Source organism: Macrotis lagotis, chromosome 2 (genome assembly GCF_037893015.1).
Source record: "Macrotis lagotis isolate mMagLag1 chromosome 2, bilby.v1.9.chrom.fasta, whole genome shotgun sequence".
Taxonomy (NCBI): Eukaryota; Metazoa; Chordata; class Mammalia; order Peramelemorphia; family Peramelidae; genus Macrotis; species Macrotis lagotis.
Window position 1 is genome coordinate 166,611,611 of NC_133659.1, and position 72,089 is coordinate 166,683,699.

The 72,089-nt window shown below is 37.6% G+C and overlaps 2 protein-coding genes and 1 pseudogene across 2 annotated transcripts; all 3 read left to right on the forward strand.

The window, feature by feature from the left end:
• The first annotated feature begins 7,138 nt into the window (after positions 1-7,138).
• On the forward strand, positions 7,139-12,922 carry LOC141511273 (protein S100-A15A-like). The gene is made up of 3 exons (XM_074220511.1): positions 7,139-7,348; positions 8,409-8,601; positions 12,455-12,922. Exons 2-3 carry the CDS (start codon positions 8,452-8,454, stop codon positions 12,629-12,631), a joined length of 327 nt encoding a protein of 108 aa, XP_074076612.1. The 5' UTR covers positions 7,139-7,348; positions 8,409-8,451; the 3' UTR covers positions 12,632-12,922.
• A 6,602-nt stretch (positions 12,923-19,524) lies between these two features.
• On the forward strand, positions 19,525-31,491 carry LOC141512020 (zinc finger protein ZPR1 pseudogene; annotated as a pseudogene).
• A 23,028-nt stretch (positions 31,492-54,519) lies between these two features.
• Positions 54,520-56,704, forward strand: LOC141511274 (protein S100-A8-like). The gene is made up of 3 exons (XM_074220512.1): positions 54,520-54,619; positions 55,624-55,780; positions 56,492-56,704. Exons 2-3 carry the CDS (start codon positions 55,640-55,642, stop codon positions 56,630-56,632), a joined length of 282 nt encoding a protein of 93 aa, XP_074076613.1. The 5' UTR covers positions 54,520-54,619; positions 55,624-55,639; the 3' UTR covers positions 56,633-56,704.
• The last annotated feature ends 15,385 nt before the right edge of the window (positions 56,705-72,089 follow it).

Consider the following 72,089-nt stretch of genomic DNA (forward strand, 5'->3'; position numbering starts at 1 on the left):
AATTACTCCAAATCATCTCTAAGCAAAATTTGGACACAAATTCAACAAGAATTCATAGAAGAGTCAAAACAAGTGCTTTTACAAAAAAGGAGACAAAAATCACTTAAAAAACTAATTAAGCGTGGTAGAAGAAAACATGGGAGAGGAAGCAAAGGTTAAGGAATAAAAATACTTCATTTTATTCCCTCCCCACCAGTTACATACAAAAAACCCAAGTTTCAACATTCACTTCAAAATCTTGAGTTCCAAATACTCCCCCTTCCTACTTCCTCCCAACTCATTCCTCCTCATTAGAAAGCAAGTTACATGTTAGAGGTTAAAAATATGTAGTCATGAAAAACATTACCACAAGATAATATTATAAAAATAAACATAATCTCCTCCCCCCACCTCTCCCCCAAAGAGAAAAACTCAAGGAAAATAAAGTGAAAAAAGATAATATGCCTCAATCTGTATTCAGACACTGTTAGCTCTGTCTTTGGAATGGATAGCATTCTTTATAAATCCTTCAGAGTTCTCTTGAGTCATAACCTTGCTGAGAAAAGGTAGTTGAAGGGAATAAAAATATTAAAAGAGAATTAATAACTTGGAAAAAGAGGTATCACACCTTACCAAAAAAAATAACTTTTTGAAAACCAGAATCAGTCAGATGAAAGATAAATAAATGAAACAAACTGTAACATGTCTTTTTGAGTCTTATGAAATTCAGATGAAGAACCTTAATGGGGAAATTAGATAGCAGTTATCTTTGATGATTTCTTAATAATAACAATATTTGCTAGTATTTATATATCATTTTAAGTTTGCAAAGCACTTATAATTTAACTCATTTTTTAATTTTTGTACATCAATGAGGTTAAGTGCCTTGCCTAAAGTCACACAGCTGTGTAATTATTAAATGTCTGAAGTTGGGTTTGAACTCAGGTTCTCCTGACTCCAGGGCTGGTGGTCTATCTACTGTACCACCCAGCTGCCCCTTATATGTGTTAATTCATTTGATTCTTACAACAGCCCTGCTGAGAAAATGCAATTATTATCTCCATTCTTACAGATTAGGAAACTGAGGAATATAAGTGACTTAAGGTTAAATGACTTGCTCAGGGACATACACAGCTAATTATTATTTGAAGGATTTAAACTCAGGTTTTTCCTGATCCTAAATTCTAAATTCTAATCTGTTGCACCAACTAGGTAGTTTAAAGTCAGGGTGAAGAGCAGCATATGAGTTAAATGTATAATAGATTTATGAAATTATTTACAAATTAGTCTTTACATTTGAAAATCTAATGTAGTTTATCCTTCATTCTTGAAGAGGGTCATATCATCAGGAAGGTGATGCCATGACTTGCAAGTCAATTGGATTTAAGTGAGGGAAGGCTGTGCAAAATCTAGTCCTATTTTTTCCTCTGGAGCCATCTGAGTCTAGTGGCCAGATATGGATCATAACCACTGGATATGGTCCCAGATACAGTGGGAGACCTTGTCCTTTTTAAGCCAAGGTCTTTCTTTTATCTCAGTGTGAATGAGACAGCACCCATGCAGTGATTAAGATAAAGTAATAAATGAGCCAAAGAATGACCTTTTTTATCTAGTCAAAAAAAATATTGATCCTAGAGGAACATGGGGAGTTGTTTGTTGCAGTTGGGACAATTCCCTAAGGATCCTATTAGACAGCAAGGAGAGAGCTCTCAGCTTTCCCTTCCTACCTCTTAGGGATATAATTAAATCCTTCCTCTTATGAAGATCCATCCTCATGGTTATAGATAGGATGAGAACTTTGATCCCTACTACCTCCACATCACCACCCATTATATCCACAAGTGGAATTCCTCCTTTGACCAACTGAACAGGTATCTGTTTTCTGTTGCATTTTGGTGAGTCAATTTTACCTGTTTCCTCCCTTCTGCTTTTTAGGACCCAGATAGAATGCCTCCCATTTGAGTCAGCATCTCTTAATGAGTCTTAGGGTTGAGAGAGACACTCCCATTCTCTCCCTATTTGTCTTTCTGCCCCCATCTTCTTTCAGGAAGCTGGGTCAGATTATTTCACTTCTCTTATGGGTGCCTCTGAAATATCTCCAAATGTGAGGGAGTGGGAAAGGATTGGGTTTTTGTAGTCTTTTGTAGCCAGGGGACCTGAAGGTAAACTACCTTTTCCTGATTTAAGTCCATCCAGCAAAAGGAGATACAAAGCTAGAAAGGAATAAAATGATTAAGCTAAGTTGTTGGTTCATTTAGCTAGGTCTCATCCTTTATTCTGGGTCCAGTGACAACTGCCTCCCTCTACACTCCCCACTCTCCTGTAAACATCTGTAAATACATTTTCACCTAAAATCATAGTATCTCAGAGTTGTAAGGAACTTCAGAGTAATATAATGGGATAGAATGTAAACTGTTTGGGACTGTTTTATTTTTGACTTAGTATCCATAGTGCTTAGCATAATTGGAGCATAGCAGGAACTTTATAAATAGTAGTTGGTTGATTGATCTATTCCAGCTTCTAACCAAAGCATGAATCTGATTTTGCTCATCTAACCTTTGCTTTGAATTTGCCTCTATTGATTTTAAATGTCTTTTTATTGAAGTCATTCCTTCATTGAAGTCTTTATTCAATGACTCATCCTGTCATGGATTCTCATAGGCAGATCAACAGGGGAAGAGATGGAAAAGCTAACTCCAAGCATGAGTTTGGTAACTGGACTGTCCATTGTCATAGCATCAACACACCTAAGTTCAGAAATGGAAAGTGTCCACTAGGTGATTTTTTCTTTTGGTCTTGACAATTGATAAGACATTTTATTGTATTGGTGAAGAGAAAAATACTGAAGAGAAAAAAGAATTTTCTTTCCTTTGGGGAGGAAAGGGATAAACCTGGAAAGAATTTCTGATGGAAGTAGTGTGTATCATACTTAGGACAGAGGGAAAGGACGGGGCTAGTGAGGGGGTTCAGAAATAGAAGAGTGGTGAAAGAGATAGAAAGACAGAGATAGGAAAAAACAGAGATAGACACACACAGGGCGAGACAGATAAAAGACACAAAGATAGAAAATTGCGTGGATTAACATCATCATATAGTAGAGTATAGTAGTAGATTTGGGGAAATGAAGGAATCAAAAGTTTCAGTTTGCCCAAAAGGCCATGGGAAAGTTGTGGTGGTGGTGCAAATATGCTTTGGTAGATTGCCAATGTGGAGTCAAGGATATGGAGTGGTAGAGGAGATGAGCTGGCCAAGTAGAGAATAATAAAAAATGGAGAATTTGCATGATCTACTGTTTATCTATGAAATACCAGGAGATTTAAGGAGATCTTTTCACCTTTTTATATGGGGTGGGTCTTGAGGATATGGATTAAGAGGCTCATAAAAGGAAAATATTTGGATAGACTGTGTACTTGAATAATGGAGAAAGAATTCACAGGTCCACTGGAATTTTGAATACTAAAAAAAACTCCCTATTTTTTCCTTGGAAAACAGAAATATGTACAAGATAGAACTTATTTTCTTTTATGAATCTAAAATAAATTTAATTGAGAAATATAAAAATTAACCCTAAAATGATTATCCTAAAATGATTATGTTTAGTAAATGTAAAGATGTAGTCTTATCTCTTTTAAAAAAAACCCTAAAACTAAACCAAAGAAAACCCAATTCAATCTTGAAGTTCTTTAGCTGTGTGGTCTTTTTAATTTTTTTATTTTGGGGCATGAAAATATTTTTAAAAGCACTTTAGAAAGGAGACAACTAGATAGTACAGTGGTTAGAGCACAGGCTCTGGAATCAAGAGGACCTGAGTTCAAATTCTGCCTCAGTCACTAGCTGTATGATCCCAGGCAAGTCACTTAACCAACTGTTTCAAAAAAAAAAAAGTCCTTGGGAAAAAAAAAACAACCTGTTTTTTTCTTTAAAAATTTTTTTCTTTTATTTTTCCAATTACATGTTATGAAAGTTTTTCAACATTCATCCATTTGTGTTTTTATGTTACATTTTTGTAACCACCCTCCCTTCCCACTCCCCTTCCCACAGTGGTGAACAGTTTAATAAAAGTTGTAAATATACATTTGTGTTTAATGTGGAAATAAGACTAAAGGAAAAGAAAGAAAACCATTGGATAGGAAGGAAAAAAACCTTTTTTTAAAAAAAATGATTTTTGTTGTTTTTTCCAGTTGTTCTGACCTTCACATAAACAAGTTTGAGGTGTTTGGAAAGACTAGCCTGAGGGAGGATAGTGTAAAAGAAAGAATCCTGAACTTGGTATCCACAAGGCTTGAGTTGGGACCCATAAGCTGTATGATCTTGGGTAAGGTACTTTATTTCACAGTTTTCATCTCTTCATCTACAATTAGTTTGTTTTCCTTATGAGGCAGAGTACCTTTTTCATTCTTGTTTTTTCCACTGTGGATTACCAGTTCAATTGTTTTTCATTGACCATGGATTTCACTTGAAAACATCCTGGAGGGAATCAGGGACTGGATGTAGTTAGTACAAGGTCATCTGCAAGCAGATGCCACCAGAGACTCAAGCAATAGCCAAGTCAGTGGCCATGTCCTTGGTGAACTTGTTTCCCTGTTTTGTGCCAACCTGGTGTGGATAATTAGAGGATCATTAAACATAGTTATCACTGTGCTTGCTGCTATCAAGGAATCTTATATAGTCTTTGTGTGGGCAACACCTAGTTGGAGAACTGCATTTCAATTTTGATTGTATATTCCTAACAGTAAAAAAATTTTAATCATGTACCTGATCTGTATATATTAACTTCTTTATAAGTTATATACATGTAAGGGGCGGCTGGGTGGTGCAGTGGATAAAGCACCAGCCCTGGAGTCAGGAGTACCTGGGTTCAAATCCAGTCTCAGACACTTAATAATTACCTAGCTGTGTGGCCTTGAGCAAGCCATTTAACCCCATTGCCTTGCAAAAACCTAAAAAAAAGTTATATGCATGTGCTCCTGACCATATTAATATTTATATCTATCACAAAACTTTCACAAGAGTAGAATTTAAAAAGGATGAGATCAAGATGAAATAATATTTTATTCTAAAGTCAATAGGGAGCCACAGGAGTTTAGTTAGCTTGAGACTTCCCCAGATCTCTTTAATCTTAGTGCCTTCCTTTCAAGATGACAGCTGATTTATCCTATGTCTTGTTTGTATATAAATGATTGTGTGTTGTCACCCCAATAGAATGTAAGTTCTTTGAGGTAAGGGACTTTGTTTTTTGCCTTTCTTTGTATCCTCAGGGCTTAGCATATTGTGTGCCCCATAGAAAGAACCTAAAAAATGTTTATTGATGGATTCACTAAGGGGAGTGATATGGTCAGAACTCTGCTTTAGGAAAATCAATTTGGTGATTGTGGAGGATGGGAAAAGATTTGAGGCAGTGAGATTAATTAAGTTTTTGCAATAGTCCAACTGAAGAAGCTGGCTTCAGGAGTATCTGAATAACAATGGGGGCCACATCAGAGTGGAGTAGACATTCAGGTAATGTGGAGAGAGAAGCAAGTTTTGACAATTGATTAGATATGTGGACTGAATGGGAGTGAGACATTAAGTTTGTTACTAACTATGTGAACCTGAGTGGTTAGAAGGATGGTTGTGCCCTTCTCACTAACAGGGAGGCATGGGGTAGGCAGCAAGGTGGCACAATGAATATAGTGTAGTAAGGAAGACTCATCTTCCTGAATTCAAATCTGGTCTCAGACATACTAGCTGTGTTACCCTGGAAAAGTCACTTAGCCCTGTTTGCCTCAGTTTCCTCATCTGAAAAATGAGCTGGAGAAGGAAATGATAAGCCATTCCATTCTGCCAAGAAAACCCCAAATGGACTCATAAAGAGTCAAACACAACTGAAACAACTGAACAACAAAGGAACAGCATCTATCATGTAGACTAGTCTATCTTTCCTTTTCAAAAGTATTGAAATTATCCTTGAGACTTAATTGTCATGAAAACTAAGACTTTGGACATTGATTCATCTTCTCAGTGGCTTAAGTCCAAAAAACTAGTAAGGATATGAAAGCTTCTTCCTCAGTCTTACTAATAGACAAGGATGACCAACAAAGAGGCAGACAAATTAAATTCTAAACTGAATCAATGCCATATCCTGGCTAAATATTCTTTCTCTGCTATGGATGATTAAAACCCTTTTTTTTTCCTTAACTGTTAGATGGTGGATGAGTATCTCCTTTTCTTCTAATCTTGAACCCAAACTATCAGTCTAGTCTGAGTCAGCCTGGCCTATTACAGGGGAAAGATAATTTTAATGAACACTCTGATGCAAATAGCAGGCTATCCATGCTTGTTCTTCTGATATAATTTATTCTGTCTCACTGAAAATGAAAGAGTAGGGTCTTATTCATTGACTACTGTTTCCTACAAAGTTGGAAAAAGTTCATAAAAAGTTCCTTTTCCCCCTTCCCCAGGTCTTCCCCCATATATCTCCCTATAATAGCTGAAGGATCCAAAGCCAAGGAAAGCCAGTGGTGATAGGAGATATTGTGGAGAATTTATCAATAATGGTTCTAGGGGTCTGTTTAGTTATACTAAAGATAAGTCCTTGACTGTCTATCATAGGGTGGTAGTCCCAACTTCAATTTGAGAAGCCACTGCCTTATACCTCTAGAAGTATATGATTTTTGAGATTGGATGAATTATTTTGATCTCTCTCTTCTCTCCTTCCTACCTTTCCTCCAAGCTTTAGATATGTTTTACCAGATCCTAAAACTATTCATCAGCCCAATCAGTTGTCTTTTATCTGTCTTCCTATCCTTCCTACCAAGGTAGATTCTGGATAGATGTAGGTGGGGTGGGGGGAGAGTGGGAGGGTCAACCAGGGAGGGTGTATTAATTTTTAGTTATGGATAAATTTCTCTTTACCCAGGAGAAAGATTCTTGGACTGACAGTATTTGAAGGTATTTGATCCTTGGGTTTGGGTGAGTAAGAATGAGATGTCCTTTTAAGAATCAACCAGGATGTTGGTGAGTTTAGGATAAGGTGGGTCCCTGAAACTGGATGAGCTCAGTCCAGAAATCTGGTGTTTTTGTGATGTCATCTGAGGCAAGCAATTAGAGCTACAATTCAAAGAAAGATAATTACAAGTGTCATAGTTCTCAGCTGGTGAATAGTACTGGAGGTCATAAGAGCTGTTGGGCTCAGGGATGCCACCACTGCTTGCCAAGCTGCTACCTGCCTAGAATTTTTGATATTTTTTATGTTTTTATGGGTCAGGCACCAATAGAAGACTTCATTTTCCATATCATAAATTATATCAAATCTGCTGCCCTGCTCTGGTAGGGGACTGAGGCTAGGTCACAGGTTCAAGGTTCATTTCCAGCCACTCAAGAGAGTCAGGTCAGTATCTCCCCTTTGGGAAAGTGTGGGATGGGGACAAGGGTGTATTCCTGGTGGCAGTGGTGGTGGTAGTAGGATGCTGTTCAGTGATTAGAATGCAGTGAATGTCTTTGCTCCCCCCAAAAAACCCAAATTTGGACAATCCTTTACTTTGGTGGGGGAGCATGTAAGTAGCCCAGAGAGGAAATAGTTTATCTATATAGTACATCTGTGTAGCTGGATGATTCAGGGGCCTAAAAATTCAAGACCTTGATGAAAATGAGGTGTAGGGATCTCCCAGGAAGAATCAGTCAAGTATCAGAGTCAGAGCTACCCCCTTTCGTAATTTTGTGTTTGTTGTTGAGAACTGTCAGATATTAGTTGTATTGTGACAGGTGCTTTCCTAAGCACTTTATAATATTAATTTATTTGATTCTCATAACAGCCGTGGGAGAGGGATGCTGTTATTATTTCTATTTTATAGTTTATCTTCATGTTACAATGAGGAAACTGAGATAGGCGGACATTGACTTGCCCAGGGTCATATGGCTAGTAAGTGTTAGAAGTTGAATTTCAAATCAGTCTTGGTGACTTCAGGTCAGTAGCCACTGTCATCAATTAGTAGATGGTTGATGAATTCTAAGTCTGATGGGGGAACAAGTTTGTGTCCTCAAAGAATTCCCAGTCACTTAGGAAAAAAACACAGTCCTTGTCCTCAGGGAGCTTCCAGTCTATTGGGGGAGAAGAGACTGAGGACAGTCTGAGATGCAGAGTCAGAGGCTGAAAAACAGAGAAATATAGTATCACCTGGGTCTATTGAGTAGGTTAAAATGAGACTCATATGGATTGTATTCTTGAAGGTCATATTATTTTATTTTTTTTCATCAAATGACAGAAATGCAAGGTCTGAAATGAGGAGCAGGTGGACCATCAGAGGAAGGACAAATTTTGGTGTATTTGTTAAACCAGGCCTTCTTCTCTTGCCATCATCTCCTCTGTATTTCAGTTTCCTTCAGGAGTCGTATTTTCCATTCTATCAGTCCTTTCACTGCTTTCAACCCCCTTTCTTCTTTGCTCCCAGGACATTCTTCTAACTTGTTTCCTGAAACCACTCTTTACTGAACATGCCTGACACCCCAATAGAAGACTCCATCTTCCATATCATTCATTGCTACCACCTCTATGCTGCCAGAGAGGGGGATGTGGACACCCTAAGCCTGGACGAACTCAACGCCCTGCTCACAGAAAACATGCCCCGATTCATGGAGGGTCTGGTATGACTAGGGAGATGCCAGAGGATCCTGGGTCAGATCCCTGGGGGGGAATGCATTTAGAATGGGACCTCCAGGATAGTTCTGACTGTAGGTAGGAAGGTTTATTTTGGATGGGTGTGGGGAGAGTTAGGAGGAGGAGTTGGGGGAAATGAAATTGCTCTTTAACCTGGTGGGCATAAGCTGTGAATATATGCCCTAGACCTACTCTTGATTCTTAAACTTGACCAGACCTTTTATCCTGATCCTAATTCTACCTAGCTTCTGCCCTTGCTCAACCCTGCCTTTAATCTCAAAATTCAAACTTTTTTCTTATCCATGCCTCAGGGATGTCCTTGCTGGTAGGTCTAAAATCTTTGTCCATTCCTGACTCTAATTAAAATTCAGACTTTCATTCATTGAGTTCCACCCCCTCCTTTTGGATCTTCAAACCTCTTAGCCAGATTTATTTTTTCCCTTCTTCCCTGGAGGGAAGGGGAATATGGTAAAGATAGAGATAGGAATGGGAAAGGTAACTGTAAATCCCTTTTCCTCTCTGTTCTCAGTTCCCAGGAAAAGACTTTGAGAGTGAGAAAATTAATTTGTGATTTTCTTAGTATTCCTGAATCTGGAGGCAAGTCTGACTTCTTTCCTCCCCTTCCTCTCATTGACCCAGGCATCCCTTACTTCTAGGAGTACAGACTACCTAAGGCTACCATTCCCTTCTCCTACCCCCCCCCCCAAAGTCTTTGGAATCCCGTTGCTTTTGAATTTAGAACCAAATTCAATCTCCATTTTCTTCAGTCTCCTTCTATGTCACTGAGCCAAGTCCAGCTCAGCTCCTTAATTAAGTTAATGAGCAGGTTCTTCAGGAAATGCCTGGAGTATGCTGCCTGTTCCAGGATATTTATTTAGTTTCCTGCCCAGAGGTTTTTTTAGAAGTTAGCTAATCTTTCCAGAGGTTCCTGCTAGGAAAACAATTCTATGCACTTTATATCTTTCCCTTAGTTTCAGGCAAAGAAAGTGGAGAGGAGGCGAGGCAAACTGACTGGGAGGTATAGATCAGAGTCCTAAATGGAGACTAATAATAACATTTATATGATGCTTACAAACATTATCTCATTTGATCCTTATAATCCTGGGAGCTTGGTGTTATCATTGTCTTCATTCTACAAATGAAAAAGCTGAGCCAGGCAGACATATGATAGCTTACCTGTGGTAACACAGCTGGTAATCTGTCTCAGGTGGGATTTGAACTCAGTTCTAGGGCTCTATTCATTTTATCACAGGCAGGGAACCTCACTGCCAGGCTTATAACCTTATGCTTCTATAGGATGATCCTTACCATTTAAGAGTTAATTGTAGGAGCAGCTGGGTGGCACAGTGGATAGAGCACTGGCCCTGGAGTCAGGAGTACCTGAGTTCAAATCTAACCTCAGACACTTAATAATTATCCAACTGTGTGACCTTGGACAAGCCACTTAAAACCCATTGTCTTGCAAAAAAAAAGAGTTAATTGCTTATGCTGTTTTATAAATTGTAACCCATCAGTTGGGGAAAGAATTGAATTAGTTGTGGTGAATGGTTGTGATGTTCTTAGGAAAACATGAAATGATGAAGAGTGAAATGAAGAGAACCAAGAGAACAATGTAACAATGTTATATTAAGAACAACATCTATGAGTAATAGTCATTTTTGACTATTATAAATATACAAATTAAAAATAAAGGACATATGAAGATAGATATTATCTGCATCCAGAGAGAGAACTGATAAATAGAATTATGTAAAGAATAATTTTACAAAGATATACCCATTGTATATGGCACATGATGATAAGAGATCATGGGAGGTGAATTTTAAGGGGGGGGGTTGGAAGCAGGAACAATGGTATAATTGAACCAGAGTCAGATAGAGAGCAGAAGTTCCATATTAAGAATGAGATTTAGGAGGGGTAAGAGGGAACCATCAAGTTCATCAGCCAGGGATAGATTTCCTGGAGGAGGCAGAAGTGTAGGAGTGGAGGCAGATAACTGAGAGGAGGCAGATTACTTACCAAGTATGGGGAGGAGAATGCAGGGCAAGCTTTTTTATTACCAGGACCACAAAACTCTAGGGATTTGTCTGTCACTGCACCCCTTCTTTCTTTCTATTAGGTTCTTGCCCTGACTCTTCATGGCTAAACTCCTTGGCACACTTCCTTATCCTCTTATTTGTCTTCTTCTTGTCTATCTTCAGTCTTAGGATACTAAGGTCAGGTGTGACTTTTAACACCCATTGTTGTTATTGTTCAGCCTTGTCTGAATCTTCATTATCCCATTTTTAGGGCTTTGCCATTTCCTTCTCCAATTCATTTTACAGATGAAGAAACTGAGGCAAACAGGGTTAAGTGATTTGCTCATGGTCACACAGCTAGAATGTTTCTGAGGCCGGATTAGAACTCATGTCTTCCTGACTCTATGCCTGGTGTTCTATCTACTGTGCCATCTAGCTGCTCTTTACCTACTTATGTGACCCACCCTTATTTAATTCTATGTTTTAGGATACTAGATCTTGTTATCTAAAAGCTGGAGGGACCCTAGATGCCATCTAGTCCAATGACCTAATTGTGCAGGCAAAGTTAAATAACTTGTTCAAGTTCCTACCAGTACTAAATGTCTAAGGGGGAAGGGGGAATATGAACCTGGATTATCCTATCTCCAGTTTAATGCCCTATCTACTAGGCCATGATGCTTCTTCCTAATCAAGGTCGTTGTCTTTTGCTTCCCAGTGTTCTTCCTCTCTTCCCAGGTCAGCAAGGTGGCACACTGTTTAGATGACTGCATCTGCCTGAATTTGAATCTGATCTCAGATACTGGTTGGGTGATACTGGGCAAACCCTCTTTGCCTTAGTTTCCTTATCAGTCAAATAAGCTGGGAAAGGAAATGGCAGACTATTACAGTATCTATGCCAAGAAAATCCCAAATGGGGTAACACAGACTCAGATACAGTTGAAACAACTGAACAACAAAGGCCTGCTTTATTTACTTCATTAGAGTGGAAGTTCCTTGAATGGAAGTTCTCTGCAAGAGACTAGAAGAGTTATGGACAAGGGGTTGGGTGGAGTCACTAGCAGGGTAGAAAACCCTGAAGTTAAAAGACCTGGGTTTGGCTTTTGGTCCTGAGAATTGCTAATTAGGTGAGTTTAACAGCTTAGGTAGTGCTGCAACAGTTGCACTATTCATTAGTAGGTTTGCACTACTTACCTTAAAGGATTGTTCCGGAAAGTACAGTTTGTGGGCTCTTGTTATTTTTTTATTTACACCGATAAGGGGGTTTAAATAAAGTAACTATCTTTGGGGTTCACTACTAGTCTTGCCCTGACTTGTAGGTAGAACCTGAGTCTGGGGGGCAGTTCTAGATCAAGAAGGAGAAAGAGAGATTCCTCTGGCCTCAGAAAATTCAGTCTTGTTGGAGGAGACCTATTCTCTGGGAGTTCCTAGTCTGATGGGGGAGGTATTCCCTGAGCTAGAAGTTCTGGACCAGTCTATTGGGTGAAACATTATTTTGGCTATCATAGTGTCACATTGTTGACTCACATTGAACTTGTTGTCCACTGACAACCATAGATTTTTTTTTTTATAAGGCAATGAAGTTAAGTGTCTTTGAGTAGATGTTTAAAATTGTTTATTGATTGGCCTGGGGAAAGCTGCTGCACCTCTCTCTAAACCTCAGTTTCCTTCTCTGTAAGACAGGATAAATGATAATTATACTTAGTCATTTTTATGAATTATTTTGACCATCTGAGCAAGATAGAGCATGGTAGAGACAGAGATATTTAATGTCTGTCAATCTGATGATACTGATTGATCAATCATGTCTGCTGCTCTGCTCCAGGGTCGGAGTCAGCCGGAGTATATGAAGCAGCTATTTCAAGTGGCGGACAAGGACAAAGACAATCAGATCTGCTTTGAGGAGTTTATCTACATCATGGGAAAAGTGATGAAAGATTATCACCTGCAGTACCACCGGCAGCTGTGTGCCCACTACTGCCAGGCAAATAGCCTGTACTAAGGGATGCACCAATTCCTCCTGACTCCTTTCCCTCCCTAGTGACTCTGGGGTCTCAGTGATCCCATCATCTGTGGCTACCAGGTTATGTAGGATGACAGGATCAGGGATACTCTTAGAACCTGAGTTTGACTGACATTTTATAGCTGTTTGACCACAGGCAAGTTATTTCACATTTCTCAAAAGAGGTTTCCATCTTTGTAAAATGAAGATATCAGCTTCACAGGATTGTTGAGAACATTACTTTTGTAATCCCAAAAGGTTATAGATATGAGAATATTTTTCAGTTAGGGACTGGGGCTGGGAATGGGGAAGATATTTCAGTTTGTAAAACAAAAACAAGGTTAGAAATGGAACAATGCTTTTTTTGCATGAAGGTGGGATGTGAATATGGGTGGGAGGGAGGGATGGAGGCATGCAGGTGCCTATTGCTTCCTATGAGCCAATGACTTAACTTCTCAAAGCCTCAGTTTCCTCATCTGTAAAATGTTGACAACAGTACTTGCACTACCTACCTTAAAGGATTGTTTTGGAAAGTACAGTTTGTGGGCTCTTGTTATTTTTTATTTACACTGATGGGGGTTTAAATAAAGTAACCATCTTTGGGGTTCACTATTAGTCCTGCCCTGACTACCCACTTGTAGGCAGAATCTGAGTTTGGGGGAAAAACTACCTCCAGAAAGAGGAAGAGAGATTTCTCTGGCCTCAGAAAACTCAGTCTGATGGAGGAGACCTATTCTATGGGAATTCCTAGTATGATGGGGAGGTATTCCCTGAGCTAGAAGTTCTGTACCAATCTGATAGGTGAGACATTTTTGGCTATCATGGTGTCACATTGCTTACTTACAGTGAACTTGTGACACCCATAGATTTTTTTTTGGCAAGACAATGAGGTTAAGTGATTTGCCCAAGATCACACAGCTAAATGAGTATTGTGTCTGAGGCTAAATTTGAACTCGGGTCTTCCTGACTCCATACTCACTGATCTATCAACCTGTCCATGTGTCATCAATTCCTTTATTTAAGTCATTGCCACCCCAGATCAAGATACAGCCAATCAAAGGAGACTACCCTACCCAAGTGGATGTATTGGGCTCCATGTTAGGCAAAGTGAGCATATTCAAAAGGTTCCCATAAGAACAGCTCCATGTTAGATCTGGGCAAACCCAGCAACTGGGCCATGGCAATCGTTTGTACATTTAATAAATTTATCTTCATCTTTCCCAAGAATATTATGACTTGAATATTATGACTTTACAAAATGATTGCTAAGATCTAAAAGCAAACTGTATCTAAAGTATCCTCCTTATGTTTTATTTTATTAACCCTGTCAAGGAGTTACATATACTGGCTCCTGGTACTCACTTGCTTCCTTTCCTACATATATCCCAATAATCTCTTAAATGATTTAGGGTTTTCCCATAGAAATCTTAAGCTCATTGACCGATAGTTTGCAGATTCCCCTACATATAACTTGGCAAAGATACTAGAGATGATTGCATTGCCATTTCCTTTTGCAGTTCATTTTATAGATGATGAAACTGAGGCAAATAGGGTTAAATGACTTATTCAGGGCCACACTGCTAGTGTCTGAGGACAGACTGAACTCAGGAAGATAAGCCTGACTGACTCCAGGCCCATGACTAAGTGGTGCAGAGGTTAAAGCACTGGCCCTGGAATCAGAAGGAGCTGAGTTCAAATCTAAACTCAGACACTTGACACTTAATAACGGTGTGACCTTGGGTGAGTCACTTGATCCTGATTGCCTCACAATTATGTGTCATCTTCAGTTGTCCTAATTCATATCTAGTCACTGGAACCAGATGACTCTGGAGCAAAAAGTGAGGCTAGATTTGGCACAGGGTCCCCTCACTCAAATCCAATTCACTTGCTTGTCATGACATCACCTTCCTGATATGATCTTCTTTGAGAATGAAGGGCAAACATCAATCAACCAATCATCTATCCACTGCAACCCCTACCCTGTTCCTCCTACCAGAATACTGCCTTCTATAGTCTCTTCTGCTTGTAACTCAATAAGTTCATCCAAATGAACAAATATTTCTTGTTAACACTGTTCATCACAAATACCAGTTTAAAAGACAAAGCAAATATTTAAAATAAACTAAGACAAACCGACTTCTAGGAAACAAACTAATCTGCCTGTACCCAGAGGAAAGGCTTTAAGTTCCAAAGGAGAGAAGGGAAATAAAGACCTATTGCCTTGGGGTTTGCTTTTGGGGGTCTTCACAGCACAATCTGCTCTGACCCTTTTGCAATGTCAGCATGCATAGCCTCCTCACTTTTGGAGTCCTTATGCCCTATCAATTTGAGTGCCTACTCTTCTAGCTTCTGATGGCTTCTCTGATCCTGCTCTCCTCCAGCTCTCCTCTAGGAGCTGGGTTCTTTATTTGACTGATAGAGCCAAATGGTGAAGCCAGTAAAGTAGTATAGATGAAAGAGTGCTGGACTTGGAATTGGAAAGACAAGTGCAAATCTGGGCAATTTGCTTAGCCTCAATCTACCTCAGTTTACTCAACTATAAAATGGGAATCATCATATATTTACCTAACATAGTTGTTGTGAGGATCAAATAAGATATTTGTAAAGTGCTTAGCACTTTATTCTTAGCACTTATTCTCCTTCCAATTCAATTAGGAAAATTCTTATTTTTAGGAAATATTTCTTAAATATCGAATATATGTTTTTGCACATATATATTTTAATTTATATGTGATTTAACATATTAAAATATCATAAACTCTTATCTTTTTTTTTTAGTTTCTATAAATATTATTTGAGCCATAGAGTAAGGGTAGAGAAGTAAGTCAATTGATCCATCACTACCTCAAGTAGAGGTCCCACTGCTTCTTTCACCAGGTGGTTCAGTGGAGAGTGCCAGGCCTGAAGTTAGACACAGCTTTCTGATTTCAAATTTGATCTCAGACTTACTTAGCTGTGTGACCCTGGGCAAGTCCCTTAAACTTATTTGCCTAAATGTCCTCATCTGTAAATGACCTCCAGAAGTTAATGGCAAACTACTCCATAATCTTTGCCAAGAACACCCCAAAAGGGTTCACAAAGAATCTGACATGACTAAAAATGACTGAACATGTCCTGATCCATAAGTTGTGAAACCTATGACCCCTCTCATAAAAAAGAGTTGATGCTCTTAAAGCCCATATTAGGAATGAATGTAGCTGTAAAACTTGTGCCACCCTTATCCTTGCCCCTTGACAAAATAACTTTCTTAATATAAAGAAAACTAGAAGTTTCATATTTCATGAATATTTCATATAACTACTGGTTATAACCTTTAGATAACTTTCTTAATATAAAGAAAACTAGAAGTTTCATATTTCATGAATATTTCATATAACTACTGGTTATATAACCTTTAGATGTTTCATAAAGACAAACTTAGATGACTCCAAGGCATTGTTTGAGCTCACACTATGTATGTACCCCAAATAAACCTTCAACCCCTTCTCTTACACACATTCACACCCTTCTAAAAACTACTGGTTAGCCAGCTTTAGCCAGAGAAGACCAGTCAACTTGGTTATTAAGGCTGATTTCCTAGTAGGATGGGGAAGCCCACCATTCTCAACCCAAGGGGAGCCCCCCATCTGGTAGCCTTACTATCTGGTAGTTTATAGGTAGTCCTTTTCAGCATGGACAGCTTCTAACAGACAGTTTCCAGCAGTCCTGCCCAACACCACCCCTGGCCCTAGGCATTTATACCTGCCTTTAAAATAAACATTGTGTATTGGGTATCATTCTTGATTGGACCTGAGTTATTCCCAGCACTGGTACTTTATATCATGAGTTGACACTGTCCAGTCCTAGTATCTCTCTTCAACTCCAGTTCCTCATCACCAACCACCTCCTGAACCTTAGAATTAGATGCTGATAGTTATCTTAAACTAAATGTGTCCCAAACTAAATTCTCGATCTTTTCCTCTGAGTCCATCCACTTCCAAATTTCCCTATTGCTGTTGAGAGTATCATCATCCTGGCCCCCACTCAGGTTCTTGTATCCATTCTGTATATTCCTATGTATGTATATATTCAAATCCAACTTCAGATACTTATTAGCTGTGTGACCCTGGGCAGGTCACTTAATTCTGTTTATTTCAATTTCATCACCTGTAAAAGGAAATCACTCTAGTAGCTTTGTCAAGAAAACTTCAAATGGGATCACAAAGACTTGAACAATCCTGAAATGATTGACAACACAGTAGATAGAACACTGTCCTTGGAATCAGGAGGTTGGGAATTTGAATTCAACCTCTGACACTTCCTAGTTGTGTGATCTTGGGCAAGTTATTTAACCCTGATGCCCTGCATCCAGGGTCATCTCCAGTCATCCTGATTCATATCTGGCCACTGGACCCAGATGACTCTGGAGGAGAAAGTGAGGTTGGTGATTTAGCACAGCATCCCCCTCACTCAAAATCCAATGCCCATGCTTATCATGGTATCACCTTCCCTGATGTCATGGTCTTCTTTCAAAATGAAGGATAAATGGAAGCAAAGCTTTCTCTCTTTGCAGATGATAATGATGGTATACTTAGAGAACCAAAAAAAAATCATCTAAAAACTATTTGAAACAATTAATAAATTCAGCAAAGTAGCAGGATATAGCATAAACCCATACAAATCATCAGCATTTCTATATATGAACAACAAAACCTGAGTAAGAGATAGAAAGAGAAATTCTATTTAAAGTAAGTATAGACATGAAATACTTGGAAATCTATCTCCTAAGACAAACCCAGAAACTATATGAACACAAATATAAAGCATTTCTCACCCAAATAAAGTAAGATCTAAATAATTGGGAAAATCTCAATTACTCATGGTTAGGTTGAGCTAATTCTACTCAAATTAAATTATTCAGTGCCATGCCAATCAAACTACCAAATAATTGTTTTTACCAAACTAGAAAAAAATAGTAACAAAATTCATCTTGAGCAAAAAAAAAAGATCAAGAATAGCAAGGGAACTGATGAAAAAAATGTAAAGGGAGGTGACCTAACTCTACTAGAACTAAAACTATACTATAAACTATACTATACCAAAACTGCCTGGTACTGGTTAAGAAATAGAGTAATGGATCAGTGGATTAGAATAGGTTCAAAAGAAACTGCAGTAAATGACTACAGCAATCTACTGTTTGACAAACCCAAAGACATCAACTCCTTGGATAATAACTCACTATTTGACAAAAATGTTGAGAAAGGGGCAGCTAGGTGGCCCAGTGGATGGAGCACTGGCCCTGGAGTTGGGAGGACCCGAGTTCAAATCTACCTCATACACTTAATAGTTATCTAGCTGTGTAACCTTGGGCAAGTCGCTTAACACATTGCCTTAAATAAATAAAAATTAAAAAAATTGTTGGGAAAACTGGAAAATAGTATGGCAAAAATTAGGGAAAAATTAGGCATAGACTCACATCTCACACCTTATACCAAAGCAAGGTGAAAATGGGTACAGGGTTTAGACATAAAGGGCTACACTATAGATAAATTAATAGACCAAGAAATACTCTATCTATTAGATCTATGGAAAGGGGATAATTTTATGGCCAAACTAGAATTAGAGTACATTAAAAACTGCAAAAAGAATGATTCTGGGGACTTCCAGCCAAGATGGCAGAGAGAAGACAGGCACAGTTCTAAAGTCTCCTGATCTCTTCCCCATCTATCACATGAAAAAAACCTCTTAAAAGAAATCCGACCCACAAAACCTAGAAAGAAAAGCCAGGAGAAAGAACATCTAACTCAGGATTTGTCTCCTGCATCAGCTTTGGCTGAATTCGGGCGGGTGAGTCTGGGCTCAGAGGGAGGATCAGCCCAGGATCAGTCAGATTAACAGCTGAATTGGAACCCCGAGTCTGAGGGCCGGAGAGCCGGACCTGCTGGATCAGCAGTGGGGCTGGATGAAAGGGGCTTGGGTCTGCGGGGAAGCAGAGGCGCTGGTGTTGGTGCTGTCCCCCTGGAGCTTGGGGACCAGGCTGGGGGGAGAGTCCTGGTGCAGGAGAGCTGCAGACACCATCCCTGGGCTCCTTGGGTCTGAGAAACTCTGAGTCCATGCCTCCATTGCACGGAGGCCCCTTCCCAAACAAACAAATGCAAACTACTTTTGCCTCAGGCCCAGGTGTGTGAGCAGAAGAACCAGCCCAGCTGAGGAATGACCTCAGGCCAGGGTAAAGCCCACCATTGATTGAAGGCAGAAGAATTCAATAGCTCCAGCTCCTCCCTTCAAGCAAAGGGAGAAGGCCTCTCAACCAAGATCACAGACACTCCAGAGAGGGCAACCAGCACCTCCTACTGGCCAGCCAGAGAAACTGCACTCAGTAAAGCCTTTAGAGATCCCAAGCCCAGGTGAACCAGCCCCACCCAACTCAAGGTCTTAGCATAATGAAGAAGGGTCAGCAGAAAGGTGGATCCATAGAAAAATTCCTGGAAGGGAAAGACCCCAACCCAGAGAGACCTGGAACATCTGAGGAGAATACAATCTGCTCTCCAGCACAGAAAGACTTCCTTGAAGAAATAAGGAAGGAGTTTAAAAATCAACTGGAAAATTTGGGGGAGACAATTAATACCTTGCAACAAGAAAACAAAACCTTAGAAAGTACAATTGGACAAACACAAAAGGAGAATAAATCTCTCAGATCATCAACTGGACAATTACAAAATGAAAATAAATCTTTCAGATCATCAATTGGACCAATACAAAATGAGAATAATTCTCTCAGATCCTCAAATGAGCAAATGCAAAAAGAAATTAATTCTCTCAAAACCTCAATTGGTCAAATGGAAAGCACTTTCAAAAGCAGAATTGACAAATTGGAAAAGGTTAATGAAGAAAACTCCTACCCCCAAAAAACAATGGAGTCTACAGAAACTGCTGACTCCACGAGTCAGCAAGAGTCAGTTAAACAAAATCAAAAAATAGAAAAAATAGAAGCAAATGTGAAATACCTCATCAACAAAACCACTGACCTCGAGAATAGATTGAGGAGGGGAAACCTGAAAAACATAGGACTTCCTGAAAACATTGAAGAGAAAAAAAGCCTGGACTTAATATTACAGGATCTAGTGATGGAAAACTGCCCTGACATCATCGAATCAGAGGGCAAAGTAGTTATTGAAAGAGTACATCGATCCCTACCAGAAAAAGATCCTAAAAGGAAAATACCAAGGAATGTTGTGGCCAAACTCCAGAACTATCAGATAAAAGAGAAAATCCTGCAAGCAGCCAGAAAGAAACAATTTAAATATCAAGGAGCCACAGTAAGGATGACGCAGGACCTGGCTGCATCAACTTTAAGGGATCGAAGGGCCTGGAACGAGATATTTCGAAGAGCACGGGAGCTTGGAATGCAGCCAAAAATCTACTTTCCTGCAAAGCTGAGCCTTCTCTTCCAGGGAAAAAGATGGACATTTAACAAAATGGAAGAATTCCAAAAATTTCTGGTGAAAAGACCAGAGCTAAACAGAAAATTTGGATATCAAACAGGAGGTTCAAGAGACACATGACAAAGTAAAAAAAAGGGGGGGGCAGTAAAAAGGAAAAAAATGCAATCCAGCAAGTTGAAACTGGCTATATCCCAGCATGGGGGGGGGGGTAGAGACTCTCATAAATCCTGAGAAATGTAACTCTAACAGAGAGAATATACCTAGCCAGAAATGATGGACATCCATGACCTATCCATGAGACTGATAACTAATGGGATGTAACTGGCTTTAACTCCACTGGGTAGAAAGCCTCTAATAACTCTCAGGAATTTGGACTCTATTCAACAGAATATACTGAACTAGAAGGGACAGACATTCAGAATTTTCTATGACTTTGATAGAATAATCTAAAAAAAATACACTACCTCCCTAAAAAGGGGGACAGGAAGGAGACAAGAGGAGGGAGGGGATTGAATGGGACAAATCTCATTACACTAAGAGGTACAAAAAAACTATGGTAATAGAGGGGAAGAAGGGAGTAGAGGAGAAACACCTGAATCTTCTTCTCATTAGACTTGGCTTAAAGTCAACCTACACATACTCAGTTAACTTATAAAAAATCTAACCTTTCAAGAAGTAAAAGGGGAAAAGGGGAGGGGGGAACAGAGAAAGGGAAGGGGAGTGGAGGAAATAAGGGGAAATAACAAAACGAAGGGAAGGGAACAGGGAAAGGCGAAAGAAAGGGGAGGGAGCGATATAGGAGGGCAAACACACTGAAGGGGGTGGTATTCAAAAACAAAATACTGGGGAATATGGATAAAATGGGGGGAAAGGGGGAAAATACAAACAGAGGGAAGATAGCACAGAGGGCAATAAAGAATTAGTAATCATAACCTTAAATGTGAATGGGATGAACTCTCCCTTAAAATGTAAGCAAATAGCAGAGTGGATTAAAAACCAGAATCCTACAATATGCTGCTTACAAGAAACTCATTTGAAGCAGAGAGATACATATAGAGTAAAGGTAAAAGGTTGGAGCAAAATATATTTTGCTTCAGCTGAAGTAAAAAAAGCAGGGGTAGCAATCCTTATCTCAGACAAAGCAACAGCAAAAATAGATAGCGTTAAAAGAGATAAGGAAGGAAACTTTATCCTCCTAAAAGGTACCATAGACAATAAAGTCATTTCAATATTGAATATATATGCACCCAGTGGGACAGCACCCAAATTCTAAGAGGAGAAGCTGAAAGAATTACAGGAAGACATAGACAGCAAAACTCTACTAGTAGGAGACCTCAACCTCCCGCTATCAGATCTAGATAAATCAAATCATAAAACAAACAAGAAAGAAATTAGGGAGGTAAATAGATTGTTAGAAAAATTAGATATGGTAGACTTATGGAAGAAACTGAATGGGGATAGGAAGGAATATACCTTTTTCTCTGCAGTACATGGAACTTATATAAAAATTGACTATGTACTAGGACATAAAAACCTAATGATCAACTGCAGAAAGGCAGAAATAGTGAATACATCTTTCTCAGATCACAATGCAATAAAAGTCACATGCAATACTGGGCCAAGGAGATATAGACCCTGAGCAAATTGGAAACTGAATAACCTCATCTTAAAAAATGAGTGGACCAAAAAACAAATTGTAGCAAGAATTAACCATTTTATCCTAGATAATGATAATAATGAAACAACATACCGAAACCTATGGGATTCATTCAAAGCAACTCTCAGGGGATATATTATAGCTCTAAATGCTTATATGAATAAATTGGAGAAAGAGGAAATCAATGAACTAAACATGCAACTAAAAAAATTAGAGAAAGAACAAATCAAAAATCCCCAATCAAATACCAAATTAGAAATTTTAAAAATCAAAGGAGAAATTAAGATAATTGAAAGCAAAAAAACTATTGAATTAATAAATAAAACCAAAAGTTGGTATTATGAAAAAACCAATAAAATTGATAAACCTCTGGTCAATTTGATTAAAAAAAAGAAAGAAGAAAACCAAATTGCTAGTATTATAAATGAAAAAGGTGAACTCACCACCAATGAGGAGGAAATTAAAGTAATAATTTGAAATTATTTTGCCCAACTTTATGCCAATAAATTTGATAATCTAAGTGAAATGGATGAATATTTACAAAAATATAGGTTGCCCAGGTTAAATGAAGAAGAGATTAAATACCTAAACAAACCTATCTCAGAAAAAGAAATTCAAGAAGCCATCATTGAACTCCCCAAGAAAAAATCTCCAGGGCCTGATGGATTCACAAGTGAATTCTACCAAACATTTAAGGAACAATTGGTTCCAATCCTATATAAACTCTTTGGAAAAATAGGGAAAGATGGAACTCTGCCTAACTCTTTCTATGAAACCAATATGGTATTGTTACCTAAACCAGGAAGAGTTAAAACAGAGAAAGAAAATTATATACCTATTTCCCTGGTGAATATAGATGCAAAAATCCTAAGTAAAATCTTAGCAAAACGATTACAACAAGTCATCACTAGGATAATACATTATGATCAAGTAGGATTTATTCCAGGAATGCAGGGTTGGTTCAATATTAGGAAAACTGTTAGTATACTCAATTATATCAACAACAAACCTATCAGGAATCATATGATCATATCAATAGATGCTGAAAAAGCTTTTGACAAAATACAGCATCCATTCCTATTAAAAACACTAGAGAGTGTAGAAATAAATGGACTGTTCCTTAAAATAATTAGCAGTATCTATCTGAAACCATCAACAAGCATTATATTCAATGGGGAGAGGCTAGAGGCATTCCCAATAAGATCAGGGGTGAAACAAGGGTGCCCATTATCACCACTACTATTCAATATTGTATTAGAAATGTTCACATCAGCAATTAGAGAAGAAAAAGAAATTGAAGGAATGAGAATTGGGAAGGAAGAGATAAAACTCTCACTCTTTGAAGATGACATGATGGTCTACCTAGAGAAGCCCAAGAAATCATCTAAAAAACTACTGGAAACAATTAGCAATTTTAGCAAAGTTGCAGGTTATAAAATAAACCCTCATAAATCCTCAACTTTTCTATATATGTCTAGCAAGAAACATCAGGAAGAGCTAGAAAGAGAAATCCCATTCAAAGTAACCTCAGACAATATAAAATATTTGGGAGTCTATTTGCCAAGGCAGACTCAGAATCTTTTTGAAAACAATTATAAAACACTTCTCACACAAATTAAATTAGATTTAAATAACTGGGCAAATATCAACTACTCATGGATAGGTAGAGCTAATATAATAAAATGACAATTCTACCAAAACTAAACTATCTGTTTAGTGCCCTACCAATCAAAATTCCAAAAAATTACTTTAACAAGTTAGAAAAAAATTGTAAGTAAATTCATATGGAGAAATAAAAAGTCAAGAATTGCCAGGAGATTAATGTAAAAAAAAGTGCAAAAGAAGGTGGCTTAGCCCTACCTGATATAAAATTATATTATAAAGCATCAGTCATCAAAACTGTTTGGTATTGGCTAAGAAATATAGTGGTGGACCTGTGGAATAGACTAGGTGTAAAAGCAGGAGATGATTATAGTAATCTGATGTTTGATAAACCCAAAGAGTCTGGCCATTGGGATAAAAACTCCCTCTTTGTTAAAAATTTCTGGGATAATTGGAAGTTAGTATGGAAGAAACTTAGATTAGACCAACACCTCACACCCTTTACCAAGATAAAATCCAAATGGTTACAGGACATAGACATAAAAAACAATACTATAAGCAAATTAGAAGATCAAAGACTAGGCTACCTGTCAGATCTATGGAAAGGGAAGCAGTTTATGACTAAGGAAGAGTTGGAGAACATCACCAAAAACCAATTAGATGATTTCGATTACATTAAATTAAAAAGCTTTTGCACAGATAAAACCAATGTAACCAAGATCAAAAGAAATGTAGTAAATTGGGAAACAATCTTTACAACTAATGATTCTGACAAAGGACTCATTTCTAAAATATACAGAGAACTGAGTCATGTTTTTTAAACAAAAAGCCATTCCTCAATTGAGAAATGGTCAAAGGATATGCAAAGGCAATTTACAGATGAGGAGATCAAAGTAATCCATAGCCATATGAAAAAATGCTCTAAATCATTAATTATTAGAGAAATGCAAATTAAAGCTTCTCTGAGGTACCACCTCACACCTCTCAGATTGGCCAGTATGACTAGGAATGATAATGATCATTGTTGGAAGGGATGTGGGAAATCTGGGCCACTATTACACTGTTGGTGGAGCTGTGAACTCATCCAACCCTTCTGGAGAGTTATTTGGAACTATGCCCAAAGGGCAACAAAAACGTGCATACCCTTTGACCCAGCAATACCACTACTGGGTCTATACCCTGAAGAGATGAGGAAAAAGGGTAAAAACATTACTTGTAGAAAAATATTTATATCAGCCCTGTCTGTGGTGGCAAAGAATTGGAAATCCAGTAAATGTCCTTCAATTGGGGAATGGCTTAGCAAACTGTAGTATATGTATGTCATGGAACACTATTGTTCTATTAGAAACCAGGAGGGATGGGATTTCAGGGAAAACTGGAGGGATTTGCATGAAATGATGCTGAGTGAGATGAGCAGAACCAGAAAAACACTGTACACCCCAACAGCAACATGCGAGTGATATTCAACCTTGAAGGACTTGCTCATTCCATCAGTGCAACAATCAGGAACAATTTTGGGCTGTCTGCAAAGGAGAGTACCATCTGTATCCAGATAAGGAGCTGTGGAGTTAGAACAAAGTGCAAGGACTATTCCCTTTAATTTAGAAAAAAAGCAGATATATTATTGTCTGAGCTTGTTACCTCTTAGACTTCTCTTCTCTTTAAGGATATGATTTCTCTCTCATCACACCCAATTTGGATCAAGGTACAACCTGGAAACAAAGTAAAGACTGACAGAGTGCTTTCTGTGGAGGTGGGGGTGGGGGGAGGGAAGCAAGATGGGGGGAAAATTGTAAAACTCAAATAATATATTTAATAAAAATAAATTTAAAAAATAGAATAATTTTGATATAATAAATTGAAAAGGTTTTGCATTAATAAAATCAATGTTGCCAAAATTAGAAGGAAAGCAGAAAGCTGGAAAACAATCTTCACAACTAGGAATTCTGATAAAGGTCTCATTTCTAAAATATTTGGAGAATTGCATCACATTTATAAGCTTACAAGTCATTCCCCAATTGACCAAATGATAAATGGTCAAAGAATATGAACAGACAGTTTTCAAATGAAGCAATTAAGGCTATATATAATGATATGGAAAAAATGCTCCAGACTTCTGGCCAAGATTGCAGAGAGAAGATGGCACAGTTCTAAAGTCTCCTGATCTTTCCCCATCTATCATATAAAACAAACCTCTTGACAGAAATCTGACCCACAAAACCCAGAAAGAAAATCCAGGAGAAAGAACATCTACCTCAGGATTTGTCTCCTGCAGCAGCATTGGGAGAATTTGGGTGGGTGAGTCTGGGTTCAGAGGGCAGATCAGCCCTGGATCAGCCAGATTAGCAGCTGAATTGGAGCCTGGGTGTCTGAGGGCCCGAGAGCTGGACCTGCTGGGTCAGCAGTGGGGCCAGACAGTGGGGGCTTGAGTCAATTAGGGAGCAGAGGCACAGGTGTTGGTGCTGTCCCTCTGGAGCTTGCAAACAGGGCTGGGGGGAGAGTTCTGGTGCAGAAGAGCTGCAGACACCATCCCTGGGCTCCTCTGGTCTGAGGAACACTGAGTCCATGCCTCCATTACAGCTGAGGCCTCTTCCCAGAACAAACAATTGCAAACTACTTCTGCCTCAGGCACAGGTGTGTGAGCAGAAGAACCAGCCCAGCTGAAAAACAGGGAGAGGAATGACCTCACCCAAGGGTAAAGCTCACCATTGATTGAAGGCAAAAGAATTCAAATAACTCCAACGCTTCCATTCAAGCTAAGGGAGAAGGCCTCAATCAAGGTCACAGACACTCCAGAGAAAGCAACCAGCACCTCCTACTGTCCAGCCAGAGAAATTGCATTCAGTGAGTAAAGCCTCTAGTGATCCCAAGCCCCTGTGAACCTGCCCCTCCCCAACTCAGGGTCTTAGCAAAATGAAGAAGGGTCAGAGGAAAGGTGGATCCATAGAAAAATTCTTGGAAGGAAAAGACCCTAACTCAGAGTGACCTAGAACCTCTGAGGAGAATACAATATGGTCTTCAGCACAGAAAGAATTCCTTGAAGAAATAAGGAAGGAGTTTAAAAATCAACTGGAAAATTTGGGAGAGACAATTAATACTTTGCAACAAGAAAACAAATCCTTAGAAAATACAATTGGACAAATACAAAATGAGAATAAATCACATCATCAATTGGACAAATACAAAATGAGAATAATTCTCTTAGATCCTCAATTGGGTAAATGCAAAAAGAAAATAATTCTCTCAAAACCTCAATTGGTCAAATGGAAAGCTCTTTCAAAAGCAGAATTGACCAACTGGAAAAGGAGTTGCAAAAAGGTTAATGAAGAAAACTCCTCCCTAAAAAGAAGAATGGAGTCTGCAGAAACCAATGACTCCATGAGACAGCCAGAGCCAGTTAAACAAAATAAACAACATAGAAAAAATAGAAGAAAATGTAAAATACCTCATCAACCTTGAGAATAGATCAAGGAGGGGCAACCTGAGAATTATTGGACTTCCTGAAAACATTGAAGAATAAAAAAAGCCTGGACTTAATATTACAGGATCTAGTGATGGAAAATTGCCCTAATATCATGGAACCAGAGGGCAAAGTAGTTACTAATAGAATACATCAATCTCCTCCAGAAAGAGATCCAAAATGAAAACACAAAAGAATGTTGTGTCCAAATTCCAGAACTATCAGATAAAAGAGAAAATCCTGCAAGCATCTAGAAAGAAACAATTTAAATATCAAGGAGCCACAGTAAGGATCACACAGGACCTGCTGCATCAACATTAAGGGATTGAAGGGCCTGGAATGAGATAGTTTGAAGAGCAAGGGAGCTTGGAATGCAGCCAAGAATCCACTATCCTGCAAAGATGACCCTTCTCTTCCAGGGAAAACATGGACATTTAATGAAGTGGAAGAATTCCAAAAATTCCTGATGAAAAGACCAGAGCTAAATAGAAAATTTGGACATCAAACAGGAGGTCCAAGGGACACATGAAAAGGTTAAAAAAAAGGGTGGGTGGTAAAAGGAAAAAAAAACTGCTCTCCAATAAGTTGAAACTGGCTATATCCCAGCATGGGGAAAAAGATTCTCATAAATATTGAGAATTGTAACTCTAACAGAGAGAATATACCTAGCCAGAAGTGATGGACATTCATGATCTATCCATGAGACTGCTATCCAATGGGATGTAAGTGCCTATAACCCTACTTGGGAGAAAGACTCTAATAACTCAAGAATTTTAATTCTATTAGATAGAATGTACTTAGCTAGAAGTGACAGATACTCAGAATTTTCTATGATTCAGATAGAATGATCTAAAAAATACTACCTCCTTAAAAAGGGGGACAGGAAGGAGACAGGAGGAGGGAGGGGATTGAATGGGGTAAATCTCATTACACTAAGGGGTACAAAATACCTATGGTAATAGAGGGGAAGAAGGGAGGAGATGAGAAACACCTGAATCTTCTTATCAGACTTGGCTTAAAGTCAACTTACACATACTTAATTAACTTAAACATAACCTTTCAAGTATTAAAAGGGGAAAAGGGGAGGGGGGATGATAAAGGGAGGGGAGTGGGGAAGAAAAGAGGAACTAACATAAGGAAGGGAAGGGAAAAGGGAAAAAGGGAAAGGGGAAAGAAAGGGGAGGGGAGATATAGGAGGGCAAACACACTGAAGGGGATGCTGGGGAATATGGATAAAGGGGGGAAGGGGGACAACACAGAGGGAAGATAGCATGGAGGGCAATAAAGAATTAGTAATCATAACTTTGAATGCGAATGGGATGAACTCTCCCTTAAAATGTAAGCAAATAGCAGAGTGGATTAAAAACCAGAATCCTACAATATGCTGCTCACAAGTAACTCATTTGAAGCAGAGAGATACATACAGAGTAATGGTAAAAGGTTGGAGCAAAATATATTTTGCTTCAGCTGAAGTAAAAAAAGCAGGGGTAGCAATCCTTATCTCAGACAAAGCAGCAGCAAAAATAGATAGCGTTAAAAGAGATAAGGAAGGAAACTTTATCCTCCTAAAAGGTATCATAGACAATAAAGTTATTTCAGTACTGAATATATATGCACCCAATGGGATAGCACTCAAATTGTTAGAGGAGAAGCTGAAAGAACTACAGGAAGACATAGACAGCAAAACTCTACTAGTGGGAGACCTCAACCTCCTACTCTCAGATCTAGATAAATCGAATCATAAAATAAACAAGAAAAAAGTTAAGGAGGTAAATAGATTGTTAGAAAAACTAAATATGGTAGACTTATGGAGGAAATTGAATGGGGATAGAAAGGAATATACCTTTTTATCTGCAGTACATGGAACTTATACAAAAATTGACCATGTACTAGGACATAAAAACCTAATGATCAACTGCAGAAAGGCAGAAATAGTGAATACATCTTTCTTAGATCACAATGCAATAAAAGTCATATGCAATATTGGGCCAAGGAGATATAGACCCAGAACAAATTGGAAACTGAATAATCTTATTTTAAAGAATGAGTGGAATAAAAAACAAATTATAGAAAGAATTAACCATTTTATCCTTGATAATGACAATAATGAAACAACATACCGGGGGTGGAGCCAAGATGGTGACAAGGGAGGATTGTCTCTTAGGCGCTCTCTTATAAAACTTATAAACTAAGGACTCTAACTAAATTTTTGAGAGACAGAACCCACAGAGGGACCCAGTGAAGCAGTTCTCCTACTCAAGGCAACCTGGAAAAGAGCAGAAAGGCTCTGCTCCCTGGGGTTGGAGGGGCAGCCCACCAGAGCAAAAGAACTTGAGCCTCCTGGAGGCAGCTCCAGGGTTCTGGGAGCCACGGCTCACAGCAGCAAGGGTTTCCTGACCTATGCTCTGGGAAGCACGGAGCAGAACTTGGGAGAATCTGCAGGAGGACCTCTGCCAGAGAGAGCCCGTGAAGCCCAGCCCTCAGGGCACACAATGAGCAGCATGGCCAAGGAAGCCCAGATCCAGGAACAGGAAGCAGAAGCTGGTAAGCAGGAGCCCCCAGGGCATGAGTGCACTGAGCCTAGGGAGGGAGTGGAAAGAGACTGCCCAGCTCTGTCCTCTGTCCCTGGAACAGGACTCTGGGGTTCTGACCACATTCAGATCCTGATCGCAGTCTAGCCCCCCCCCCCAATGGAATAGCAGCCTCCCCAACCTCAGCCCCATGGAAGAGGGGGGCATTTATGGTCATTCACAGACCAGGAGGGAGGACAGAGTCTCACACACTGAGATCCTTGTGGGAGTGTCCCAAAAGCTCAGGAAGCACCCCCAAACCAGGCTCAGGCTGGGAAAATGAGCAAGCAGAGGAAAAAGAGGAACATCACTGACAAATATTTTTCCTGTGATCCCAAGAAGGATCAAAACACTCAATCTGAAGATGAAGAAGCACAAGCTCCTGCATCTAAAGACTCCAAGAAAAACAGAAATTGGGCTCAGGCTATGACAGAGCTCAAAAAAGACTTTGAAAATCAAATGAGGAAGATAGAAGAAAAACTGGGAAAAGAAATGAGAGAGATGCAGGAAAAACATGAAAATGAAGTCAGCAGCTTAGTCAAGGAAATCCAAAAAGATGCTGAAGAAAATAGCATGCTAAAAACCAGCTTAGGTCAAATGGATAAAACAGTTCAAAAAGTTATTGAGGAGAAGAATGCTTTAAAAAGCAGAATTGGCCATATGGAAAAGGAGATAAGAATGCTCTCTGAGGAAAACAAATCCTTTAGACAAAGAATAGAACTCAAGGAGATTGATGAATTTATAAGAAATCAGGACTCAACCCTCCGGGTGCTGGACCCCAATGTGGTGGCCGGTGTAGGGTTGGGTCTGTGACTGCCACGCCTCCGGCACCCCTGGGGCCACCTCCTCACTTCCAGGAGCCTGTTCCACCCCATCAGGACTGAGGACAAGGAGCAGAAGCCTCCAGAGATCGAGTCCCTGTGCATGAACTGCTACGGCAACGGGATGACTCAGGTTCTGCTAACCAAGATTCCCTTCTTCAAAGAGATCATTGTGAGTTCTTTCTCCTGTGAGCATTGTGGTTGGTCCAACACAGAGATTCAGTCTGCTGGTAGGATCCAGGAACAGGGTGCATGCTATACCTTGTCTGTTAGGGTCCCTGAGGACACGAACCGAGAGGTGGTGAAAACAGATTGTGCCACAGCAAGGATCCCAGAATTAGATTTTGAGATTCCTGCTTTCAGTCAAAAAGGAGCTCTGACCACTGTTGAAGGATTAATTAGTCGAGCCATCTCTGGTTTAGAACAGGACCAACCGGACTGCAGGGCAAAAGGAGAAACCATGGCTGGGAAAATTGATGAGTTTATTGCCAAACTGAAGAAACTGAAGTGGGTAGAATCCCCATTCACTTTTATCATTGATAATCCCTTTGGGAACAGTTTTGTGGAGAATCCCCATGCCCCTAGGAAAGATGATGCTCAGCTGATCACACACTATCCCCGAACTCCCCAGCAGGGGGACGTGTTGGGTCTCAAGACTGAAGAGCCTGAAGAGAAGTCTACTGATCCTGTAGATGATCTCAGCAATGAAGTGTTACAGTTCAACACTAATTGCTCTGAGTGCAATGCTCCTGCCACCACCAACATGAAATTAGTACAAATTCCCCACTTTAAGGAGGTTATCATCATGGCGACCAATTGTGTGGGCACTGGACTAATGAGGCAAAGTCAGGAGGAGCAGTAGAGCCTTTGGCACTAGGATCACCCTTCATGTCACGGATCCCTCAGACTTGACCAGGGATATATTGAAGTCTGAGACATGCAGTGTGGAATTCCCAGAACTGGAGTTTGAGTTGGGCATGGGTGCCCTTGGAGGCAAGTTTACCACTTTGGAGGGACTTCTGAAAGACATCTGATCTCATGACCATGAACTCCTTTACATTGGGTGACAGGTCCAACCCTGACTGCACAGAAAAGTTGCAAGAATTTAGCCAGAAGCTAGATCAGATTATAGAGGGCAAAATGAATGCTCACTTCTTTCTGGATGATGCAGCAGGAAATAGCTATTTACAGAATATGTATGCCACTGAGGATGACCCAGAGATGAAGGTTGAGTGCTACAAATGCACATTTGACCAGAACGAGGATTTGGGACTCAATGACATGAAGGTGGAGGGCTATGAGACTGGACTGACTCCACAGTGGTAGCAGCAGGCTAAGGGCCAGGCCAGACAAGAGAACTACCCAGGGCCCCAGGTTTATTTATTACTGTTGTAATAGGTCAGAGGGACAGGGACAAGAGAACAGGAACTTTCTCTTTAATGGGAACACCTAGTCTGGGTCCATGAAGCTGTGCATACTTTCAAAACAATTCATGATGCAAATGCACGTCTGTTTTGTTACTGACCTTATTTTGGAGGTTTTGTATTGGTTTGTGAAGAAACTTGGAATTGAACTCTGTCGCAAGTTACTATTTTTTTCTTGTTAAAATATTACTTTCCTTCCCTACTTCTTCTTTTTATAAGGAAGGGACTCCAAGGAGTTGCTTCGGGCTAGACTTGGAGAAATGGATGAGTTGGGACACAAACAGGAGTTGCCATTCTATAGCTATTCTAGCTTTTAAAAATGGGAGGAGCCATGTGGGAGATGGGGAAGGGCTGGAGTCCTGGTATCAGACAAGAAAAAAGGTTGCCAATAAAATTGCTGTTTTCAAACAAACAAACAAACAAACAAACAAACAAACAAGAAATCAGGACTTGATACTTCAAAACGAAAAGAATGAAAAATTATAAGAAAATGTGAAACATCTTATTGAAAAAACAACTGATATGGAAAACAGATTTAGGAAAGATAATTTAAAAATTATTGGAATACCTGAAAGTCATGATCAGGAAAAGAGCCTTGACATGATTTTCAAAGAATTACTACAGGAAAATTGCCCTGATATCCTAGAAGCAGAGGGCAAAATAGCAATGGAGAGAATCCACCTATCTCCCTGAGAAAGACAAGTCAAAGAGAAAATATTATAAGCAGCCAGAAGGACACAATTCAAATATCATGAATCTGCAGTCAGGATCTCACAGGACTTAGCAGCAACTACATTAAAAGCTCATAGGGCTTGGAATATCATATTCTGGAAGGCAAAAGAGCTTAGAATGCAACTGAGAATTGACTATCCAGCAAAACTGAATGTCCTCTTCCAGGGAAAAAGATGGACTTTCAATGAACCAGGGGAATTTCAAATGTTCCTGTTGGAATGGCCAGAGCTGAACAGAAGGTTTGATCTTCAAATACAGGACTCAGGTGAAGCATAGAGATTGAAGGAGAAAGGGAAAATATGAGGGACTTAAAGATGATGAACTGCATGTATTCCTGTATAGAAAAATGACATTGATAATACTCATATGAACCTTCTCAGTTAATAGAGCAGGTAGAAGGAGCTTTTATAGTTGAAGCACAGGAGAAAGCTGAATTTGAAGATAAAATATGGTGTAAAAATGGAGTCAACAGAAAAAAGGGAAATGTAAAGGGAGAAAGAAAAAGAAGAGGGGGAATAGGCCAAAATATTTCATATAATAAGATTTTTCTTTATTACAATGAGCTATTGAAATAATATGGAAGGGGGGAAGGCAAGGGGGAATGAGGGAATTTTCACTCTCATCAGAGGTGGCTAGGAGAGGAAACAGCATATATACTCATTGGGGTATAGACATCTGGAGTAAGAAGGAGGGGGGAGCAGGGGGAAGGGGTGGGGTTGTGAATGATGGAGGAGAGGATGGGCCATGGGGGGGGAGAGTGGTCAGATATAACACATTTTCTTTTTTACTTTTTGTAAGGGTCTAGGATTGGAAGGCCTGTCCGGGACCATAGGGCCAAGTGGATGCTGGGCCTAAGAGGTGGTATGTGGGCTCGGGGCCTCTTGACCCCAGGGCCAGGGATCTGTCTGCTGCACCACTCAGCTACCCTACAGCAGAGTCAGAGTGAAAGTAGAGAGAAAACATAGTACATGGTAGTGGATAAATAAGAAAGGAGGGAGTTGCGATCAGCAATGGCAATGATGGAAAAATATGGAAGTAACTTTTGTGATGGACTTATCATAAAGAATGTGATCCACCTGTGACAGAGTTGGTGGTGAGGGAAAACAGACTGAAGCACATTTTTATTATTATTATTTTTTGGGGGGTGCAGGGCAAATGGGGCTGGGTGGCCTGCCTGGGGCCGCATAGCAGGGTGATTGTTGGGTGTCTGGGACCGGATTTGGACCCTGGTGCTCCTGGCTCAAGGGCCAGTGCTCTGTCCGCCACCCAGCCTCCCCTAATATTATTAATATTTTATTTTATTTTGGGTCTTTTTTTTCCTTTTTTTTTGTTTTTTTCAGGGCAGTGGGGTTGGGGTGGCTTGCATGTCACACAGGTAGGTGATTGTTGGGTGTGCGGGGCTGGATTTGGGCTCGGGTGCTCCAGGCTCCAGGGCTGGTGCTCCCTCCACTGCACAACCTGGTCATACCTACAATTATTGCTATTATTTTTTTAATTTTAATTTTAATTTTTCTCTCCCCTTTACTTTATCACTCAAATCAGTCTATTTTTTGGGGGGGGAGGGGGTATTTTGTTTACTCTCAAACAAGAATATTTTATTAATGTATAAAAAAATTATTTGTACAAAATGAGAATAAATAAATATTAAATAAAAAAAGAAACAACATACCAAAACCTATCAGATTCATTCAAAGCAGCTCTCAGGGAATATATATAGCTTTAAATACTTACATGAATAAATTGGAGAAAGAGGAAATCAATGAACTAAACATGCAACTAAAAAAATTAGAGAAAGAACAAATCAAAAATCCCCAATTAAATACCAAATTAGAAATTCTAAAAATTAAAGGAGAAATTAATAAAATCAAAAGCAAAAAGTCTATTGAATCAATAAATAAAACCAAAATTGGTATTATGAAAAAAACCAATAAAATTGATAAACTTCTGGTCAATTTGATTAAAAAAAAGAAAGAAGGAAACCAAATTGCTAGTATCATAAATGAAAAAGGTGAACTCACCACTAAAGAAGAGGAAATTAAAGTAATAATTTGAAATTATTTTGCCCAGCTCTATGCCAATAAATTTGATAATCTAAGTGAAATGGATGAATATTTACAAAAATATAAGTTGCCCAGGTTAAATGAAGAGGAGATTAAATACCTAAACAACCCTATCTCAGAAAAAGAAATTCAAGAAGCCATCATTGAACTCCCCAAGAAAAAAATCTCCAGGGCCTGATGGATTCACAAGTGAATTCTACCAAACATTTTAGGAACAATTGGTTCTAATGCTATATAAACTCTTTTTGGAAAAATAGGGAAAGATGGAACTCTGCCTCTTTCTATGAAACCAATATGGTATTGTTACTTAAACCAGGAAGAGTTAAAACAGAGAAAGAAAATTATAGACCTATCTCCCTGATGAATATAGATGCAAAAATCTTAAATAAAATCTTAGCAAAATGATTACAACAAGTTATCACTAGGATAATACATTATGATCAAGTAGGATTTATCCCAGGAATGCAGGGTTGGTTCAATATTAGGAAAACTGTTAGTATACTCAATTATATAAACAACAAACCTATCAGAAATTATATGATTATAAGAATAGATGCTGAAAAAGCTTTTGACAAAATACAGCATCCATTCCTACTAAAAACTCTAGAGAGTGTAGGAATAAATGGATGGTTCCTTAGAATAATTAGCAGTATCTATTTGAAACCATCAACAAGCATTATATTCAATAGGGAGAGGCTACAGGCGTTCCCAGTAAGATCAGGGGTGAAACAAGGGTGCCCATTATCACCACTACTATTCAATATCGTATTAGAAATGTTAGCTTCAGCAATTAGAGAAGAAAAAGAAATTGAAGGAATGAGAATTGGGAAGGAAGAGACAAAACTCTCACTCTTTGTAGATGACATGATGGTCTACCTAGAGAATCCCAAGAAATCATCCAAAAAAACTACTGGAAACAATTAGCAATTTTAGCGAAGTTGCAGGTTATAAAATAAACCTTCATAAGTCCTCAACTTTTCTATATATGTTTAGCAAGATACAGCAGGAAGAGCTAGAAAGAGAAATCTCATTCAAAGTAACCTCAGACATTATAAAATACCTGGGAGTCTATTTGCCAAGGCAGACTCAGAAACTTTTTGAAAATAATTATAAAAGACTTCTCACACAAATTAAATTAGATTTAAATAACTGGGCAAATATCAGCTGCTCATGGATAGGTAGGGCTAATATAATAAAAATGACAATTCTACCAAAACTAAACTATCTGTTTAGTGCCCTGCCAATCAAAATTCCAAAAAATTACTTTAATGAGTTAGAAAAAATTGTAAATAAATTCATATGGAGAAATAAAAAGTCAAGAATTTCCAGGAACTTAATGTAAAAAAAAGTGCAAAAGAAGGGGGCTTAGTCCTACCTGATCTAAAATTATATTATAAAGCATCAGTTATCAAAACTGTTTGGTATTGGCTAAGAAATAGAGTGGTGGAGCAGTGGAATAGACTCTGTGCAAAAGCAGGAGATGATTATAGTAATCTGCTGTTTGATAAACCCAAAGAGTTCAGCTATTGGGACAAAATTCTCTTTTGTTGCAGTCCACTCTGGGCAGCCGGGTCGCAGTTTATTTCACACAACTCTTTGGGGAGCTCCGCCGGACATGTCCCGCATGTTCAATAATGAAAGTCAGTCAGCCAGTGAGAGATAAGCAAGGAGTTTATTGCAGGTATATGCTACATCTCTGACTTACATAGTTGAAATAAGGGTATATATAAGCCTAGTCCCCTTGTATCAGCATCCCTCATCTCCAGGCCTGTGGAAGTATAACGGGTATGCCACAAAAGGTCTGTATCCTGGAAAAATGTGGAATCTTTAACAAGATAAAGAGAGATAAGTACCAGAACTCCTTCCTGGGACAGTTGAACAATATGAGGATGAAAGGCAGATGGATAAGGACAAAAGGTCCTTCCTGAGAATATTCAACAAGATAAGGATGAAAGGCAGGAGAACAAAGAGAGAGAAGGGCCAGAACTCCTTCCTGAGTTCAGAGCACTCTGGTATGGACATTCCTGTTGTCCCAGGTCTCAATGACTCTCAGGATGAACTCCTCATGGCCACATACTCTATCTATTATCCCCTTACAATTCCCCTTTCTTGTTTAAGCGCAAAGCGCCCTATAGATTCCCAGAAAAGTGTTGTCTTGGAGGATCAACAAAAACATCAATCAGAACCTTTCTTATTCATGAGATGAGGACTTGCATCACAAGGGGCACACACAAGCAAAATAATAAAAGTCCAATACCAAACAATATATAAGGTAAAAATATATGCAACAGACCACCAGATTGAGCATGAAAGAACTGATCAGAATCTGCTGCCTAGTCAATATAATCTGCTATTTGGGCTAATTTTGACAATTCTAACGTAACATTTTCCATACTCAATCCATACAGCTGGGCTCTAATAACATTCCATTCTACTTGAGATTCATTATATTGCGCTTTGGTCAAACAATATTGATTATATCTATAATCACATTGTAACCTTTGTTGTAATTCCAAATATTGTACTTCTTCTCCCAAAAACATAGTGGCTTTCTGCAATTGATATAATGCTTTATAAAATTGCTCATCTACCTGAAGCTGGCGTTTAATTTCCACTGAAACATTCTGTATTAATTCTTGTAATCCCTGTGCTTCAACTATTTGATTCTAAGTATTAGATATTGACATAGCAAAGGCTGTAGAAGCCACAATGGCTTCTACCAGTAATGTAATGCCCAAAATAACACAAAAAAAAATATCTTCTGTTTCTCTGTTGAAAGGATAATATTTTCTCATTAATTGTCTCAAAAATATGATCACTATATGTTCCATAACAATTTTTTTTGTTTTTACAATAGTAAATGCATAATGTGGTCATGTTACTTTGAAAACTTTTCTACCTACAGCAAATTTAGGGCCTATGCAGGTTCTTACTAAACAATTCATACAGGTTAAATTGAACACCCCATCAGAATATTTAGTTAATGTAATATTAGATTTTCCTTCTACTAAAAATGCATATTCCTTAACCAAGCATACCCTGGCACTAATAGCAATATTACTAGTTATATTATTCCTTATATCAATATTAACCAATTCAGGCATTCCTTGCACAGTATGTCCCCCAACCAATGCAACAAATGTTTCTATCCCTTTAACCTCTATTCCAGATCCATACATATATATATATGTATGTATGTATATTGCAGTTGAGGATCATTTACTGCTCCTCTATCTTGCATGTCTCTTGTGGTATTATGACAAGATATTAAATATTCTGTATAATTCATAAAGTCTAAAGGTACTTTGATGCACTGATGAGTATGGCAATATTTAAAGGGCATGAAACCAGGATAATGATACATAAGTGAATAGCATTACAAGAACTTAACCTGTTTCCTTGATATTGCTTAGTTTCATTCAAGGGTATCTCAGTACCATTTAATCTCCATGTATATAAGTGATATTTCCTGGTGTCAATTTGTATAGAATTCTTATTTGTTTTTACAGCAATATCCCACAAATATATCCTTCCATCCACAATCTGAGTACACCATCTATCAGCAGGTACAATACTTTTAGTGTAATTCCATTCAGTGCTCAACCAAATTCCTCCCATTTGTTTCTGCAAGTACACAGGAAATCCTTTAATCAATCCCATGAAAGTCATTGTTTTGTTAAAGTTCTGTATGGATTCATTACTTGTTATTTCTTCAACACTCCCTTCATTGTACATTCAAGAAAGATTTCCATGTAAAATAAATTCTAGCATAGTATCTGTCCAGGATAGTGTTTTCAACCACGGTGGAGACGGAATGAGAGCCCATCAATGATCAGTCATATTAGCCTTTCCTACAGTTAACACGTGCATCATCATAAATGTTCATATGAGTATCTTTGTCTTTTATGAGCATGATTCTTTCTTCCTCTTTTGCCTTGCCTTCTCTTTTGTCGATTCTTCCTCAGTTTCCACATTTCTTATTCTTTTTGAAGAAACCCATTTGTCTCCATGATCTGTGGAAACACAAAGAAAACCTGGACCCCATATTAATACTCTGTAAGGTCCATACCATGAGCCATCAAACTCCTTTACCAATACCATAGATTTTATTTTCAGAATTATTTTTAAAGTATTTTCTTTCCAACTGTTTCTTAATTTGTATAAAATGTCTCATGGCTGGAGACAAATTGTCCAATTTAGAAATTTGTAAAAAATTATACGTATATATATTGCTTTGCCTAGAATTCCTTGTGATAGACGTCCTCTTCCCCTTTCTTGTTTAGGGAGGATCGCCTTAATATTTCTGTTAGCATGTTCCACTATGGCCTGACATGTAGGATTGTAAGGAATTCCAGTGACAAGCTTTATTCCCTAAAACTTTTAAATTACAAAGATTTCTTAAGACCAATTGTTGCTAAAAAATCCCTTCTTATGACTATAAGATTTTCTTCATACTTCTCTTAAATTCCAAAAGTCATATTCAAATTAGTTTTAAATCATCTTCTTTTCAAAAGCCTAAAAACTTTGCAAATTCTTATCTTTATCAGTGCAATACTAACTTCTCAATGCTTTCATTTATAAAAACTTTCTATCCTTACTGACCAACATTTCTTAATATTAAATTCTTATTATTAAATTAAATTCTTAATATTAAAACATTCTATATTCTGGGAATGAGAGATTCCCCACAATTTGAGATATCAAAGTGATATGTACTAATTCCTTACCTTTATTGTTTATCATTACTCACTCATTCCAGATTCTTCCCAGATACATGATCCACATTCCAATCAGTGTAAAATATTAACTTCCTCTTAGTTATTCTAAAGCTAACTCACAAGTCTGTCCTGACTCCCATAACTCTGGAGGAGCCATAAAACATCAGAATCCAAACTCAAACATATTCTTTACAAACCCCTTAATTCAATTTACATGTATCTTTAGATTAACATACTATAGGATCAATAATAACATAATTAACATTTACCTTACAATTGCTTTCATATCAAACTTTTTACTTTATGGGGTTTATTATTTTTCTAATCAATTCATTGCCAAACATTGCAAAAATTACCAATTTAATGCAATTTTAAATCACCCCAACCTCATATAAACACATATGTCCCTATAGACTTACAGTTCTATACTTTCTTCTTTTCTTATAATGATTTGTACACCATTTTCCAAAGTTCCCAAAAATCCATCTTTTGTATAAAAAGTCAAACCTGCTCAAACCTTTCCATACTTAACAAATGTTTCAAAAGAAACCCCAATTGTCTTTAAGTCTGGATTTTCTTTCAAGTACTTTCAGAATCTCTTACTCAAACTATACCACTCACATTTTTCCACCATTCCTTTTCATTAGCTCTTCTTGACTTTAATTCATACTATTCTGAACTAGAGTCACATAGCTTATACAGCTATATAACTACAGATATGATTCCACTTTTCACAATGCATTTTTCCTTCCAAGGTTTTAATATTTAACATTTCTTGATTACAACTGCTAAAATCCTGGAGAAGGCAGTCATTCAAAAATCCCTTAGCCTAATTAGAATATTCCCTGCCCCCTTCTTCAAATAGAGTAAACTAAATAACTTTTATAGAGAGAGACCATCCTAGATTCTTTCTGGGGATGGTGATCTTATTTCAACCCTTACATGTCCCATAATTTTCTGTAATAACTAACAATATCTGAATCTATATTGATAAACTCCTGAAGCTCTAATGATGCCATATCATTCTGGAAAAAAAATTAATTATTTAGTTTCCCCTATATGGGCATTTTGGTAACCACATTATACACTTTAGGATTAACCTGACTCTCTTGTCTTTCTGAAATTTATTTTCCCTATTTTCAAATTAAAATAGCATTTCTTTCTATGATTTCTTTGTTTAACATATTTGGTAATATTTGCTGTTTCTTTAACTTCAGTGTCCTTTTTAACACTTACTTTACTAATTCTTCCTGAAGTAGCTCTCCCTCCTGAAAGTGGGAGGGAGAGGGAAACACTCCGGCAGCACAGAATCAAGGAGAATGGGAAAGAGAAGGGAACATAAAAAGGAATTGGGGGGGGGGGCTCCTCATAATAGTAAAATAACAGGGTGAGTAGTTTGGCCTCAATTTAACATCAGAATCCATTCCTTTTTTTTAAAAAATAAAAACAAAAATCCTGGAAGAGGAGGGGGATCAGATTACTCACAGAAAGCAGGCTCAAGGGGAGAGCCAGTGAGGGCATTAGATGTCAGAATAACAAAGAACAGCAATTTAAATGAGGCAACCCAAGGACAATTTTAGGGAAACTTTTCTCCCCATCTAGCAAATCAATAGAAGAACCCGAACACACAAGTAAACAGACAATCTAAACACATAAAGACAGACAAGGCACAAGCACAGTTTACACAAACACAATAGAATTTTCCAGACTGACAATCTCAACACATATCCACAAACACAGACCAATGGCAAATTCCTGAAGTCTCAGGAATGCCGTGAGGGGAGATTCTCTCTTAAACTAGTAAGAGGGAGCTGGTAGGGGAGGAGGAGGCCAAATTTCATCCTCCTGTACAACTTTATTGATTTTCTTTTCTTTTCTTTTCTTTCCTTTTCTTTTCTTTTCTTTTCTTTTCTTTTCTTTTCTTTTCTTTTCTTTTCTTTTCTTTCCTTTTCTTCTTTCCTTTTCTTTCCTTTCCTTTTCTTTTCTTTTCTTTTCTTTTCTTTTCTTTTCTTTTCTTTTCTTTTCTTTTCTTTTTTAATATAGTTTTACTGTCTGTTTGGCTTTCTATAGAGAAATGTAGCTCCATTCCCTCAAAAGCATTTTTCACTATACTAATTATCAAGAAATCTAGTTCTTTAAGATAATCAGGGCATTCTTATTCATAGCTAGCCATCTGTTCTCCTATTACCTGCCATTTATCTTTTGTTATTTCTATATTCTGGGCCCATGGTGATATAGTCTGTATTTTTTCAATGAATGTCCATGAATCTTTTAGTTGTATAGTAATCCCTTGTTTCTTGATAACTTTGTATAACTGTCTGGCCCAAATTTCACTTTCCTCTGGTTTAACCATGGGAACCTATTCCCCATCTTCCCTGCCTACTCAAGTAGCGAAGGTACTTTCACTATCTTCTTGTCCTACTGACAAGGTCCCGGTTCTCTTTCCTGCCCTTACCTTTAGTCCCTCATTGGACGCCAATTCTGTTGCGGTCCACTCTGGGCAGCCGGGTCGCAGTTTATTTCACACAACTCTTCGGGGAGCTCCGCCAGACATGTCCTGCATGTTCAATAATGAAAGTCAGTCAGCCAGTGAGAGATAAGCAAGGAGTTTATTGCAGGTATATGCTACATCTCTGATTTACATAGTTGAAATAAGGGTATATATAAGCCTAGTCCCCTTGTATCAGCATCCCTCATCTCCAGGCCTGTGGAAGTATAACGGGTATGCCACAAAAGGTCTGTATCCTGGAAAAATGTGGAATCTTTAACAAGATAAAGAGAGATAAGTACCAGAACTCCTTCCTGGGACAGTTGAACAATATGAGGATGAAAGGCAGAGGGATAAGGACAAAAGGTCCTTCCTGAGAATATTCAACAAGATAAGGATGAAAGGCAGGAGAACAAAGAGAGAGAAGGGCCAGAGCTCCTTCCTGAGTTCAGAGCACTCTGGTATGGACATTCCTGTTGTCCCAGGTCTCAATGACTCTCAGGATGAACTCCTCATGGCCACATACTCTATTATCCCCTTACACTCTTTGATAAAAACTACTGGGAAAATTGGAAGTTAGTATGGAAGAAACTTAGATTAGAGCAACACCTCACACCCTATACCAAGATAAGATCAAAATGGATACAGGATTTAGACATGAAAAACAATAGTATAAGTAAATTAGAAGATCAAGGACTAGTTTACCTGTCAGATCTATGGAAAGGGGAGCAGTTTATGACTAAGGAAGAGTTGGAGAACATCACCAAAAACGAACTAGATGATTTCAATTACATTAAATTAAAAAGCTTTTGCACAGATAAAACCAATGTAACCAAGATCAAAAGAAATGTAGTAAATTGAGAAACAATCTTTACAACTAATGATTCTGACAAAGGACTCATTTCTAAAATATACAGAGAACTGAGTCATATTTTTAAAACAAAAAGCCATTCCTCAATTGACAAATGGTCAAAGGATATGCAAAGGCAATTTACAGATGAGGAGATCAAAGCAATCCATAGTCATATGAAAAATTGCTTTAAATCATTAATTATTAGAGAAATGCAAATTAAAGCTTCTCTGAGGTACCACCTCACTCTCGCAGACTGGCTAATATGACCAGAAAGGATAATGATCATTGTTGCAAGGGTTGTGGGAAATCTGGGACACCATTACACTGTTGGTTGAGCTATGAATTCATCCAACCTTTCTGGAGAGAAATTTGGAATTACACCCAAAGGGCAACAAAAATGAGCATATCCTTTGACCCAGCAATACCACTACTGGGTCTATACCCTGAAGAGATGAAGAAAAAGGGTAAAAACATCACTTGTACAAAAATATTTATAGCATCCCTGTTTGTGGTGGCAAAGAATTGGAAATCTAGTAAATGTCCTTCAATTGGGGAATGGCTTAGCAAACTGTGGTATATATATGTATGTCATGGAACACTATTGTTCCATTAGAAACCAGGAAGGACAGGATTTCAGGGAAGCCTGGAGGGATTTTCATGAGCTGATTCTGAGTGAGATGAGCAGAACCAGAAAAACACTGTATACCCTAACAGCAACATGGGGGCGATGATCAACCTTGAAGGACTTGCTCCTTCCATCAGTGCAACAATCAGGAACAATTTTGGGTTGTTTGCAAAGGAGAGTGCCATCTGTATCCAGATAAAGAGCCATGGAGTTTGAACAAAGTTCAAGGACTATTCCCTTTAATTTAGAAAAAAGATATCTTATTGTTGGATCTTTTTATCGCTTAGAGTTTTTGTCTCTTCCTTAAGGATATGATTTCTCTCTTATCACACTCAATTTGGATCAATGTACAACATGGAAACAAAGTAAAGACTGACAGATTGCGTTCTGTGGGGGGGTGGGGGGGAGGGAAGTAAGATTGGGGGAAAAATTGTAAAACTCAAATAATATCTTTAATAAAAATAAATAAAGAAAAATAAAAAAGAAAAACATTAAAAAAAAAGAAAAAATGCTCCAAATCAGTAGAGAAATGTAAATTGAAACAACAATTAGGTAGCACTTCATACTTATCACATTGGCCAAGAGGAAAAAAAGGGAAAATGAGCAATGTTGGAGAGGTTGTGGTAGGTTTGGAATATTGATGCATTGCTGGTAGAATTGCAAATGGATCCAACCATTCTGGAGAGCAATATGAAACTATTCCCAAAGAGCAATAAAAATGTTCATTCCCTTTCACCCAGTGATTCCAATTCTAGGTCTATATCTAAAAGAAATCATAAAAATGGGAAAAGTTCCACATTTTCCAAAATATTCATAGCAGCTCTTTTTGTAATGGCAAAGAATTGGAAATTGAGAGTTGCCCATCAAATGGGGAGTGGCTAAACAAGTTATGGTACATGAATACTATGGAATATTATTGTTCTATAAGAAACCATAAATGGTCAGACTCTAGAGAAGCATAGAATGACTTAAAGGATCTGATGCTGAGTGAAGGGAGTAGAACCAAGGGAACAACACATAAACAACAACAACATTGTGAGATGAACAACCTTGATGGAAGCAGCTCCTCTCAGCAGTTTAGAGAGCTAGAAAAACTGTATCAGACTGGCTATGGACAATGCTATCCCCATCAAGATGAAGAAAAACAAAACAAAACAAAAACCCCATCAGCATCTGATGAACACTTTATAAAAATTATTTCTTATCTCTTTTCCTTAATCTTAATTCCTCATACTGAGAATGACTAATCTGTAAACACGTTTATTAAAAATATGTATGTACAATGGGAGGGTGGAAGGAAATTTTGTAACTTAAAAATATACATGTGCATATGTATGGAAAAAAAAAAGATGCTACTAAAAAAAAAGAACATGAACTGATGCTGAGGGAGATGAGCAGAACCAGAAGATCACTGTACCATAACAACAACATGGGGTTGATGATCAACCTTAATGGACTTGCTCATTTCATCAGTGCAATAATAAGGGACAATTTTAGGGTATTTGCAATGGAGAATACCATCTGTATCCAAAGAAAGAATTGTGGAGTTTAAACAAAGACCAAAGACTAATTTTGCTCTCTCTTATATTTTGTTTTTTCCTTAAGGATATGATTTTTCTCTCAACACATTCAATTTTTATCAATGTATTATAGCATGAAAGTCTATCAGACTGCCTTCTATGAGGGAGTGGGGGGGAGGGAAGCTAGGTTGGGGGAAAATTATAAAATTTATAACATTACAAAAAATGATAGGTAGAAACTACTACTGTACAAATTGGAAAATGAATAAAATATTTATATTAATAAAAGAAAATGAAGGATTTACTACTAGATTGTAAACTCCAAGAGGGCAGAAATTTCTTTGTATGTTCAGCACTTAATACTGTGCCTTGTACCCATAGGTCCTTAATAAATGCTAGATGACTTGATCTAACTTGACTTTGTAGCCTTTGGGTTTCCTGAAATACAAAGGGATTCAAATTGCAATTCCAACTTGTTCTCTAGGACAAGCAGGTAACTTAAAAAACAAAAACGGAAAAACAAAAAAAATTTAGGAAAGTTCTACAGAAGAATGTATCTCCTTTTCCCCTGACCCTAAAAGGATTTAAGCCCTTGAGATTAAATGCTTAAGGTTTCTGGGTTAGTAGGCAAATGTCATTCTGTGAATTTGCATCTCTGAAATAATAATCTCAGACAAATTATCTGGATTCATGTCACAGTAAGGTAAACAGTCTAGATTCGCCTAAAAGAAAAAAAAAAGAAAAAATACATATAAGCTCTCATTCTCTCATTGTTTGTGTTAGGTAAAATATTGTGTTTTATGGATGCAAAATCCATTCAACTCATATTAGCTTCCATATTGATAGTGGGTATAGAAATATAATATCAGTACATAAACTTTCATTTATGCAGAAATTATCTCAAAGGAAAATCTGTAAGGAAATATACTGAAAGCTGATATTGTAATTATAGTCTAAAACAAAAGAAGAAATGCTAATTTTTTTCTCCCAAAATTCTTCTATAAGAAGACTCTCTCCAGTGAGGCCTTATACATGCATAGGAGATTCATATCTCAGATGAATTTCCAAAGCAAAAAATGTCTCTTCTGGGCTACTCTTCCAACCTGAACTCATGTTTTCAGGTTTGGTCCCTAGAGAATAGCTATTACCTCAAATTCTTGTGGTAACTCTGTGGATTTCCCAAAACTATATAGTCCCCACCAATGTATTTCCTATTAATAATCAATTTTGAAAGACTTAAAAATATCAATAAACACAATGACTGACCATGGATCCAGAGAACCAATGATGCAGCATACTATCCACCTCCTAACAGAGGTGTTGAACCACAGGGGCAGAATGAAATCTTTTTTGGACATACTTAATGTGGGAATCTATTTTAATTGAATGTATATTTGTTATAAGACTTTGCTTTTTTCTTTTTAATGAGGGGAGAAGGTAGAATGCAGAGAAGATGGAATTTTGTAAATTAAAGAATTAAAAAAGTTGTTTTTCTTTACATAGTTGTCATTATGTAAACTTTTTCTTTTCTCTTGGGTCTTCTCATTTCACACTGCAAACATTCATACAAGTCTTCTGAAGCCATCCTTTCATTATTTCTTACAGTATAATAGTATTGGGTCTTCTCTTTTCACACTGCAAACATTCATACAAGTCTTCTGAAGCCATCCTTTCATTATTTCTTACAATACAATAGTATTAATTACCATAATTTGTTCAGTCATTTCCCAAATGATAAGCACTTCCTTATTTGCCACCAAAATCTTTATAGATATGAATACTTTTCCTGTTTCTCTGATCCGAACATTGTAGAAAGCATATTGGAAATATGCCTAAAAAGTTACTAAACTGTGATTCCATATAGCCTATGACCCAGGACCAAATTCATAGCTCTATCAACATCAATGTGCCTTTTCCCACATGGCTCCTCCAGTATTACTCATTTTCCTTTTTTTGGTCATATTTAGTATTCTAATGGGTATGAGGTGGGAACCACATGGTTGATTTAATTTGATTTTTTTCTAATTATTAGTGATTTGGAGAATTTTCTTGTGTAGTTTTTATAGTTAAGATTTTTTTCCTTTGAAAACAACCTGTTCATATTTTTTGATCATTTATCAATTGAAGAATGACTCATCTGGTCTATTTGAATCATTTTTTAATTTATTTTGGAAACAAGATCTTTATCAGAGAAACACTGCAAAATTTCCCCTCCTCCAGTTAACTATCTTATATTCTGACTTTAACTGTATTGATTTTGTTTGTATTTTTGTTTGTAAGAATTTCTTAGACCAATGAAATCAGAGGTCTGATTTAAAAGCAAAGCAAAACAAATTATATTGTATTCTATTCTGTGGACACAACACAGAGATGATCCTAGATTCTCAAATGCCATGACTATCAATTAATCCATTTAAATTGGAAAAAATTCCAGTGGTCCTAGGGAGAGTGAATCTACTTTCTGAGCACTGAACTAGTTAAATGTAGAACTGTTTCTCACCACGAGATGGCACCAGAGGGTCTCTCTTCATCCAAGATGCCTCAGATTGGTGGTAATAGGACTGAGCACCTTGGAGAGCTGCCTCAGACACCTGAGAGCATGGGACATATTGACCAAAGAACACTTGTTATTGGCATGGTTCCGTACCATTTTCTCTTACCAGTGATCTCAGAGAAGATGGAGGCCTTGATTAGAAGGTGATTTTTACAATCCAGGTTTGGGAGTTAGTGCTAAATGTCACTTAATGGTCTTTGTGTTTTGGTCAGGTGGGTGAAGGCAACCTGGGAGTTTTTCTGAGGATAGGATTTAGAGACCAAGTAGTTCAACCCTCTCATTTTACAGGTTAGGAACCCAAGATCAAGAGAAGGGACTGGTCCAAGACCACACAGGTAGTAAGAAGCAGAGATGAGATTTGAACTTAAGATCCTTTGAATGCAAATTGTTTTTAATAAGCCCCACTATCTATTTGACCTACATTCCCATTCTCCTCACCCCCATGACTTATATTCCACACTTACCTTATCTCAGTGATCCCAGAGCAGGAGAAAAGGATTGAATTAAGCTCCCATGCTTTCCACAGCATTTTCAGACCTTTAGCAAAGGATTTGATTATCTTCTTTCCTCTTCATGCATCTCACACAGGTCTAATTTTGTAAAAAAAAAGACTTTAAAAATGAGAAAGTATATAATGAACTGATATTATTTTCCCATTAGAGACACTTAGTACATTAAAAATTTAGAATAAGATGATGGTGGTGATGATTGTCATTTTTCAGTTGTGTCTGACTCTCCATGACCCCATTTGGGTTTTTCTTGGCATAGATACAGGAGTGGTATCCAGATAAGCAGGATTAGGTGACTTGCTCAGGGTCACACAACTAGTGTCTTAGATCATATTTGAGCTCAAGAAGATGAGTCTTTCTGTTCAAGTAGGGATTGGATTAGATAACCTCTGAGCTGAGGTCTTTCCAACTCCAACTTTCTATGATTCTATAATAAGGGAAGCAATCCTAACTTGCTATGCCAAGATCCTGATTTAGTTGTGCCTCATTTGTTCTATCTACACAGGCTAGAGGAGAGTATAGGATCACAGATTCAGAGCTATACAAGTTTTTAAAAGCTCATCTAATCCAATTCTCTTATTCTACATATGAAAAAACTGAGGCTCAAAAGGTGAAGTGAATTGCTAAAGGACACATATATTATTATTATTTTTTTTTGCAAGGCAATGGGGTTAAGTGACTTGCCTAAGGTCACACAGCTAGGTAATTATTAAGTGCTCTATCCATTGTGCCACCTAGCTGCCCCTGACACATATATTATTGACAGTAAGGAAATGGACTCAGGTCTTCTGACTTCTTTCCATTGTATCACTATTATCACCAGATACCCGACTCATTTGACTCTTTGCTTGCTTTGGATCACACCCTAAAATTGTGAACATTGATAGGTCAGGGGAATGGAACCCTGGTCCTCTGGGTGGCATTTAGCTAAGTAAGGCTAAAATGTCTTTATTTCATTGGTCAGAGATGCAAGGGGGTCTTGGATTATCCTTGGATTATCCTTTTGTAGAATTGTAGAGTCCTAGTGAGTCTATTTGCATACCTTCAGGGCTCCAGGATGTGGATCAAAGGAAATAGGATTAGCATTAGACTCACTCTACTTCCTTTTCCTCCTTTGAGATTTCCCGGCAAGCTCTACCTAATTTTAGTTTCTGCAGGCCCTGGGGCTAGGTTGGGAAGACCAGATCTAGGTAAAGATTGAATATGAACCCTGAAACTGAGTTGATTGTGGCAACATAAATGGCATTCTGTTCCTTCCGGATTACTCCATCTATTATTACACACCCAAAGCATTCTCCAATTTGCTTACTCAATACAAGAAACTTGATGCTTGACAGGTCATCTCAAGTCATTATCTCAGACAGGATATTTTTGCTGTATCAAAAACTTATCATTAAATCATACAGATCTAAGGTTATATAAGAATTCAGAAACCATTTAGTTCAAATTCTTCATTTTACATATGAGGATTTTTAAAAATGGATTTTACAAATGAGGACCTGAGAAGCCAAGCAACTTTCCTAAGGTCACAAAATGACAAGGTTATCTATGCCATGAAATGTTTCTCTTGATTGGAATTCCATGACTTTTATTATCAGAATTTAGGGTCAGTGAATAATCTAAGGAAAACATTTGAGTGCTCTCTAGCAGAATGGGGAGGGGAGAGGGGTTGTAATGGATGAATCCTTGTCTTCCTTGTCATTCTCATCATCACCTGTTCTTCCTTCTTATCATTTCCTCCATCCAGTTTCTCCTTCCTCCTTTTGCTGAATGCCTTCCATGAATCTGGTTTCACATCCAAATGAACAGATTTCAAAGAGATCACTGAAAAATTACATCCCTTGTTCCCACAGATCTCACTACACAAGCAGATTCCTTGTATAGCCATCTTTTTGTACAATGCATTTTGTTTGTGGGGACTTGATAAAAATGGCTTGGTCTGATTTAAAGACTCATTTAAAATGGAATTACAAGAAGGGACCAAATACCCAATGGATGGATAACCTTCCATCTCCTCTCTTTCCCACCCCCACAATCCATAGCAGGTTGAATACATTTCTAAAATGTTAAGGATGTTGGGTAGAATAATGAGAAGCTCAAGATATGGCATCTCCCCTTGGAACACAAAGAAATTACAGGTTCTTCATGTATTTCCTAAAACATAGAACTCTTGAGTATTTGAATGAAAAAAATGGATCAGATGAAAAAATACTATTACCTAGTCTACTAAAATAAACACCACTGTATATTAGTCTGTCTGTGTCACTCTTGGCAAGTCATTTGTTCTCATCTTTAAAGTGAAAGAATTAAATTCTATGATTCTATAGATCACATAATTTATCATCTTCATTACCTTGGGAACATCTTTTTGCCTCAATCTCATTTGTCAAATTTGGTAACAATACATTGCCTATCTCTCATAGATGTTGGGTGATCCTTTGCATTGTTAGATGTGAAAGTGCCTTGAAAAGTATAAAAGTTTTAAAAGAGGGCAATATATCATAAGTATTTTGGCCTATGACAGTAGTATAGTAAATAAAGTGTCAGATACAGTCAGGAAGACTCCAAATGACTACTAGCTATGTGAACTTGATGAATCATCTAATCTTTCTAAGTTTCAATTTTCTAACCTGTAAAAGAGGATGGAATATATATGAATTTCTTCATAGGGTCATTGTAAAAATTTAATGAGACTTATGTATAAAGCACATTGTTTATTTTATAACAGTGTATATAAACATACATTATTATTATATTAAAATTTTTCTCATATTAGGTACATACAGCTCTTGAAGTTGAAAGCCTCTTAAAGTTCTCTGGTCCAACAATCTCATTTTATTGATTAGAAATTCATTTAACTATTAGAAACCTGGGTCTTAAAATTGCAATGATTTAACCATGGGTTTATGGTTAGTGAAGGGCAGAATGAGGATCAGAATCTGCCTCCCCTGAGTCCTAGGTTAATGCTTTTCTGCATGGCCACCTTGCAATAGAGCAAAAGCTGATTGATAAATTGACCTTCTATTTTAACCAACTTGATTTTTTTATGCCCAGGATAGTAAGTGGAGTTGTGAGAGAAGCATCTACTCTGAGTTTTACTCCCAGATTTGGAATATTTTCTGTTCTACAACTTTTCCCTTCTGTTCTTCACAACCCTCACTAAGCCCCACATATATTCTTTCCCTTCTTGGCATCTGAGATATCATAGTCTCTGTTCTTTCTCTTTACTTGCTTTTTCTTTGTCTGATAGTTCCCTGTCCTTTCTCTCATCTTTTGAAGTAGGTGTTCCCCAGGTTTTGGGCAACCTTTTCTTTCATTCTACAGTATTACTGGAGGTTCAGATCTATACCTGTACCTTCCTGTCCAACATCTTTCCCTAGATGTTCCATTGATATCCCCCAACTTAAGAGTTGCTGAATCAAATGTATTATTTTAAAAGCTATTTCTGTTTCTGATTCTTTATCTAATCACGTAGGGCAGCTAGGTGATACAGGGGATAGAGTTATGGGCTTGAAGTCAGAAGTCCTAGTCCCAGATACTTCTTAGTTGTGTGACACTAGACAGGTCACTTAACCTGTTTTTCTCAGTTTCCTCATCTGTAAAATGGGAAAAATAGTAACATTTAGCCCCTAGGGTTGCAATGCCTGACACATAATAAGTGCTCTATAAGTGTTAGCTATTTTATTTTAATTATTAATTTTCATTTTTACACCACATTTCTTTTCTTTTCTTTTTTTTTTTTTTTTAGGTTTTTGCAAGGCAAATGGGGTTAAGTGGCTTGCCCAAGGCCACACAGCTAGGTAATTATTAAGTGTCTGAGACCAGATTTGAACCCAGGTACTCCTGATTCCAGGGCTGGTGCTTTATCCATTACGCCACCTAGCCTCCCCACATTTATTTTCAAATATATACTTCCTCCTTAGTTGGTGAGCCATCCTTTGTAACAAATATTACAAAAGAGCAAAAAAAAAAAGGCAGCTTGGAAATACCAAGACAATGCTGTCTTTACTAGCATATGCAATATTTCATACTCATAATGACTTATTTCTACAGAGAAGGGAGGGAAGTGTATTTATCCAACTTTCCTCTAGGACCTGACTTGCTCATTATAATTCCCTAGTGTTTAGTTTCATTATGTTTTTCTTTACATTTATGTTGATGCAATCTTTGTGTAAATTGTTTGCCATGTTGTGTTTATTTTCCTCTGCATCACTTAATATTTGTTTTCCAAATCTTCTTTGAATCTTCATATCTTTCATACTCTTTCAAACTAACACTCCATAATATTCCTATTTTATAGGCTAATTAGGCATTCCCTAATCTGGAGCTAGCTCCTTGGTTTCTAGTTCTGTACTACCACAAATGCTGTTATGAATATTCTTGTGTATATGGAATCTATCTATCTCTGATCTTTTATGCCTAACTGTGTCGTCTTTGGGAGAAAGAGTACAGACATTTTTTAGTTCATTATTTCTATCAGTAGTGATACCTAATTAGTTAAAGGGCACCACCATTCACCAAAGTATGAAAGTTCTTAGAATTATCTTTGACTTTTCCATCTTTCTCATCTCTCTTATCCAATCAGTTACCAAGTCCTATTAATTCTTCCTCTCCAATATCTCTGAATTCAAACTTCACTATTTTCTTATTTGCAATAACTTCCCATCAGGTTTCCTTCCTCTACCTTCATGCTTCTCCAAATCAACATTCCTATCATTTTCAGAGTATTCTTTTTTATAGTCTTGTCATTCCTCTTCTCAAAAACTTTCAATAGTTCCCTACTACTTGTCTGGAACCAAAGGATAGGTCATTAACTGCAGGCTAAAAGCAAAGAGTTAATTATAAGTTGAATTAGAAAACTGAAGGTCACCAACCCACTACCAAGAGGCTTTGATAGGAGGGATGTTTTTCTGATAGCTTCTTTCCCTCTAGCTGTATGACCCTAAGCAAGTGATTTATCCACAGTTGGGGGAAGCTTTACCTAAAAGAAGATGAGTGGGGACTAGAGTCCAAAGATGTCACTGTATCGTCATTGCACACCCTTGCTATATATAGTAGGGCAAAGTCAGCCTCCTTGTGTTAAGTGTTTGAAGACTTGGGAGTACCTTGTTTTGTTCTGAACTAAAAGGGTGTTGGTGGTAGATAGAACAGGGAATCCAGCAAGGCAAGGTAATACTGAAAAAAAACCCCCAACAAATCTTAGCAAGAGATGTCCGGGAAAAAGAGATGGAAAATCTTCCATTGGTAGGATTATGGAGGGTGGCAGATGATGATGGGTAAACAATCAATTGTGCTTCTTCTAGAACTGATTTATGACTTGAATGTGGATGATAACAAGCAGTTTCTTAGTAAATAAAGTCTGAATGTCTTTTCTGTTAACCTGGAGTCAGAATATTCCATACTGGATATTGTGCGCTGTCACAGTTTTTACAGTTTGCTTTGATGGAGGTCCAACATTGAACAAGTAACAGACCCTCCCATTTCCTAACTCTTGGCATTTTTACTAAGACAGCATGCTTTGGAATTTATTTTGTCCAAATGGATCCTCTAGATGGTGTAGTGGATAGAGCAAAGGTCCTGGAACTGGGAAGATTAAGTTCATATTTGCCCTCAAATCTTTATTAACTGTGTGACTTGGGGCAAATCATGTAACCTCTTCTTGCCTCAGTTTCCTTAATTGTAAAATGGGAGTAATAATAGTAATCATCTCACAGAATTGCAGTTAGAATCAAGCAGGCCTGGTACATCATAGAAGGGAGAAAAATGCTTATTTCCTTTCCTTCCCATTTTTGTTCTGTTCTGTCTCTACCTTTCCCAAGTATAATAAATGATAATCAGTGACATAAAATACTTCATGGTTTGCAAAATGCTTTGAGTCCATCATCTCATCTGAGCTTGTGAGGTAGCTACACTATTCATCATCATCACACCCATTTTACAGGTGAGTAAACAGTACTGGAGGGAATTTAATTGATTTCTTAGGGTCACACAGCCAGAAAGTGTTGACTCATTAAGTGGAAAGTGGACAATAAGTTCTAATTTGCAGAACAAAATGGTATCTTTGTAGGAAGATTGAAACTCAGTGAAACTTTACTTTACCCCCAAAGCAAATTTGAACTCCCATGCTTGGCAGTTGAGGGCTTCTAATCCACCTTCCAACCTTAGAGCACATTGTCAACATACTCAGTTCAAAGGACTATAAGAAAAAAAAATCAGACAGATTGCTCTGAAGCTAAGGTTAAGTATGTCCTTTTTAATTCTCTGTGTCTCAGAGAGAAAACACAATTCCTTGTCCCCAAATAATTATTTGAAAAGTTTGAAAGCAAACCTCTTTTTTTCCTCAAATTAATATGAGCCAGGAAAAAGCTAAGAGAAGATAGAAAGACTTTTTGCCTCCACCCTCCTGTCTTATCCTTTTATATTCTTTTCTTAATTATGACAAGAATACCTTATTTATTCCTGCCTTTATTAGGAATATTTATCAGCAACAAAAGCACAAAAACTTTATAGAACTTCCCTATGACTTGACAAATGCTTCCTGGGTTTAAAATTGTCAATCTTGGAGGTATTTTGTCCTTGTTCTAGTAAGAATGGAAGAAGGGGGAGGAGGCAACTTTAGCCTTGAATGAACTTAGGATCTGAATGAGTTAGTTTTAACTTGAATTTGGTTCCAATCAGCAAAACTGAACAAACTTGAGTCCTATTGCCAGATATTCTTGGTTAGATAATACTGTGGATCAGGGTTCCCCTTTTCTTCCTTTCTCTTCCTCCCCCTCCCCCACCCCTACTCTTGGAAAAACCTTATTCTAACCAGGAATTGACACATTCATCAAATTGGGAAACAGGGTGAGGTTGTAGCAACTTTCAGGCAGCAGCATGGGTGGCACCAGGAAGTCCTGGGGACTATAAAGGGTGAGAGAGCTCTCTTCTCACCATATCTTTTCTGCTTCTTCCTTCTAAAGGAGAACTAGGTAAGTCTGGTCTTCTATCCAGGTAGGGCTAGTGTAGTGTAGGGTTTGAAGAACACAGGGTTGGGAATGAGAAGTGGGAGAAGGAATGGTCACAGATGATTATGGTTTTAGAGCTGAGAAGGTTCTTGGGGGCATGTCTGATCCAAACTCTTCATTTTATATGGCAAGAGAGCCAGAGAGTTTGACTTGACTAAAATCCTACAGGTAGAGGATTGAAATTTAAAATCACTTCCTTTTAATTGCTTTCTTGGAGATTTCCTCTGGAAACCAAGAGGCCAACAGGGAAGCCTCAATATCCCATGGGGAAATACTGAGTACTTCCCTATCCTCAGCTTGTGTTGTAGAAGGTAGCCCCTTGGAGAGTTAGAGATGTTGGGTTTCTTTCTAGTTCAATTTACTTGGCTCACCTAGGCTTGATCTAAGGCTATCTATGTATCACTAAGGGAGAGGAATAACAGATTTTTATATGAATAATTCAATAGAGTTGAAGGGATTCTTTAAAGAGCAATGAGAGCTGTTCTCTGGGGTTTAGGGCATTTTTTTTTTTGTTTCATGTTTTTTAGTAGATGAAAATAGCTGCTGACTGAGCCCTGGGGAAACTCTACCTAATAATCCTGCCTCCTATTCCATCTCATTAGTCATAGATTTGGAAAGGACCTTAGAGATCATCTAGTCCAAATTCCATCAATTTATCATATAGAGACTGAGGGTCAGAGGATCGAAGGGACTTGTCATTCATCTACTAGATTTGGAGCCTGGACACAGATCTTTTGAATCTTAATCTAAGATTCATCTCATTCAATCCCATCTCTCACCATCTCATGTTGACCAGGCTTTTCTCTTAGTTAAGCTGACTAGTGAAGGGCAAAAAGTCTTTATTTTTTGGTTTCAACAATACAGATATTTAGCCTTAGTTCCTCCTTGAGGGGTCTATGTCCTCAAGTTCACTGAGACCTCAAAAAAGATTCAGCTAATCAACTCACTATTCTCCTTCTTTCTGATAGACCTAAATCTGCAAAGATGGTGACGAAATTGGAAGGTTCTATCAATTGTTTAGTGGAAGTCTTCCACAGGTACTCCTTGGCAGATGGTCATTACCACACAATTAGCAAGCCCTCCTTTAAGAAACTAGTAGAAACGGAGTGCCCAGATCTTCTTAAGGTGAGGAGGATGGTGGCAGAGTTCCCTGGTTTGGGGCTGGAGGAGGGAGGAAGGACTGGCAGAGGTACAGTGTATTAGAATATGTCCCTGATGCCCAAAGCAAGGATGGGGTTGGAAGCCCCCAAGTTAACTAGGTGGGTATAAGGAGAATCCTGACAGAGAGTTTGGGTCACAAAGGGAAAGTTAGGGGACTGAACTCCACTCTGATTAGCTAAGAGAGTGTTATCTCTTTACTATTTTGTGTGATATAGATCAGCATCTGGGGTTTGTACACTTAAAATAAATGGGAGGATTCAGACTGCTTTGGGTTTTAGGGGGATGTTGGGAAGAGAGTGGTTTGGGAGGGCAAAGTGGGATTATAGATTCATAGATGTAGAGCTGTAATGTACCTTGTAAGTCCAACTCTCTGAGTTTTATAGGTGAGGAAACTGAGGTCAAGAGGGACTGAGTGACTTTCTCAATTAATAAATGACAGAGCTGGGATTCTAATTCTGGCCTCTAATTCTGATCTAGTCCTCTTTCCACTATACCACATTTCCTTCCAGGATAAAAGAAAGGAAGAGAGATTAAAGCCTCAAAATAAGATAAGATTCCCTTGATCTGTCTTTTATATGCTAGAGTTATGGCCAGGGTCATAGCACTGACTCTGGAGCTTAAACTAAATCACTGTCCCTCCCCATCTCTCAATCTTTGACTCTCAATTTTGGACAGAATCCAAAGGGTCCCAAAACCATGGAGGGCTTGTTGAAAGAACTGGACAGCAACCAAGATGAAATGGTAAATTTTGAGGAATTCCTTGTCCTGGTAACCAAAGCGGCGGTGGATGCCCATGATGCTTCACACCAGGAGTAGCTGCATCTTCATTCCAGCAGGGATTGGTGTTGGGTATCTATAGGGCAATAAAATGACAGATACCTCAATTCATTCCTGGCTTCTTTCTTTTTTGGGGACTGGCTGATAGCTCCTGAAGGCATCCTATGTGGGGAGGGGAAAGCAAGCTGGGGGTGGGGATGGGGTGGTGTGGGACCAGGTATTAGAGAAATTGAAAGAATAACAATTAGAAAGCTCCCCACCACCCAACTCAAGTCCCTTATTTCTAGTTTTCCTTATCTGGATTTTTCTCAAGGTTCTCATCACTTTCATGTATCAGATGACTTCTCAAGGTCCCTTGTAGTCCTCCAAACCACTGAAATCTTGATTCTATACATCAGGGCAGCTTTACTAAGTGTTCCTTAATGGATGATTACTGATGTTTTCTTGGTGACAGGAGGGAAGGTAATGTTTCTGAGCTCCTCTCTAAGCTGAATTTCAGGAATCTGACTAAATGATTTTGATAAAACTTTCAATAAATCAGATAATTCAATTGAACAACCTTTTGTTAAACACATATTTATCAATAAGAAATATAAAATTTAGACAAGACATACACCTTTGTAGAGTTTGTAGCACTGATATGACAAAAATACATGGGTCTATAATTATAGTGAAAACCATACAGGATAAGTGTATCAGAGAGATGGGGGGAAAAGGTGCTTTGTGAGCTCTTCTGGATGAGGTGATATTTGGGGAGAGCTTCAAAGGAAGGCTTAAACATTAACTGGCAGTGAATGGAGGGGAAGGGCATGTTCAGGAAAGTACAGGCTGCATATGTCGAATTTGGGGCAATCTAGTTTGATTGAAATGTGGAACATGTGGGGAAAGAGTACTAGATAATAAAGCTGGGAGATTAGGATAATGTCAAACTACTAAGAGAGACCTTGCATGTCAGGCAAAAGAGTCAACTTTATTCAGGAGGCAGCAGGGAATGAAAGAGATGACCAGATCATCTACTGCAGAAAGCTTGAAGTCATTTAACTTTTCTGTGTTTTCTCATCTATAAAATGAGGGGTCTAGACTAACTGAACTCTAAAATTCTTTAGGGATTTACATCCTGTGCTCCCATGAACAAACTCTTCCTATGTTCAAGGAAGATGCGATAGGAAGGGATTGTGGTTAGATCCTGGATTTAGAATTAGAATCAAATCACCTCAGGCACTTATTAGCTTTGTGACCTTGGATAAGTTTTTTAACTTTTCCGAGTCTTAGTATCCCCATCTATAAAAATGAGGGGTAATGACCTCTAAAGTTCTTTCTGTGGTGGTCCTATGAAATTTGGTTGTAGTGTGAAGAATGGTTTAAGGGGAAGAGTGCTTTTTAAGGGGTACCTATTTGCTTGTATATTGCAATACTTCATTTGGCTTTTAATGAGTACCTATCCCAAGGTGGTGACACTGGGATTAGAGGAAAAGGAGACAGATGACTTTTTTTGGACAACTGCACAGACTGGCTATGTTGTTTAGACATCAAGAATGTCATTTTCTGGAGAAAAAAAATAGAAAGTTAAATTCCAAATATGCACAAAATAATTTTGACTGGAAAACTAGGATGTTGAAGTGGGGTGGAAAGTGGGTGTATGAGAGATCAGAAGTGAGTAGTGGGATAAGATGGGCTTCCTGAAGGAGATGGCACTAGGACTGAGCTATGAATGAATTAACAGATCCCAGAAGCAGAAGTGAGGAGGGAAGGCACTGGGGATCAGCCTGAGCAAAGATGCAAAGACTGAAGATAAAATAGCATGTTTGGGGAAAGTCAGCAGGCCAGTTTGATTGGGACATGGGATACATGAAAGTAAGGGGCAATGATCTTGGGAAAGTTGAATAAATTCAGATCTTGATTGCAAAAACCCTAGAGAGATGCTTGAATATTATCCTAGAGACGGAAAAAGAACCCTTGGAACTTTAGATATGCTAATTTTGCAGCTCTACTGAGGATAGATTAGAAGGAAGAGCAGCTGGTAGGAAGGGAGACCAATTAAAAGATTATTGAACTGGAAGGTGAAGGATGTCGAAGGTCTGAAATATCTGAGTGGAGACAAGAGGAGTGGATGAAAGAGGAAGACTCTACAATACTTAGCAACTAGTAGGATATGGGTGCTTTCACCTCTAAAACTACATTCAATCTACTCTGTAGGCATCTTAAATGTGCCTTTTTTTTTATCTATATACTGTTTCTCATATTAGAATGTCAAGTCCTTGAGGATTGAAACTACTTTTGCTTTTTCTTTGTATTCCCAGCATTTAAAATAATGTTGGAACCTAGTAATCACTTAAAAAATAAACAAATAAATGTTTATTGATTGATTGGTTGTTATAAGGGTTGAAAGAAGGAGAATGAACATTTCTCCTGGGTCCCTGGAAGGATGATGATGCTCTCAATATAAACATGGAAGTTGGGAAGAAAGGATAGCCTTGGGAAAAGAGAATGGGCTCCATACACAGAAATGAATAAGAAAAGATTCCTGCTTCTTGGAAGTCTTGGAGTCTCAGGAAATCTCTGCAGGTTTATTCTAGTAGGGATTCCTTTTGTGTAAGAGTTAGATAGGATGACAATCAAAGCCTCTTGCAAATCTCAATTTCTGATTCTGTAAAGTGATAAGAACAAAGAAGAGTCAAAGAGGGAGTGTTCTAGGAAAATGTGAGGAGGGTGAATAGTAAGTGATTGAAGAAAGAAAGAAACCAATAATTAAAATCTAATTTCAAAAAAGAAATCTTAGGATCATAGGAAATGATGAAAATGAGAGACCTATATGACTTTCTTACTATTTTCACACATGGAATTCCATTTCTTCTTTCCATTTCTTTGTATTAGGAATCTTCTATCCTAGAATGCATTCTCTCCTCACTTCTTAGAATTCCTAGTTGCCTCCACATGCCACTATCTACATTTAGTAGTTCCCTACCCCAACCAACTTCTGTTGCTCTCCCCCTTTAAAAAGATCAGGTCTTTAGCTTGTATATGTCTATATAAGTATAGATTGACTCCCTCATATAGATGTGTTTTACTTGTTGGCAGGGATGCTTTTCTTTTGTCTAGATATTCCCAAAGCCTGACTCAAAGTAGGCACTTAATAAATGCTTATTAGTTGATTGATTGATTGATCTTCTCTGATTCTATTAACATCAATGGGAGATGGGCAGAATTCCCTCTTGGCTGTCCTGAAGGCTCCTTTTCTACCAACAGGAATCCAATAGGACTCCTGAAATTCACGACATTTTCCCTATAGAGACTCCTGGGAATAAACTGATTCCCTTCTCTTTATTTTCCCTCTAAAAAACAAAACAAAACAAAAAACAAAACTGAAAAAAAAAAGAATCCAAAATACCACAGAACATGAAGCTTTCCTTTACATATAACTTGATTTTCAACTAGACTTGGAGCATTTTGTATGTATGCAGATTTGATTTCTGGTTGGTTGACAGGTGAAGGGTAAGTAAGGGTGGGAGTGGGATGGGGTAGGATTTCACCTGTGTAAGGGAGTTTTTTTTTAATTGGAGTAACTGCTTAATGGAGAGACAAGTGGGCTAAAGATACAGCAGGGATCCTGAACCCAACAGTCTTTGAGAAGAAAATTCACTTTCCTGGTTGATCTTAAGGGAAAATCATCCTTTGGATTAAATTTACCATCTTAGTCACTTCCCACCAAATCTGGGTTTCACAAAACAGTTATTTAGTCAATCCATTTATCCAAAGAGAAAATAGAAATCAGAGAAGTTATATAGATAAGAATAAATTGAAGAATATACAAGAAAGAATGAATTCTTTTTCCAGAAACAAGATAAGATCTCAGTTCAAACCTAGAGAGAAAGAATGCTGTTATCTGTAAGGAGGAATAGCAATACTTTCAGCCCAGGTTTCACATCATTATCCTGGGAAGAAACCCTTGTAGAGTTGCAGATTGGCAACTCCTCCTGAAGATGCTACAGCCACAACTATTGAAGACTCAGAAAAAAAGTTTTTGCTATCAAAGTCCTTGACAGTGTCTAAAAATAACGATGATGATGACAAAAATAATAACTATAACAACAGCAATAACTTTTACACAGCACCTTTTAGATGAAGGCATTGTGCTAGTTGTTTACAATTATCTAACAACAGGGGAGGATATGGATTATTATTACCCCCATCTTATAGGAAAACTGAGGCAAACAGAAGTTAAGCAACTTGCTCAGTTATATAGTTAGTGTTTGACGTCTCATTTGAACTAAGGTCTTCCTGATTCCAGGTCTGGTGCTCTATCCACTGTACCTTCTGCCTGCCCAAGTTTATCATCAGAAACTGATGTGATTTTTATCAGTAGAAATGAAATTATAGAAGAGGCATTAATATCTGCTTTGTTGCTGTCCCTAAGGACTATGGAGTTTTGTCAAATGATTTGCAGCTGAAGTTTTCCATATGCATGGCCTCACCCTTTAGAATGTGAGCTCCATGGTTGCATTAGAGCAGGTATTAACTTCCTTTTGTATTTTTATCCTCAGAACTTAGAACAGTAGTTTGCAGTATTTCATTGCTTCAGTGTTTTATTTATCTACTCACTGATGAGGTGGAGGAGAAAGACTTGGAAACAAGAGATTTGCATAGAAAGCTAATCCTATCTTGTCTCTGGACTTGCTTGAATTCCTAGAGACTACTGCAATGGATCTATTTCTCTACATAAGTTTGCCTTCTCTCCAGTTTTGAGCTAAGATCTTATATCGTTCCCAGAAAAAGAGCTCATTCCCTCTGGTGTGTACTTTGGCACATTCTAATCTATATAACTTTTCTGATTTCTAATTTCTCTCTTTTTTTTGGAATAAATTAATTTACTCCGTAACTGTTATTTGTGATGGTCTGTTGCATAAACAGGATGGAAAGTAGTTAAGCTGGTGAATGTAAACTGAGGGATACATTCTCCTTTGAAATCAGTCAGGAAGGTACATTTTTCTTCTGAGGACTCATATCCCTTAGATTAGACCAGAGATTATTGAAGGGTTTAGTTCTGGTATTTATCCTCTTAGGAGATAAACAAGGGAAAGAGCAAGTGCTCAGACAGGACCCTTTTTCTGCTTCCAAAATGCCATTCTTCCTTAGAGTGGAGTGGGTCAGATTTCAGTGATATCTATCTATATCATTTTTTTTTTGCAAGGCAGTGGGGTTAAGTGACTTGCCCAAGGTCACACAACTAGGCAATTATTAAGTGTCTAAGGTCAGATTTGAACTCAGGTCCTCCTGACTGCAGGGCTGGTGATCTATCCACAGCAACACCTAGCTGCCTCTTATCTGTATCATTCTTGAACTGGGTTTAGATGACCTATGTGGATGCACATATATGCAACTACATGAACACCTTTGGAGGAAATCTCAGGGTACATGCTATCTAGGTATAAGTCAGAAGTTCTTTGAAAAAATGTCCCATCATGGAGGCCAGAGGACCCTGGGCCCTTGAATTCTGTAACTATGCTGGACTACATTCAGATGCTAGGCAGGTAATAATGGAACTGTGTGATATTCCTCAAGGATCAATCTAACCAAGCTTTTGAAAGACCCATCACCACTAGGCTGACCACTAGGGAATATTATTTTCAATCAGAGAGAGACTCATGAAATCTATTTACTAAAATGTAGAGGGGATGGTGATTTGCTCACATTGATGACATCTCATGTCCTTGAAGCAGTAAACGAAATTACAGGTACATCATCTTTTCATACTGAGTAAGCTTGACTTTGCTTAAAGTATTACTCAAGTTCTTTCCAGAAAATAATTTGTCTTGCCCAACCCTTCCCATCACTGACTACCTTTCCAGTTTTAAGCATTGGAATCATTCTGCCCTTTTTGATTAATTCCACTCCACCCCATTTATTGTCCAAAATTATCCTCTGCAAAAATTATCCTGTGCAAAACATTTTAGGGGGTTGAGGGGTTGGGCAGCTAGGTGGGACAATGAATAGGGTATGAGTCCTGGAATCAAGAGGAGTTGAATTCAAATTTGACTTTAGTCACTTGATACTACTTTTGTGATCCTTGAAAAACAGCTAACAAAAAAACCAAAACCAAATCTAATCCATGAAAAACAAAAACCTCCAAATACAAATCACTCCTTTCTCCCTCCCAAACCAAAAAACCCCAACAATAATGAAAACACAGCCCCCGTGGTAGAAAGGGGCAAGACCTATTTGTCTCCATAGTACAGAATTGTAATAATCAGATAGAAACTGCACAAAGGCAGATTTAGCCTTAATGTTGGGGAAGTCATCCCAATAATCAGAGCTGCTCCAAAGGGGAATGGGTGGCTTAAGGAAACAAAGCACTGTCTAGAACTGGATATTTTCAAGCACAGACTGGCTGACTAATGAACAGGAAGCTGGCAAAGGGGATTCCTCTGTGGTAGGTTAAACCTTTTATGATTCTTGTCTCATTTGAGTCTTACAGTAACCCTGGGAGTTATGTGCTAATATTATTTTTCATTTTGCAGATGAGGAAACCAAGAAAAATTGAGGTTAAGTTAATTGCCAAATCACAGAGCCAGTAAGTGTATGAGTACAAAGTCGAACTCAATTCCTCCTGGCTCCAGGCCCTGCTCTATTCTCTATGCCAGCTAATATCTACAGGAGTAGAGTCTCAATAAATGGTTGCTTCCTTCCCTTCCCTTCCCTCCCAAAGAACTACCTAATTGGCACATATGAGATTTTGACTTAGTGGTTTTGTGGAATTACTTTAATCATTTGAGACTTTGCTAGATGGGTATGAACCTTTTTTAGGACTGAATTTGCACAGGGGCAGAGTAGAAGATCACTTTCCAGAGTTGGTGGCTAAAGTACCAGGACCACTTGTGACATTCGACCATTCAATCATTTAGATTATGAAAGTTTTTCATCTGTCACAGACCCATATTAAAATGTAACAGGGAGGTAACAGGGAACCCTGGTTTCTTGCTTTCCTGTTCTACCAAAAGAGGAAGAAAGAAGGAGAATATTGAGAAATAGGTATTTCATTAGAAAACTTCATGCAACAGCCGAGGCCTGAGTGGAAGCCTTGACCTATGGACTAGGCCTCCTTCCTTTACTTTTCTGGGTTTTATAGACCATTTGCTGAAATGGCAAGGCAGACAATCAGTCAATTTTTGACTTTCAAATTCAGTTAGGATCTTTATGACTATAAGGATATAGAGAATGGTCCAGGAAGCTGATCATATAGGTAGATAGTCTAAATGGCTTATTCAGGATAGAAAAGCCTACTTTGGAATAACTAGAGCAAGTCATAGGTTCTTAATTTTAAAATATGAACTTGTTACACTAGATAAAAGTATAGTAGAAAATGTACCAGACATAAAATTTGAGAACTTTAGTTTGAAATATGGTTCTGCCACTTGTTATCTGTATGACCTTGATAAAGCAACTTCTCTGGTCTCAGTCAATGATAAAATGAAATATTTGGTTTAGGTGATCTTTGAGATCTCTTCCAACTATTTTTCTGTCATTTGAATTTACTTGAGTTAAATTCTTCAGATCCTAGTAAACTGAGACAGGACATAGTAGAAAAATCCTTGGACCATAGGAACTTGTTTTTTAATTGATTGGTATAGTCTATGACAGTCACTAATTGAATGACTTTGAATAATTCCTATTCCCTTTCTGGGTCTCAATTTTTCTCATTTGTCCTTGGAATATATGATCTTTTAAGTCCCTTTCAGTTCTGATAATCTATGATTTTATGAAATATTTTATAATAAAAGGTCAAAGGATAAAAACAGGCAATTTTCAGATGAAGAAAACAAAGCTACCATATGAAAAAAATGCTTTAAATCATTATTGATTAGAAAAATGCAAATTTAAACAATTCTGAGATTCCACCTCACACATATCAGGATTGACTAATATGTTAGAAACAGTAAATGATCAATGTTGGAGAAGATATGGGAAAATTGGAACACTATTGCATTGTTGGTAGAGTTGTGAACTGATCCAGTCCTTCTGGAGAACAATTTAGAACTATGTTCAAAGGGCTATCAACTGCGTATGTCCTTTAATCCAGCAATGCCAGTACTAGGTCTGTAACTCAAAGAGATCAAAGAAAAAAGAAAAGAACAAATGCCCATCAATTGAGTAATAGTTGAACAAGTTGTGGTATAAGATTATGATGGAATCCTACTGGGCTATAAGAAGTGATGAACTGCTTCACTTTAAAAACTTGGAAAGAAAAAAAAAACTTGGAAAGACTTGGACCTATGAAAGAAGACACTATCACCTCCAGAAAAGAATTGACATAGAAATATGTATAATATGGTTTTACATAGTATATGTGTATATGAATATATGTTTATGTATGTATATATACTGTTTGTGTATATATATTTATATACACACACAAACATGTGAATATATTTATATTTACTTGTAGTTTCTTCTAGGACAGAGTGAGAAGGGAAGGAAAAAATAGAATAAAAAATGTATAGCAGAGAACAAAAGAAAACTTGGAAAGAAGAACAGAAAAACTGTGTAGCCTGAAAAAGACTGATAATATTTATTATGTAGGTTTTTTAAAAAAGTCAACCAGTTTGAAATGGAAATTTATTGTTTTATGTTGGATGTTCTACTGGATAATGGAAATGTTCTCCCCCACCCTTTTCTCATTTTGTATTTAAGTTTAAATTGAATAAAAAGAAATAATGAGTGGAGTGGTTTCAGAAGCAACATGGCAAGACCCATATGGATTGATTAATGAAATGGATAGAACCAGGAGAACAATGTACACAGTAACAGTAATATTGTAATGATGATCATCTATGAAAGACTTGACTACTTTGATACATACAGGACATAGTAGGGAAATCCTTGGACCATAGGAACTTGTTTTTTAATTGATTGGTATAGTCTATGACAGTCACTAATTGAATGACTTTGAATAATTCCTATTCCCTTTCTGGGTCTCATGATAAAAGCCTCATGATAAAAAATAAAATCTGCCTCCAGAGAGAGAACTTGTGAATTCTAAGTACAAATTGAAATGATTTTCTACTTTATTTTCTTGATTTCCCCCCCAAAATGGTTGATTTGAAGATGTTTTACATGATTTTGCATTTATAATTGCTATATTTCTTGACTTCTCAATGGGTGGGGAAGGGACTTGAGGAAGGCAGAGAATGTGGAACTCAAAATTAAAAAAGGAATGTTATAAATAAATAATTTTTTTTTAAAAAAACAGAAATAGTTGGTCAAATACAAGGAAAAAATCCAGATATAGTCCTCTCATGTCAGAAGTCCAGCAAATATTTCAGGAGCTTATGTGGAGATTAACAAAACAAATGAAGATGGTGGTACACAACCTTTAACAGAGAAAGAATGCTTAGGGAAAAGAGTAAAGAAATTTGTAGTTACTCTATAGCCTTCTAATATTGCACTGAATTTAGAGATCATCTTTAGAGATGAACCACTGGAGGGAGACCTTAGGAACTCTGACTTTCCTTTATCTTTTTTTCAGTTAAATAAACTAAAATCCCCCCTCTTCTTCCCTTTCAAATTCTATTGTTTGTTAGATTTATTTTATTTTCTGAATTTTTAAAAACATTTCTTTCTCTTATTCTCTTCATTAGTTCAATTGCCTTTCTATTTTAATCATTGATTCTTGATCCTTATATTAATTTATTCCTTCTTTTGACTGTATTCTTCACAGAATTGAATCTTTGATCTAAAGAATTTTATAGTTCCTCTCACCCCCCTCCCCCCCGTTTTTTTTCATTTGCCTTACTCTTAGAAGGAACAACTCCTGAAGGGGATAGGGAGAATAAAAAATATTGTCCCTTGGTTGAGGTGTTCTTGTGTTCCCTACTGTGTAATCCATTTTTTATCTCCTGCATTTTATTTCAAGATCATTTCTCCCCATTTGCCATGCAATCTTCTCCCTGAGAATATGCTCTGCCATCTTTCTGGATGTCAGTTGATCCAGGAGTGCTGATTCTCCTTCTTCTGAGACAGAATGCTATCCATGGAGACATAAGACAATCTCAGAGGTCAAGCACTGAAACTTGAGTCATTGAAGATTATGCCCACTGAAAAGTTCCCATCTTGTGCTGCAGAAAATCTCTTTCCATAAAGTCATTCTTCAGTAGTACCCTCTACTACTAGAGAATTGAGATTTTCTTTCTTTTCTTCTTTCCTTTGCCATCTCATCCATTCTTTTGTAGTCTCTGTTCTTTCTGAGAGACTATAAAGTTATTTTCCTTTCATTGTTTTGATTTGATCAGAGTACATCATATTCTCTTCTATTTTCATTCTCCCTTCTATTTTATGTTCCCTTCTATTCTGATGTATATTCTCCACAAAAGTCATTCACCTGCAGGTGGGATGTTGTGAGGTTTATTTCTATGCTGTTTCAGGCTTATTCCTTCACCATCCCTTTTACTATTCAAATTCCAATTTCTTTATATCCCCTTGTGTACTTTTATAGAAAAATTCCCTAATGAACTCTCTATTATTATTTTTTCTTGGAGATGTCTTTCTTTTTATATTCTTCCCATTCCCCAGGATTTGAGTTTTCTTTGGTAGCTGGGATTATTAATTTTTCTTGTGTTTCTGTTGTTTGGGATACTTGTGGAGTGTATAATCTGCTCATGTTCTTTTTTGGAGTGTGGCTGGGAATTCCTCAAATGGCATTCACTTTTTTGCACTAATCATTCACCTTTTTTAAAAAAATGGATTAGATTTAAGTTTTCAGGGTATATCATCTTGGATTGCATCCTGTTCTTTGGAACTTATTTTTCCATTTCCTTCTCTTGTTTCTGGTGGTTGCAGAATAATCTTGTATTATTCAAACTTCCTTTATATATAATTTGAGGATCTCCTGGTCATTTTTTTTTTTAGGTTTTTGCAAGGCAAATGGGGTTAAGTGGCTTACCCAAGGCCACATAGCTAGGTAATTATTAAGTGTCTGAGGCCAGATTTGAACTCAGGTACTCCTGACTCCAGGGCCAGTGCTCTATCCCCTGTGCCACCTAGCCACCCCTCTCCTGGTCATTTGAAGAATTTATTGTTTATCATAGTTATTGTTCAATTTAACTACTATGTTTCTTGGAGTTTGCATTGGATTTTTTTGTGGAGGTAATCTATGGATTCTTTTCCTTAGTACTTTTTTCTGTATTCAAAAATTCCAGGCTATTTTATTGAATCATCATCATCATCATCATCATCATCATCATCATCATCATCATTATTATTATTGCAACATTGCAAAGATCAGTTCCTTTTTTTTTTACTGTCATCTTCTGGAAGACCTATGATCTTGAAATTGTCTCTATACATCCTGTCTTTGAGATCAATGTATTCTAGTATAGAAATCAAGTGTTCTTTTAATATTATTTCTTTTTGCTTCTCTTCTTCAGATTGTATTTCATTTTCCAGTATATTTGTATTCTTTTGCTTCTGTAGAGAGACATCACCATGTATTCAAGTTTTTCTATCTGCCAATTATATTTGCTGTGTGGGACATACAATTGTGTTCATGACTTGTTCTTCTCCCTTGAGCCATTCAGGAACATTCTGTTGTAGATATATGCTCTCTTTGGAGTCCATTGGCTTTTCAGATATTGATTCAGTTTCTTTTGTTTTACAATATTTATTTAGAGATATTTGGAATTGTAGATGACCAATTTATGGAGGCTATATTCTCTTTTATTTTGAATGTTTTCTATTTTAATTCGTCTGTTTGTGATCAGTGTTTTTAATATTTTCTTCCTCTTGAGATATTTGGTAATTCCAATATTTTTTCCTCCCTTATTGTTTACTTCCTGACTTAAGATGTTTGTCCTTTGTTAATGAAGAAGACCATGACACCAGGGAGGTTATGCCAAGACTCCTTTCACTTTGATGATAGATTCCCCCAAGAACTGGACCTCAAAAATGTCTAAACTTCCTCTAGAGCTGGGAAGTTCACTTTTCATCTCAGTCCCTACCCTAAGTGACTGTGACTGAATTTCTTTTTCTTTCTTTTTTTGGTAAGGCAATTGGGGTTAAGTGACTTGTCCAGTCACAACAAAATGTGTCAAGTATCTGAGGCTCGATTTGAAATCTAGTCCTCTTGACTCCAATACTAGCGCTCTATCCACTGTGCCACCTAGTCGCACTCCCCCCAAAGCCCTGACTTAATTTCAGTTCCTTTTCTTTGAAGTTTGGTAGAGACCCACACATTTGCTGGTGCTTTGTTCTAGTTTCTTCTATTTTTTTATTTCTTTGACTATGTATTGCTTTCATAATAGCTATGCACTAAAGTCCTAGGTAGAATGTGTTTCTATTTTCCTATACCTCCATCTTCTCTGAACAGGGGTTATTAGGATGGAGGGGTGGAGATAGAATTATATTCTGTTGCTTGTTGCCACAGAATGGTAAGGTGAAGGTAGGGCATGTGTGTTAGCTGAGGCAGCAAGAATAACAAGGAAATTGGTAAGCACAAAACCCTAGATTAGGTTTTGCTTCTCTGACAGATTTTGGGGACTGACGGGAAGAGGTGTTGAATGAGTAAATTAGGGATTAGGATTTAACCTTCCTTATAAATGTCAGCTATTATTTATGGTTTCTGCATGTAAATGCTATTTTTTTTTTGTTATGTCATACTCTTTGTTGCTTATCTGGGGAGGCTTGTTTGTCTCTAATAAATGAAACTGCATGAATTTAGTTGACAGATTTCACAGTTATGAGGATTACTGCACAGAAGATATTGATTGATTAATTCAGGTCTTTCTTTGGGGTCAGAGTAAGGCAAACAATTTGAAAAATAGTTTTTATTTATTAATTTTATTTATAGCTATTATAATTCCTTTATACATTGTATTTATATTTAGTATAAATTTAGGATATAGTCTATTTTAATGAAAAGACAGATATCTCAGGAATTTGACTTGAACCAAGAACTTACCTTGAACCAACAAAAATTCAGATTCTGAAAGAGAAGTAATTTGGATTCAAATGAGAACGGCTTTGACTGGCAACTGATAGAGGACAAAGTCATTTTTAGACTGAGAAAGAGATTGGGTATATCTTAAGGAACCCTGTAAAAGAATTCTAGATAGAGAAGAGATTAAATTGTGGTTAAGATAGGGTATGAATTGTAGCAAAAGTATGTGAACTAGTAAGAATCCTTTTAAAGCTGGAACAAGTTTATGCTCATTCTGACTACAAAATAAATAATCACCTGATTTTATTTCTTTAAATAGAGAATTCTTTATCAGTCTAGGGGTGTTCTGGTAAATGTTTAACATCCAACTGTCAAAAAATGTTTATGCAGCATACTTTTAAAAAGTTTAATCTGCATTATCAATAATTTCTCTGTCATTTTATTGTCTAAGAAAGCAATCAACACTGCAATAGATCAAGGTTTGATTTGTAGTGCTTACTGATTTTTGAAGTGTAAAACTTCATACTGAAAATTTAAACAATGAGTTCTCATGAGATGATCCAAGGTGACTCTGGTACAACCCAAATGACTCTTGGTAGGTCTCACATATTTGTTTAGTCAAGTCCTTTAATAGCATAGGATTTAGAACTGGAATGGATTCTAGTTCAAACCCCAAATTGTATAAAGGAGGAAACAGAGGCCCAAAGAGCTGAAATGATTGATCTGTTAAGGAAAGTTTGCTTTCCTATTTTATTATCATGTCCCATTTGGGATCCAAAATGGCCTTTACAGCTTCATCATTCATTTTACTCATGAAATTGACTCTGAATGACATTTGGTGGCTTTTAAAAAATAAAATTCACCCTGAAGGTAAGGATTCATCATGACTAAGAGAAAGAACATGCTATAGGCTCATAAGGTAATTCCCAGAGAGGATCTCCCCAAATATTCTATGTAAAGAGAATTTTGCTAAAAGAAAATTTGACTTATCTGTTTCATAACATTTAATGCTACTGTTTTATGGATAAAACTCAATTCTATCTATTACAGGAGTGAATGCTTGAATTAGTCCTAGAAATTAGAGTTGAAAATCTTCTTGAAATCATCTAGTTTGACCCCCTCATGTTCTCATGTTATAGAGTAGAAAATAAGACCCAGAGAAAGGAAAGCACTTGTTCAAAATTGCAAAGCAAACCATTGGAAGAAGCATAACCAGAACTAATATCTTCTACCCCCCAGCCTAGTGTTTTCTCTACCCTGCAAAATCTTAATTCAGGAAAGGTGATTTGGGTTCTGTACCAGAGCAATAGCATTTAGCGGATGCTTTTATAGGCTAGGAAACAACTGAGCTTACCACCTAATTAGCAACAATAAGTGGTTAAAAAAAAACAATTGCTAAATGACCTTTAATTTCTCCCTACTTGAATCTCATTCTCCCCTTCTTTCATTCCCTGTTAATCCACAGTAACTTCATTATTTCTGTCACTGTAACCTTGAATCTTTGCTATATTTCAGACTCTGCATTTAGATCTAGCGTCTTGTGGCCTTTGTCTACTTTCCCAACTGTGTTTGGCTTAAAATGTTGATCTGAGAATGCTTTTCATGCTGTTTCATTTAGTTGGTGACATTTTGTGAAGTTGTTCTTGGGTTCCTACAAATGCAAATTATAGAAATGATCACGTTAAAAAAAATCTACCAATGCTTACGACCTATAGTAAAGTAGTTATTGTTATTTGGAAGAAAGCTGACCAAAGATGTGATATTATATTATTGTATTTATAACTTGTAATTTTAGGGAATTGCCCAGAGCATGGAGAGATAGCATGACTTACATATTACTTACATATTCCAGATTCCAAGGTCAGGCATCTAATTTCTATGCAATGAAATGATAAGTACTGTCCCTATTCCCTATTTTCCTTGGTCATGAATTCAAAAGAAACAGGTCATAGACCAAAAGGACACTGACCTAACTGGAGACCAGGAAACTTCTGTCCCTAAAACACTTAGTGATTTGGGGCAAGTCACTTCTCCTTTCCAGACTCTAATTTCATTAAATGTTTAGGTCAGATAAAATCTGAGGTGTCATTTAGACTCAAAGATCTGTGATTTTAAATGAGGGTTGAGGTGGGGATTGAGAAAACATACTTAAGCAGAGTAGACAGATATGATTTTAGGGAAAAAGGAAGTTCATAGGTCTGAAACATAAGAACCCCTCCTTAGGTTGCAATTTGCTAGTGAATCATTGAAGCAATTAAGCATGTAGTTGGGAGAGAGTAGGAAGGCAAATGGAACCTGAATTTTGGATTAGGGACTGGGAGACTAGGGAGGAAGAGAAGAACCATAAGCCATATTGAAGATGATGCTTAGGTTTCATTGAGATTAGTTATATGGAAGGAGAGGAGGTTGTGGTTAGAGAGAAGAATTTCAGATTTCAGGATCTTGGGAGTTGCAAAGTTCTGCATGATGGGTTGAGTCTACTGTGTTAGCCATACTTGAATTGAGTCAAGTAGAGATACAGGTCATTGCAATTATAGTGAGAACTGGATTCAGAATCAAGAGATCTGTGCA

Excerpts from the sequence above, each read along its gene's own strand:
- LOC141511273 (XM_074220511.1), top strand. The coding sequence starts at position 8,452 with ATGCCTGACACCCCAATAGAAGACTCCATCTTCCATATCATTCATTGC. Across the intron at positions 8,602-12,454 it reads CCCGATTCATGGAGGGTCTG|GGTCGGAGTCAGCCGGAGTA; the intron begins GTATGACTAGGG and ends GCTCTGCTCCAG.
- LOC141511274 (XM_074220512.1), top strand. The coding sequence starts at position 55,640 with ATGGTGACGAAATTGGAAGGTTCTATCAATTGTTTAGTGGAAGTCTTC. Across the intron at positions 55,781-56,491 it reads AGTGCCCAGATCTTCTTAAG|AATCCAAAGGGTCCCAAAAC; the intron begins GTGAGGAGGATG and ends AATTTTGGACAG.